This window comes from Carassius gibelio, chromosome B13 (assembly GCF_023724105.1).
Source record: "Carassius gibelio isolate Cgi1373 ecotype wild population from Czech Republic chromosome B13, carGib1.2-hapl.c, whole genome shotgun sequence".
Classification (NCBI taxonomy): domain Eukaryota; kingdom Metazoa; phylum Chordata; class Actinopteri; order Cypriniformes; family Cyprinidae; genus Carassius; species Carassius gibelio.
In genome coordinates this window covers 2500260-2561207 of record NC_068408.1, presented here as the reverse complement: position 1 = coordinate 2561207, position 60948 = coordinate 2500260, and the positions used below count along the sequence as shown (strand labels likewise).

Sequence of the window (60948 nt, the reverse complement as noted above, 5' to 3'; positions counted from 1 at the left end):
TATCTAATCAACGCAATCTCATGACATACATTTTGAATGCAATATATATATATTAACTATCATAATAATTGTCTTAAATTTTTAAGACTTGGAAATAATAGTTTTAGCTTAAGTCATTGGGAACCCTATATTGACTTAAATGCCCATAAATTGAATAGCAAAGTTAAAATAGATTACATAAAGTAAAAATAACAAATAATATCTACATTGTTAGAATGCGTGTGTGTTTCTTCTTTTCTCACATTCTCATTAAAGCAAACGAGTGTGTAATAAACTGCTCAGCATGTATGTGCCTCTATATGGCTGTTATAAACAGTGCTGAATGATGTGTGTTGAAAGAGGAAGAACATGTGTCTTCACTGGCTCTACTTTTCTGTGCACATCAAGTCTGTGACATGAATGAGCTTCTTTCATAAAGAGAAAGCATACAACTAGGCATCAATAGATCGAAGAATGCATGCAATATAGACAATGCAGTTGGACATAAGTATGATGTGGCATGCAGGTAATCCATTCTAGTCATGGGCTTGAGCTGCTTTTGTCCCCGGATTGAACTGTCATGGCTGCCGCGCGCTGTTGACTGATTCTGGTTGGACAGGAGGCGGAAAAGCGCTGTAAGTCTGTTCACCTTCGACACTTTTACATGCAATTATACGCGTTTTCACTTATGCACTGCTTAAACTTTGACTTTGACGCAGAATGAGAGTTTTGTTAGTGGAAATGCAATGTCGCACGCGCATAATGGCATGCACGAGATAGCAGTTTGAAACATGTTTGTTCGTCAACTTTAAAAAGGCAAGTCTGAATAGTTGCTAAAGTGAACTCCATCGCAGACTATTAACATTGCATTTTACCTCGCACTGCATTAAGTCTGATCTAAAACGATTTTAAAACTTTATAACACGTTCATTGCATTGTGACATATGCAGCTGAACCACAGGTGCAAACTGATTGTACTTTATTTAACTCTTTAAACACACGGTGCATGCTTAGAACATGCTAGTTTATTATATGTGATTATATAATTTATGTCTTTTGAGATGTGTGGATCAGTATGCATGTGTATATTAAGACAAAGATGTGAGTAAGACTAAAACTATGCTTACTAAACAATACAGTACCATGGTACAGTGATGGTAATCCCATGGTGCTTTGATGTGTATCATGGGAATAAAACACTCTCATATTACAACGGAATTTAGAAGAAGGTTCCAGTGTATTTGTAAGAAGTCCATGGTATTACCATGGTACATGTGTAGAAAACATTAGTACTGAACTCGTAGTAATTTATTTGGGACTCACATGTTGCATATAGCAGTTAAGGAATAATAATTAAAAAGTAATCATAAACATACAAAGCATTGGATGCACAATTATATTTAGTTTCATTTAAATATATTGACTTGTAATAAAGATGTTGTAGTCTGGTTTTGGGTAACTAAGGCAACGTTATAAATGACTTTTCAAAGAAGACACGTTATGTTTTTGAACAAAAAATATTAATGTTCATACTTTATATGTGACAGTTTTTTAAATATTTTTTGTCATATGGTAAGATTTTGATCATTAACACTAGTTATTAATTCAATTGAATGCACATTAAATAGTTTACGCAGCATGCATTACAATAATTAAAATTACAAGAAAAAAATGTAATAAAAAAAGCACAGTTCTCAGAAAATGCATGTTTAATGTATGCACTGCAAAAATGATTGTTTTCAGTATAAATATCTAAATATTCTTAAATCAAGATATATATACTTGAGAGGCAAAATGACTTTTATAATGATATTATAAAACCTTGTTTTCTAAAAATAGTATCATAATTTAGTGATTTTATGCCTAAACAAAGAAATAAATCTATCAATGGGGTCAGAAAAATAAACTTACTCAGTATTTTTGTCTTGTTTTTAGTATAAATGCATTAATATTTTATGATATATTAAATATTATAATAATTCAAGTTACATTTACTTGAGAGGGAAAATGACATTAAGGATATTAAGTATTTTATTCTGAAAAACGTATTAAAATTAAGAAAGTTTATGCATAACACGGAAAAAAAATCTGTTAATGGGTTAATAATAAACTTAATTCAATCGCAAAACAAAACACTGACTGATATTTATTCTTGTTTTAAGCATAAATCAACTTAATTTAGATTTTTTTCTAGAAAACAAGCTTTTGTCTTGTTTTCAGTATAAACTACTAAATATTCTTAAAGTTACTTGAGATGTCAAGTCTTGTTTTCTGAAAAATTTATTAAAATTAAGTGAGTTTATGCTTAAAACAAGAAAACATTTCTGTCAATGGGCTAAGAAAAAAATATAATTTTTCCTTGTTTTAATCCTTAATTCATGTATATTTGATCAGTTTTTCAGAAAACACTATTTTAAGTAGCTTTTTTTCTTAAATGCATCTTAATAAATTTGTTTTTAGATATTTGTAATGGAAAACAAGAAAAATACAAAGTTAGAAAATCATTTTTGACAGCGCATCGCCTATGACTCATATAATGCAACCAGAAACATTGGTGAAAATATAATGACACTAGTTATGCGTTCAATTAATACACTGGCAGGGCTCCAGACTGCGACCAATTGGTCGCATTTTGCGACCAAATTTTGAGAGTGTGCGACTGAATTTTACATCCAGTTGCACATGTGCGACCAGTAGATTTGCACACGCACGCACGCAAACACACACACACACACTTGCACACATACTAATGAGACGCGAGCACATTGAACACATTGAGTGATGCCTGTCTGTGAAGCGGCAAATGCGTGCGAGAAGAATAGGGAATGGCCACTGTAAGTGGCTAAAATGTGTGGAGGGGGAGGGGCCTAGAGATAATTCAGCGCGCGTAAACATCTGTGGGAAGGAAACAGAGACAAATATCTTCACAACCTGATATGTGCGTGCGTCTGAGCTATGAGCAAGCGAACTATTGATTCGTTCTTCCGACCTGCGGCTAGTGTGCCAGAGTCTAGTGTCACCGTCAGATGATGATTCAGAGTCAGAGGTTGGTGTGACGAAAAAAGTCTGCAAAATGTCAGGACACCGGCCCGCAAATGCTAAGGGCGCCACTCATCTATAGGGGTGCCAGAATGAGTGAACTAGTGAATTTTTTTTATTTACTTTTTTTTTTTTTATAATAGGCTACTATTTAAAAAACATTAATTCGAAATACTTCCAAATAAAGCAAAAAAAAAAAAAAAAAAAATCTGGCTCTTCAATCTTCCCCCGCCCATCGAGTGCTTGAAGTGCGTCAGAAACAGAGCGCGCGCACGATCAGTTGTTGGTAATTTGTTGTGTAGCGTGCCCGACGCCGCATCCAATGTAGACAGCACTGCTTTTGTTAACACACAGCTCGTAGAAACGGGCCTGGCAGCTCACGCCAGTTCTAGACACGGTGAAAGTTTCCTGATTGTGACGGAAGGCCGAATTTACATGACACATTATAAATGAGCATAGTCTGCGATAGATACAGTGCCAAAAAGAAGAGAAGAGGATAAAGACAGAGGTAAAGAGATGTAGTGAAAGAACAATTTATTGCATAGGAGTAAGATACTATAATTTCATGGCAGTTATTTTTACCTTAAACTTAATGTTAGCAGTTGATCTGAGTCCCCAGACTGTGATTTTGTACAATCATGTCATTTTTAAGACATATTTTTTATTATCACTTTTTTATTAATGTTTTACTCTACATTTGTGCAGTTTTGGGGGGATACAGTACAGGCCAAAAGTTTGGAAACATTACTATTTTTAATGTTTTTGAAAGAAGTTTCTTCTGCTCATCAAGCCTGCATTTATTTGATCAAAAATGCAGAAAAAATTTAATATTGTGATATATTATTACAATTTAAAATAATTTGTTTTCAATTTATTATACTTTAAATTATAATTTATATCTGTGATGCAAAGCTGAATTTTCAGCATCATTACTCCATTCTTCAGTGTCACATGTGACATCCAATCTTTCACATGATCCTTTAGAAATCATTCTAATATGATGATTTATTATGAGTGTTGGAAACAGTTCTGCTGTAATGTGTGTGTGTGTGTATATATATATGTATATGTATATATATATATATATATATAAGCATGAACACAATGACAGGGTGAAATGGGCTGTGATGCATGGGGCGCCAGGTAAAATCTTGCCTAGGGCAGCAAATTGGTTAGGGCCGGCCCTGGTCCACACTCACCATTTTCGAGAAGACGGGCTGTAAGAATTCAGATGGCTGAGGTACTACAAGCATTAGAACTACCTTTCACCAATTACAAAAGCCAGCTCGACCTTCAAAGGAAGAATGGCTTAAAACTTAACGAAACATACAACAACGATACAGCATGCACACAAACTTTTTTACTAAGCACATTTTTTATTCTGAGTGTATGGAATTTTGTTTACTATTTGTACTGTCATGACAGCGATGGTGCTGTCAGTTTATATTGTTGTTGCATCTTCAAAAGTGCAGAATAAAATGTGACACTGAATTTGAAACAGCACATTGTAATTTCTGCATCTATTATTAAAGTATTTATTAGTAATACAGTGGAAATTAGTAGATTTGGTTAGCATGTTGATTTACGGTGTGCGCCCCTAAATTTTCTGGTTGTGCCCCTAAAATTTTCAGTTGGGGGCCACTGTGCTCCTAGTGAAAAAAGTTAGTCTGGAGCCCTGACTGGTTGATATAATGACATTTTTGCAATGGTTGTATTGATTTATTGAGTTTAGAGCATGATCTATCTAAAAGCTCAAATTTCCATTGTCTTGTATAGGGCTCTGTGCATCCGAAATGAATGGGGTCAAAGCCAACCCTGGCGCTCAGGTTGGGAAGAAAGAGAGGGGCATTTGGCATAAACGCCTGCGTCTCAGGAAGACCTCCTTTTCATTCCCTGCTGAACGAAACACTGTGAAACAGGAGAGGAATGTCATTGCACGTGGATGGAACGTAAAAGAGAAGTCGGAGAAGCGACCTCAAAGTCTTCATGCGTTAAACACATTCACCTGCTCCTCATGCAAAGATGGCGTCTCTTTCAGACCTGGCCAATTAACAATGCATTATAAGATCGCCCATGGAGGCGAAGGAAGCCCGCCGGTGTTTCCATGCAACATGTGTAATTTCTCCTCGCCAGTGTTCACTACGCTTCAGCAGCACCGAATGCAACACGAGGATTGTTTGTTCATTTGTGAGATTTGTGATGACGACGTCCAGCGAACGCTTCCCCAACTGACCAAACATTGTCAAACTCACCATGCTCTAAACGGTCAATACTACTGTCCGAAGTGCAAACTCTCCACCCAGGAGATCAAGCAGTTTGTGTGTCACTCGTGTTGCATTACCAATGGCAATGCACAGAAAAACACTCTCTTGAAGCACATGGCTGCTGCATGCCGTCAAAGGTGGAGCCGCAGGAATTGGTGGAGAAAGCGGGCACACGTCCAGCAAGACAACAACATGTCCCAAGAGTTCAAGTTCTTACTTCCAAAACCAGAAGCCCAGTTGGCATCCCCATTGCTCCCGTTCTCCACACCCGGTCTACTGCACGACCACGGCGTCTTGCTGGATCCAGAGAAGACCTTGGAAGAAACGCAGCAGTTTCTCGAAAGGACTGTGTGTAGTGGTAAAAACTGGCCTGCATCTTTCAAAAGCGAGCGAGAGTTTGTTTCTCGCGCGCCAACAACACCCCATCCGTCACAAACGAATGCGAAGCGGTGTACCGCGCCACACACTGGGAAAGATAAGCTAAGCGGACTCATGGAGAAGAACAATATATCCGTTCCCCCAGACTGCACTACAAAGCTGGTCGGGTTCAAGATGGTGGACGGCAAGAAGCATGTAGTCCTCAAAGTCATTCCTTCAAACAATCGAGACGTTTCGAACGGTGCTGTGAAACCTGTCAATCAGCGAAACGAATCCAATGATGTTCCAGCCGTTAATCCCTCAGGAAACTGTTCTCAGGTGACATCTAGAAGGTCTTCGACCCAAAGAAGGAAGCAGGGACGATGTGTAGCTCAGAAGGAGAGTTTGTCTTCAGTGGTTGAGAAGATACAAAGCCAACAAACTGATGCATGCAACAGTCAGGAGCATGCAACTATTCCAAATGCATGCAACGCCTGCGATATACAGAGTCCCCATGCAAAAAGAGCGAATGACTGCCAAGCCTTCAGTGAATCCGAGGAAAACTTTACCGCATGCCAAGGAGATTCCGGTTGTAATAGCGATCTGACTTCGGATACAGGTTCTTTGGAGGAAACGTGTAGTTCACGACTCCTTACAACTGTGTTTGATGAAGAACCCAATCTCGCACTGGATTCAAACTTCGTTCACCATCAGCCAAACACATGCTCCATCTCTGGGCTTGATTGCATGGGTCCGTCCTCTGGATCACTCCTGAAGGATCTGAATGAGTCTTTGTGTCAAAGTGAAGCCGGGGACCTGTTATTCCATGAGTGCACAAACAACATGGACCCCAGAGATTCTCTGGTCCCGGTGGGTCAGCACGACTGTGAGAGCGAAAGCCTGAGCGCTCCAGAACTGCTTCACATGGTGCATGAGCTGCCTTTAACAACAGCCATCCATTTGCTGGATGAGACGAGAGAGGATCGGACGTTATCGGCACACGTCAGCTCTGATGAACCTCTGAAAGATTCAACACGCGCTGGAGGTAAGCATGAAGCAGAGCACTCTGGGATTAAGTGTGTTTTGTTGTTTTTGACATGGTTCCCATAGTCAAGAAAGATTTTATGAAACTGTAAAAATGTGCACCTTGATTGAACAAAACATTGAAACGCTTTCCAGCGGACAGAAGACTCATGAATGTTCAGTATGTCTAAGCTTGCATGCATCGAGATTTAAAGTTGATATAGTTAAATATGTAAATCACACTAAATATTGGTCTGTGAACACTTGAGATCAAGCAGACTGTGCGAACCTAGTTATTAATCTGTATGTGTGTGATATCTGTTTGTGAAACCGTCTTTAGCTGCTGATTTTCATAGGTTTTAGTTTATCGTTAATGTTAGATAGTTTTGCATATAGTAAATCTATCATAATAATAAATAGTAATTATTAATAAGTAGTAATAATTTATATATTTGAAGTGTGTATGAGAGTGTATTTTAAATAAATAATAAATAATTCTTAATAAATGATTATTCTCAAAACGTTATTAAAGCATTTTTATTTACTCCAAAATGGCTCGGTAACCTTAGCTTTATGTGTTTACTCTGGAATGACTTACAATATAAAAAAAATAACTAAATAAAAAAAAATTGAATTAAAATTAAAAAAAAAATGAATTAAAATAGTTTAAAGGATTGTTTAAACATGTATCAAAATATTGTATTTCCTCTGAAATGGTACAGTAAACATATTTCCAAGCAATTGATTGTTGCCACAAAATGTTAATAATTTAATGCATAATATATTCATTAAAATAAAAAATAAAAAACAGTATACATGATTTGAATATATATATATACATATATACATATATATATATATATATATATATATATATATATATATACATATATATATATATATATATATATATATATATATATATACATATATATATATATATATATATATATATATATATATATATATATATATATATATATACATATATATATACATATACATATATATATATGTATATATATATATATATATATATATATATATATATATATATATATATATATATATATATACATATATATACATATATATATATAAAACAACACTTTTTTATGTTTTACTCAAAATTGCTAATAGTAATTATTTGTTACCACAAACATTCAAAGCATTCAATGCAAGAGGTTTTCCATGTTTTTCCACTATATGTGTCGCTGGAGCACAAAAGCAGTCGTGAGTCTCTGGGGTTTATTTGTAGCAATAGCCAAAAATACATTGTATGGAGCAAAATTATTGATTTCCCTTTAATACCAAAAATCATTAGGATATTCAGTAAAAATCATGTTCCTTGAAGATATTTTGTAGATTTCCTACTGTAAATATATCAAAACTGAATTTTTGATTAGTAATATTCATTTAAACAACTTTAAAGATGATTTTCTCAATATTTAGTTTTTTTTGCACCATCAGATTCCAGATTTTCAAATAGTTGTATTTCGTCCAAATGTTATCCGATCCCAACAAACTTTATTTATTCAGCTTTTAGATAATGTATATCTCTCAATTTTGAAAAACCGACACTTAAGACTGGTTTTGTGGTCCCCATATTATCAAAACATTTTAGTTTTGTTACCAGTTTTATAATACAAATGCAATATTTGCCTTCATAAGCATGTACGTTACTCTTCTGCTCCACATGTTTTCCCTCAGATGCAAACCAGCGATCTGAGCCGGTCAGTGCTTACATCTTCTCTCATGATGCAAACTCTTCCTCATCCGGATCCAGCGAGTCGAGCGGCGCTCTCGCTTCACTGAACAGAAAGCGCATGGGAGAAACGTCCTCGGTGGACTCTCCCATCACCAAATCCCAGAAGCGATCGACTCGGGCCTCGGAAGAAGTCAGCGGCTCCGTCCTCTTCTGGGAGCCGGTGGCTCGAGACTCTCCGGTGACCCTTCGACTGATTCCCTTCAGCTCCTCGCAGTCTGTTAAAACCCCACGCGACGACCAGCCCGTCATAGTCCTCAACCATCCCCACACGGATATCCCCGAGGTCACCAACATCATGAAAGTAGTCCACAAGCACAAAGACGGCGTGCAGCGCGTCGTACTTTCTCGTAAAACTCTCCGAGCTCTTTCCGAGTGTAACTGCGATGCCTTTCGCGATAATCTCGTCGCCACTTGCCACCACCGCAGGAGAGAATGGCCGAACGGGACGGTTAAAGAACGGGTCAGCTTGAAACTGAGGCTCAAAAGAGTGTGTGGACGAAAGTACACCGTAGTACCGACAGTGTCGGAGAGCTTGGTGCCGCAGCCGACGTTTAGATGCTGGTTCTGCGGCCGGCTTTTCACAAACCAGGAAGCTTGGGTGGGACACGGACAGAGACATCTAATGGAAGCAACCAGAGGCTGGAACCAGCTCTTCCACAGATAGAAATGCGTTCGGTTTCCTGCATTAGTGCTGTGAAGACTCAGGGTTATCATGCAGATTTATAGTAATAAACCCGTTCTCAGGCGATTTGAATATTTATGATGACACGAGCATTATTTATTTTGTTCCACACTGTGAAAAAAAGTGCAGTGCATTATCTAATAGACTAAAAATCAGTGTGTTTTGATACGGTCGGACCAAAGCCTTCTCACACGATACTGTGATAGATCAGGTTTCGTGAGATTATTGCAGAGACCTCAGGTAATATTGTCATATTCCACTCTGTTTGCTACTAATAGAAGAAGTGTGTTGACCTTCACTTCACTGATACTTTATGTAGCTTTGCATTATTTTATAGTTTTACTGCTCTCTTTGTTGATTTCCCAATCATCTTTCAGAAGACGTAGAGACTGAATGTTTACAGGACTTGTTGATTCTCTTTGTAGGAGGCTGTGGATCTGGTTTAGCTTCCGGTTTATTTAGCATTAGCTTCAAACTACAGCTGTATGCGAGAGCATATGTTCACGGAGGATTCACTGAAATTATGTTTTGTATTTATGTGACTTGTCTGTATTTATTTTTCAGCACGCAGTCGGCTGATAAGTTACAATGGTGAGTTTAATCAAGAGTTTAAATGAATTACCTTACATTTATTAAATTGGTAATGTATTATTCATGGATGAAGAATGTTGCAACTGATCTAGTTTTCCCCAAAAATATATTTAATCTCATTTATGAAGCCAAAGGTTTTTTTAGGATCAGTGTAATCTGGTCAGGATAATAATTTCTTGAGTTAATTTTTCAGCAGGTCAAACTCTGATTGCACTGTGAACCAGGCACTTAATAGTGAGGTGCATTTCTGTAAAGGTTTGAAGATGGTCTGTGATCCACTTCACTTGAAAACCAAAGTAAACGTGTCTCTTATGTTTGTGTAGAAGTTTAAACACTGTTATTATAGAAGTGCCTCTAAAAACAAAAAACACTCTAGAGCTATCAGGAAATAAAGAAATATAATCATTTGTTTGTTTTTATGTTTTTTTCTGAGGTTGAGGTACATATAGCATTGAGGTTTGCATATCAACAGCATCTTTGTTTTGCACATACATCAGTGTTTTCTTTTTTACTACACTTGTGTACTGGGAAAAAATAATGACATTTTCAAATGAAGTCACAAAACGGATGATCTGGAAGATTGAAACAAACATTTATGTAATTGAATGTTCACTTATGATAAATATAATTTTTTGGGTTGCCCACATAATGTATTGCAACCTAAAAACTGATGATATTACAAGCACATCATTAAACAAATGGAGAATCAGAATCAACAGTAGCCTATATTTGGGGAAAAAAAGGGTCATTCAATCTTATACACAGGATTGACCAATCGAAACATATTTTTGATTAAAGACACATTGTTTTTTCCCGATCCTTTATTCTCTTACAGAGAATAACTGTAAAGACTAAAAAAAGTCAAATAATAAAAAAGTGCATATAATAAATCTTTGAATGATTTCAAAAGGCAATTAAAACGGGGAAATTGTTTAGAAACCTTCCTGCAAAGCTACAATACTGTTAAAATTTTAGGCACTTATGATGTAAAATGAGGATGCTGTCTATTTTTCTCAAGTCTATAAACTAAATGAAATCAAGGTTTGTTGTGAGCATCCTTTGCATTTAAAGCTGCTTTTGCCCTTGGTGCACGTGAGCGTAGTTTGTTGCATGAGGTCTCTTGAAGTATTTTTTATTTTTGTAGGCCTATGCACAATAACCACATGATAATATTCTGCTTAGGATTGTTCAATGCTGATTGTTATAATTTTACATAACATGCACATTACACAAAACAACCACTTCAAAATAAATAAAGAAGACTTTTTTTTATTTATTTTACTCAACACAATGCAATGCAAAGCAATGTTTAAATACAAAGATTCATACACCCAAAGACATATTATAAACTGTACAGCCGTACCATATTTGCGTATCTTGTACAACATTGCTGTTCTCTCAGTTTTCCTGAGACCGTTTACTACTGCTTCTTCCAAAAGCAACCTGTCAGCCAGCAAGATAAGTTATAAAAGTAGCAGCACGTCCCAGCTGTGCACGCGTAGATCTGTTTCCATCATCTCTCAAGGTAAGATGTGAAACTCTTCTCTCTCAATGCAGTGATGTGTGTCCTGAATGTCTCATGGCTTGACTGCGTGTCTGAGTTTGGTGGAGTCTTTGGTGTTGCATTGAGAGTCGACCAGCACTAGAGGATTCTTCTGGTGGTTCTCAATGATGTCTGAGACACTGCTGAAGCGCTTGAGAGACAGAGAAAGAGACACACAGAGCATAGTTTAGACCTTTTTTCACCTCATGCATGTGACGCTTATGGAAGCTTGTTTTTTTCCTATGGGATGTCTTTCTCTTTTTTTTTTAGATAATGATAATTAAAGGAACAGTTCACCCAAAAATACCCTTTAAACAATATTTTGCTAAGTACCTTGTCTGGTTTCGACCTGTCATGGAAAAATAAATGTGATACTAAAACCACCAGCAGGTGGCGGCAAGTGCCTGTGTTAATGACTGATTCATTGATTCATTGATTCATTCGTTCATGTGATTCATTCAAAACTGTTTATTTAATTTAGAAACAAAGCAAGCTAATGTTTTTTATGAATGGATCATTGATTCGTTTTGACTCAAATGATTTGTTCAAAAACAGATTCATCCAGAAAGGAAACACTGCAGTATTGGTCTGAGTCACAAATATTTGTTCTGAACTATCTTCGTTGACAAAAATAAAATAAAAAAATACTACAAAAAACAAACAGACAATATTGTTTCTAAAAATGTATTTCACTTTATATTAAGCTGTTGTTTGTTTAACTGTTTTATACCATTAATATTTTAATTGTTGCATACATTTTTTTATATATAAATATGAAAAATAAAAACATCTACAGATAATTTTTTCTTTTCTTTCATAAGATAGTATTATTGGGGAATTTTAACTGAATTCTAGGCTTTATAATGCAGTGAATGGACTCAAATATTATTATTATTTTTTAATAATGAAAGCTTGCATATTGTAAAAACTAAAATGAAGATATTATCGCATATTAATATTGCACACCCCTAGTTCATGTCTCACAGTTCAGACTTTTTCTTCTCAGTTCTGAGAAAAATCAAAACTGCAAGATATGATCTAAGTTACAAGAAAAAAAGTAGCTTAATTAAGATATCGACTTACAATTGTGTGGAAAATGTTTGATTTGTAAGATATAAAGTTGCGATAACTTTTTTTATTCTATGGTGAAAACAAAAACAAAATTGAACAGAATGTAACTCAGAATTCTAAGAAAAACATCAGAATTACAATATTAAAATATTTATTCTGTGGCGTAAATAAGCTTTAATAGGCATCAAAATGTATTTTGATACTATAGTCACGTCACCTGAGTGGTATGAGTGCATTATTAAACTATTAATGAGTTTAGATTGACATTAGGATGAGCAAGTAATGACAACATTTTCATTTTTAAATGCGAATACATGTGGTTTTACCTCCTCTCCTTGTTTTTCTTTCCCCAAAGCATACTGTTTAGTGGATACGATGTAGCGGACAGGGATGTTGTATACTCGGCTGTTATAAAACACCACCAGTGTGTACGGCTGCTGTGTGTCCACACCAGAGCTCTTCCTGAGCAGAAAAGAGCCGTCCTGAAATCAAATCAGACAAAGAGGCACATAAGCATACATCCCAAATAGAGATGGACTGATATTATTACATTTATGCATTTAGCAGGTGCTTTTATTATAAGCAGCTTGCATTAGTTTTTTAAAAATGGTTACTATAGTAAAACTGTGGTTTTGCTACACTAACCACGGTTTAACCATGGTATTTGTAGAAAAACTGTGGTTATTACTGTAGCTTATTAAAATCATGGTTCATTTTCAAGGGATTTGTATTTATGTATAATTATGAATTCTTTCTTTATATCTTTCTTTTGTTTTATAACTGTGCCGCAGCTGCTTTAATGGTTTGTAAATTGAAATTTAATTTAAATTGAATTCTCGATCCGAATCATTTGACTCATAAATGATTCGAATGATTCGAGACACGTGAAGTCAACTGATCCACAAACCCGCTCCGAAGTCCCGATCTGAATTAATTGATTCATAAACCCGCTCCGAAGTCCCGATCTGAATCAAATGATTCGAGACTCGTGAACTCCCGATCCGAATCAATTGATTCATAACCCCGCTACGAAGTCCCGAACTGAATCAACCTGCTCCGAACTCCCGATCCGATCATCTGACTCATAACCCCGCTCCGAAGTCCCGTTTCGAATCAATTGATTCTTAAACCCACTCCGAAGTCCCGATCTGAATCAAATGACTCATAAACCCGCTTCGAACTCCCGATCCTATCATCTGACTCATAAACCTACTCCAAATCTCGACACAAGACCGCTCCTAAGTCCCGATCTGGATGAATGATTCGAGACACGTGAATTCCCGATGTGAATCAAATGATTCGCGACACGTGAAGTCCCGATCTGAATCAAATGATTCATAAACCCGCTCCGAAGTCTCGATCCGAATCATCTGACTCATAAACCCGCTCCGAAGTCCCAATCCAAATAAATTGACTCATAAACCCGCTCCGAACTCCCGATCAAAAATCAATTGACTCATAAACCCGCTCCGAAGTCTGGGATCCGAATCAATTGACTCATAAACCCGCTCCGAAGTCTGGGATCCGAATCAATTGATTCATAAATCCGCTCCGAAGTCCCGATCCAAATCATTAATTCATAAATGATTCACAATACGCAATGGGATTGGAGCGTTTCAAAACAGTGAGTAATTTTGTGATGCAATGGTTTAACAGATTAAGAGTTTTAAAAAGCTCAGTTTCACCCATCACTACAAGCAAGCAACGTCGAAATTAGAAAATGAATGGATATTTTGATCTGGCTTTTGCTAGTGAATCGCTTGAATGATGAAAGTCATGGGTTTGAATATAGCCTAATGAATGCAAGTAAATGCAGAATCTTTTAAAAAGGCATTCAACTGCATTCAAAAAAAGATTTCCTTTTTTCCACTTACATGTACAGTTATATTTTTACACACAAATAGGCTATATACAGTATGTCAGTAGCTATAGTTTTGTTGTTGTTGTTTGTTTGTTATTTTAATAGGCAACATCATGTTGAAAACAAGAAATGTTGCCTTGGTAGCTAGCTGAAATAAACCAAGGTATGCCCCTTGCTCTTGCTGGTATTTATACTGCAGTGTCAACTCAGTCTAGTTTTGTGTTATTTGTGCAGGTCAGACGTGCCTCAGCTGAGCGTATGAGAGCGTCCTCTGCTGTCCTGCGGTCACATTTGCTGGCATACCAAACCTTTTTATACACACCAGCTTCCTGTGTGAGAGAACAGGACAGTTAGACTGACAAACGATGTAAGTGCATGCTGGGATAACCTTGATTATAGTATTTATGCTTCGAACTGAGATGCACAAACACGAGCATTTTTCATTTTTTGTCAGAGCCAAACCCTACAAAAAGGGAAAAAATAGAAACATAAAGAAGTGAATAGATTGAAAGGGAAGTCAGTAGTGCACTCACCTCTTCAGCATCTCTGGCTGATCTGCCGTCTGAAGGCAACGTCCCTCTGCCTGTCGACATAAAACAATATTAATCAAAGTTAGAAAAAGAAACTTCATGGAGGCTGATTAAGAGAGTTTATATATTTATATCAGCTGTATGGTCATATAAATGTCTATTGCAATTTTATTGAATTTTACTTTGGGCGGGAAGCTTTTGAGGCTGAGGCATGTATCTATAGCAGAAAAGGAGACTGTAGTTAGTCAATTTGTCCATGAAATTATAATAGTTTATGCTTACAGGAGAAAATGTAACTTTTTTTTTTTTTTACTTTGCTCGGTGAAACCCTGTTGAGCTTGGCATGGTGTCCGGTGGGCTTCGTGATATAGTTGCTGGTGTTGTTTTAATAGATGTGGCTGTAACAGAGATCATGCAATTGTTAATAAGCGACTTTAATCTCTACTCTATAACTATACACAATCAAAGTAAAAATTGCTCTTTGAAAACTCACATCTACAATCACTGGCTATATTCAGATTAGCCTACTACCGTACTAATACTACATTTCTGTATGCATGGATGGATTTTCAACAGCTTATTTGCTTGTCAAAACTGAACTTAATTTATGCAATACTGCATCAGTTTAACCAAATGCAGTGTAGATTTTATTTGTGCAATATGCTGCTTTTCTGTATGCATGCTTGAATCTGCCAAATTGTGAATTATAAAACAACTTAATTTGTGGAAAACTGCATCAGAAATGTGCAGTATTTACATTTTCTGTATTGGGTCATGCATGGATCTGCCAGCTTGTGCTAGAATACTGCATCAGAATCGTGCAGCATGCTAATTATCTCTGTGCATGCATGTACCTGACAAATTCTGCATTTTTGTGCACTTTTAATCAGAACTTACTTTGCTGCAAACTGCATAGGAAATGTACAGTATGCTTATTTTCTGTATGCATGTATGGATCTGCCAAATTGTGGATTATGAAATGGAACTTGCTTTGTGCAGTACAATAGTTTTCTTCATGTATACATAGATCTGCCAAATTGCATATCAGCTTTGTGTAGTTCTGCATCAGAAACATGCAGTATGCTATTTTTCTGAATGCATCCATAATGCAAATTGTGCATGATTAAACAGAGCTTAAATTGTGTAATACAACATCAGTTTGACCAGTAGTGTATTATGCTGATTTTCCTAATGTACTGCCAAATTGCACATTGCATATTTTGTGGAAATCTACATCAGTTTAACTATAAAATTTAAAGACATTGTTTAATTTAGATTTTTTTTTAGGAGATCATTAATGGGCATCTCATATTAAACTAAAATGCAATGTAATGAGGTCACATGACCACAGTGTTGAATACTGCTTGAAACATTTATTGCAGCATAATGCTTTCTGTTTTGCATCTAACTATTTAAAATAGTGCAATATGCACCATATACAATGCTGTAAACCATAGACTCTGTTCTGAACAAAGCCAGCATTTTTCTTTTTTTTTGTAGTGATTTTGATAGTTACCTTCACTGCCTCTGTGAGCAATGTTTGGTTTCTGCAAAAATGGACAAGTATTTGTCACCACATGTTTAGATTTACCATTAAATAGTAGAGATTAGATAAGATAAACGAGTCCATACCGGTGTCAAAGCAGGATTAGGTTTCTTCCTGAAAGATCAGCAGTGATGAACCGTTACATAGTGAATCTGATATAATGGCAGATTGATTTATTCTCGTTCAGTGTTTAAGGGAGTCACTTACAGGTCTCTAGGTTGTGGTGTGGGCATTGATTGTCTCCAGGCCTCTGTGCTCTCCTCATTGACATCTAATGATAATCAGACACATGTTACACACATGGTTTTTCATGCATTCATTTGTTGGGGTCTGGTTTGTGACTGATACTCACTGTCGTCTGCGTCACACACCTCATACTCGTCCTCTGACTGTGGTTCCTGCTCAAAACACACATTCACCATCATCAGGTTCTCCATTTAAAACATGCATTTACACTGTTATATAATCTACATATAGGTTGCTGATTTACATGCTGATCATTACATTTTTACATTTAGCAGATGCTTTTATCCAAAGCAACTTACAGTGCATTCAGGCTATACATTTTTTTTTTTTAATCAGTATGTTAGTTCCCTGGGAATTAAACCCACAACCTTTTGCGGAACTAACACAATGTTCTACCACTGAGCCACAGGAACACATGCACATGTTACACGTTATCTTATAATGTCATGCATATGTATAAAGTATTAAGATATGATCCATACTCACTGGAGTTGATGGCCTTCTGATGTTCATTCTGTATGAACACATTTATTTATTTATTTATGCAATCTTTTTTCCTAATTTCTCGTGGATATTTTGTAGTGATTTGATAATGTCATTGTCATATAAACGTTTAGCATTATCAGAGCACCAAAATAATGAGACTGAAGAATGATGTATATATGCATCTAATGTATTTTGATTGAAACTACAGGTAATATCTTGATATGGCTATAATGATAAATGGTTTGTAATTGGGAATAATGGTTGTGTAATACCGTGGACTGGCTTTAGGTGGCGCCATATGTGTGTGAGTCCTGTTACTCCTGCTGATCAGAATAAAACATGTTAACACAGAAGCATGTGATGTGTGTCTCAGTAACAAAAGACATGAAGAAGTGCAGGCCTGAATCATTAATACTGTTGTGAATCAATGCACTGCTTAATTGCGGCCTTAAATCTGAAGTCAAAGTGCCATGCTTTTATCCATATTGAATATTATTAGTGCTGTAGTCACCGCTAAAAATACTGAGTTAAACATAGTTATGTAAGAGTTTAATGTGTGTAATAAAAAAAAAAAGGAGGGTTAATTTTGAAGATGTTTTACCTCGTCTTAGAGTGAGAATTCTCCTATATTTAATTAGAAAAGCAGTTTGTCAGAGCATTTGTCAAATAAAAGTTCATAAATTAATATTATACGTAATGCATGATTTTATTTGTTGTACTAACTGTCCAGGTCACACACACACACACACACATATATAATTTTTTAAATATAAAAAATATATATGATATTATGCATGATGTTGTATGTACTACCTCTAATTTGTGCTGATTTTAACTTCAATAATAATAATAATAATAATTGTGTTACATCACGGTTTCCATTACTGTATTAGTCGAATCTAATAAGATGCATGCATTTTATTATTTTTATTTTTGATCTGAATATCAGTGACCTGGACGAAACTCTTCTGATTTCAGCTCACCTTCATCTCAGGAAACTCACAGAAATCTAAAAATAATAAAAAGGAGAATTCTATGAGCTTTCAGCATGAAACAGTGCATTTGTTGAAGTAATCTGCTAAACTCTCACCCGGAGCGTGCACACGAGCAGGAGTCCACGGTTTGACTGCTCTGTTGATCTGCGGCTCTATAAACAGACATTACGCACCGTTAGGGCTTGATTTATGCTTTACACTCATATTAATAAGTCTTCTTACTGGTTAGTGCTTTCTTATTGGGGTCAATGTAATTATCATCAGCTGTTGGTTCTTCTGGCTGGATGTAATCGCCCTGAACAGAGGAGAGAGCTTTAGTGTCAGGAGTTATTGTGTGCTAAATGAAACTGAGTCAAGCCGTTCTTACAACATCTTCCTCTGGCAGGCTGCGGTGGGTCGCTCGTGGGGGTTTGGGCTTCTGTTGCACATGGAAAGGATGGTTTGGTTTTGCCGGTCGACCACGACAGCTGTCTGCAAGGCACAGGAAGTCTGGTTTACATTCTGCTTAACAGAACTTTCCTTTGGTAGAACTCAATCTTTTAGGCTGACGTCACTTATTCCACTTCATTTCGTTCACATTTTTAATTCTGTCTTGAAGAAGTGACATAGTCCATATCGTGACCATTTATGCTCCAGAAACATCATTTTTCATTCAAAGCCTCTCAAAAACCTTTTTTTAGAGGTTTGGAAAGACATGGATGATGAAATGATGAGTCAGTGATCGCAAGACGTATTTCTTTGTATGACGAGTTTGAGAGAGAAAAATGTTGGACAAAACTTATTGTTCAACCAGGATTACGAAAATCTGGTGAAAAGGGAAGTCAAGTTTTTACATTTAGACATTTTGTTTTGTTCAGAATAAAGTGCTCCTAGTTCACAATAAGGTGATTTTCTCACATTGTTCGGATAAAGATTCACAGCCAGATTCGGTCAAACACCAAGTTCATGTTCAGTCGCATATGAATCCACATCTCTGAGTCATTTGGTAAATCTTTTTAATTCACATTTTTAGAATTTATTTACTTTTTTTGAAAAAATAAATAAATAAATAGTCTTTTTTTTAAGTTCTTTTCTGTTTTCTTTTTTATTTTTACATTAATTTCTTTTTGAGAGGTAATTTTTATTTGTTTAATATTTCTTTACAGAATTCAAAATCTCTGAGTTCACAAGAAGTCCTTTGGTAAATCTTTTTATTCACATTTTTCTATAATTAAAATTTTTCCATTTTCGTCTTTATTTTTCCATTTTTATTTGTAGAAATATTTTGTATTTTTTTTTCTTTTTAATATTTTTATACAGAATTCAAAATCTCCGAGTTTATCAGTCTTTTTTCTCTTTACATTTCCATTTGCATTTTACATTTTTTTGTTGTCCTTTTTAGTTATTTGCTTTTTTTAATTTTAATTTTTGATAAAATTTGTTAGTTTTTCACATCCCTGACTTTTTAACCACTACTACTAATATGGACACTTTTTTACTGAAATACTGGAAAATATTTGCATATATAATATTACATCAACGTTCCACCACAGTAAGTGCGAGCTTTAAAAATAACACATATCTGGGTCAGATGTTTACCTTTTCGCCTTATTTCTGCTCATTTCTAAAAAATTTAAAAGACATCTTTTGTAGAGATAACATGCAAGACAGAAAAACCATAGCCTGTCAATTTCCCCCCTTTTTTAAATGAATAAAAATGATTAAATAAGTGTGGACATTTTTTTATTTACTTTCCAACTGCTCCCACTCGAGTGGAATGGTGAGGTGATATTATTCTTGTAAACATTTTCCAGCAGTAATATTTAAATATTTACTGTCTATATTTAAAATAAGTGCGCATTATACTGTGAAGCACAACAATCAGCGTACGGTGCTTGGCAGTGGTCAAAAAGGATTTAATAATGACTTTTACATCCAGATGGGGTGGGGTGTAAAAAAACACTGACTTTCTAGAATCAGACCTCGGTGAGATCACTGACTAGCTCCTGTAAATGTTGAAATGATCTTATGTCCCCCTGAGAAACAATATGCATGAGTAAATGCGTGAGTTTTAACAATAACATGCGACTTCTGAGCATAATAAATCTGAAAACCCTTACCCACATACTCAGCTCTGGGGCTGCTGATGGACGAGCTGACCTTAAAGGCCCTCATGTGTCCTTCAAGCCTCGGCGGAGGCTCGTAGCTGTCATCATGATCGTCCTGAGGGTCCTCGTACGTATCGCTGTCCTGTTACAGTTAAAGAAGTATATGTGAGACCAGTAGATCTCCTTTCATGCTTTTACATCAGTTAAATCTGTATAAGATTAACATTATTTTTCTCATTCATTTAAAAAATGCTTCACTTAAAGCTTGGTTATCTCTAATATCTCTGACGTGTCGGCAGACATTACTCGTTTCAAATAAATGTATAACTTAAGATTTGATTCAGTTGGATGTATATGACAGTGCTGTTTTACAAAAGTATTCATTAATACTTTGATTTTAAATTTTTACTTTTTATATTTACATTTTAATTCAGATTCGCCAGTTTTTTATTAGCTTTTTTAAATTATTTTAAATTATTATTTTTTTATTGATTTTTTTACAAATTAACTTTTATTTTGCACTTTTAGTTATTGTAGTACATTAAATGAATCTAATTAAAAATTAGATGCTTCCTTTGCAACTAGTTCGTTTTTATTACTATTTTAATTAGCGCTGTCAAATGATTAATCGCGATTACAAAATAAAAGTTTTTGTTTACATATTATATATACGTGTACTGTGTATATTTATCATTATGTATATATAGGTACACACACATGCATTTATATATTTCAGAATTTTTTTATGTTTATATATTAAATGTATTTATATATAACATAAATACTATGAATATAAATATAGAGATGCAAATATTTTCAAAATATATACTTATGTATCTGTGTTTGTGTATAGGTGATTAATTTGAATTAGTTTTTATGTTTTACTTTTTCATTTTTACATATTTGCGTAAATGTTTACATAGTTGAGTGGAAATGGTTTCTACTCCAAATGTTGTTTTTAATATAAAATATTGTGAAACATAAATTAGTGAAACGCGTTCGATGTGATAGTTTGAGGCAGAATATTAATTTGCATGTATACAGTTATGGGATGCATTACACTATTACTTATATTTTATTTACGGAGTGTAACATTTGCATAAGTTCTCCTGTAGAAGTAGACTAATGCACTTACAAAATCTGAATCAGAGTATTTCTCAGAATCCGGAGCTTCGCCTAAAAAAGTGACACAACATGATCATGAGGCCAGAAGCTGAAAATACTCACAATGACATTTATCACAACACTTAGAATGAGATAATTGTGATTCGATGGTTTATAAATGAACGGAAAATCCCCCAAGTTACATCAGCTAAAGCCATTTTTGTATGGATCAGATCAAGTCAGAATAAGTGCAGACTTTCTAGTTCAGAGACGTGAACTTGCCTTGATAGTCTCGCACTGGGACTTTCGGAGGTCTTTTCTTCTTGATTCTGAAACCAAATCAAAAGCAACCCTAAATACAGGAGGTTCTCCACTGCTGTTGATTTCAGCACATTGTGGGTTAGTGATAGCGTGCTGAGTTTCATTTGTCAGCAGTGTTTAAGCACATAATTGCATGTCATCTACAACACAGAACAAGAGACGGTTGTTAAAGCTAAAGTCTTTCCAAAGACATTCACAAAGCTCTCGTAGACGCTAGTTCAAAGCAGAACCACATGCTCCTGATAAGAGCTTTCATAAAGATTTTAAACAAGTAGATAATTTGCTAATTTAAATAAATATATAAATAAATAAACCAAATTTAATTAAAATGAATAATTCAATAAATATATTCAATTATTTTAAACAATCATAAATTAAATACATATTTTTCAATTTAATAAAATTTTTAATTGAATCAATAAGGTAAATAATTAAAATAAATAAATAAATAAATAATTTTTTTTTTTTTTTACGTTTTTTTTTTTTTGTCCAGAAAATTGGAAAAAGATGCACATGCTTAGTTTAAAGGATCTGAAGCATCAATCAACACAGAAACACAGAGACACTCTGATCATACCGGTCCAGCGTATTTCTCCCAGTTTTGAGAATATTAGCTGTTTGTTCGTTCTGAAACCTTGAATAAATGGAAAGACAACATAAATAAATAACATCAACATTAACATTTTTTTTTTTTTTTACACATTTTGTCTGTTTTGCACATTGAGCACATCACACTTTCTATAAAACACTAAACATGTGCATTTTGTTGCATTTCTGCTTTTGACAAACATTTGTTCAAATTTCAGACATTTTTCACATGCATGACATTATTTGATGCTTAATCCTGATATTTGCTTTTTCAAATTTTGTAAATAGTAAATAAAATGATGCATTTTGAACGTTTGATATTCGACCGCTTATTTTGATGAATGCATTAAACACACACACACACACACGCACACGTATACAGAACACACACACACACACACACACACACACACACACACACACACACACACACACACACATATATATATATATAATTTGCTAAATCTTCATTGCTATTTTTGTGTGAGGAGGGGGGGAACGAAACTACATATGAAGGTTACCATTGATATTTCTATACTCCGCATTATTAAATTAGGCCATGTTAAGCCTTTTATGCAAATTGATATGCAGGGCAGAGCTCAGGTTTCTTGTCTGGAGCACAAATGGCATGCAACAAAAATGCACTGAGGTTTCATTTTGAGGGTTTTAGAAAAAAACCCTAAACTGTAAGCATGAACAATAGTATCAGTGATTCTTAAATAATTACACGTGCAAACGCGAATGAGCTAAAGCTGTTATTATAATGAACACATGCATTAATGAATGTTTTGATACAGCAGGTGTGCTTGCTTTTGTAGTAAATGTCACACTGTTTGTGTCATGCATGCTACACCTAATGGTGTTTTTGGGACTGTTCCTCTGTGTGAATAGAGGAAGTGAGAGGAAGAGTGCTCGAGGACACTCAGCAGATGTTTCCTCGCGTCTGTTTTCAGACTCATGCCTTGTGCTCTAAAGATAACTTTTTCTTCTTCTCTTTTGTTTTAATTAGTGAAGATGTATGCAGAATGTAACACACCTTTTTAGTCTGTTGAAAAGGCTGTCGTCGTTCTTTTTTATGTCTTGAACGATTTTTTGGATCTGCCTGCAAATCAAAACAGGAGTTAATAAAAGCACATGCTATATCTTTTGTGATCATAAATACAGTACAAATTCTGAAATATTATTCTAATGTAAAACAGCAGTTCTCTGTGTGAATCTCTATTAAAGTGTAATTTATTTCTGTGATGCTCCGCTGTATTTTCTGTGCAAACCATGGTCTATTTGATGTTTCAGGATTCACAGATGAACAGAAAGCGCAAAAGAACTGCATTTGTTTAAAACAGAAATCTCTCATAACATCGTAAATGTCTTGACTGTCACTTTCGATTAATTAATGCATCCTTCCTGAATAAAATTAAGAATTTCTTTAAAAACAGCAACACACTCTTAGTAAATGCTAAGATAGATGGATATGTATTAGTATCACACGCTTCGTGAAGCTCTCAGACGTTCTGTAAGGTTGATCAGATAGAAAGTGAACTCCTCCTGAGCTGCTAACGTCTGTGTTTGTGTAGAAGAGACACATAATGAATATAATTACATAGAAACTCAACACAATTCCAGCTTAAACCACTCTCTAACTTCCAGACACGAGTCACATGACGTGTCCTCTCTGACCTCGATTGACGTATCGTATTATTGTGTATCTTTATTTTATTGAACTTTTATTGATATCCTCTGTCAGGAGTGTCCTGGCCACAATGAGCAGCGGTCAGTCTCACCACAAATCTACAAAACATTAACAAGCTAAAACACTTATCTGATAATTAATGATTTCAGTGGCATTTCAAAAGCTTATTGTTAGTTTTGAGAAATGCATATAATTTTTTTTTGTTTTGTTTTGATAAATCATATGCTGTTTTTCAGTTGCACACTCATTTCGATTTAGTGAAAATGAAGTATTTTAAGTTAATCGCTGTAGTGGTCGTCCGTCTGAGACCGAGCGCAGATGACTTCCTGATGGATTGATCATTTAAAAGCTTGCCTTACCTGAGTTTATCAGTAGCAGAATCCGTCAGTCTGTTGAAATGCTCCATTGTGTGTTTCTACACTGACTGCGCTGTAGTCGTCTGGCTCACACTGAGCGTGTCGGACATCTCTGGTTAAGCAGCACATGTTGTGTCGAGGAGGCTGATTATTTTTTTCCACAGAAGTGGTTGGTATTGAGGATTACGAAACTGCTGTTGAATGTCATCTTACCTCTATATTTAGTCTCTTTGAACCAGAGGCGGACAGCAGGGAAGTATTTTTACTCTGTGGTAAAGTTTTTAGTCATTTATCAGTGTTTTTCTTTAGAAAACTTGGATTCAAAGCATTGTACTTTTTGCTGCAGCACGTTTCATATTAAATATCATTTCATACTTGATTACATTAGAAATCTAATTACTCAAGTAAAAGTAATTCAAAGATTTACTTCAATACAAGAAAGTACTACTTTTTTAACGTTCTTAAGATAAACAACAACAACATATTTAATTTATGAAATTCAGTGCAGTAAAAAGTATGACATTATGATTTTCAATGTAGTAAAGTTTTCCAAAGAAAAACACTACGGACACTTTTTAAATTTATTTGAGTAAAGTAAAACTACTTCACTACTGTCCAGCTCTGCTTTAAACTGATTCACTTCAATGAAATTATGCTATTTCTTGCATTTCTGTATTTTTCAGTTCTGTGCATTTTGCAAACTTTTATGCTTCTAATAATAATTATGAATGGTTTCCTTTAATGAAACTTGACCATTGCACTCTTCTGTTTTTTTTTTCCCCTATAGTCAAGAGGCTGCACTATGAATGGTGTTTAATGCATTTGTATTCAGAATTATACAGATGTGCATGTGCTTTACTTCATGGATATGAAACAAACTTTTTTTAGAGTTTCCAAAAAAAAAATTTTTTTTAAAGGTTATTGAATTCATGCATTTTATTTTTGGCTGCAGTTGTAACTGATGAGGAATTGGTCTTGTATGCACTTTATAAAATATATATTTATTTCTTTACAAAAATAAAATAAAATAATAATAAAATAAAGAAATAGAAATTAAAACATTATGTTTTTTAATGCATTATTTGGTAAAATATAGAAATATAAAAATTATTTTAATTTTTTTAATCACAGTAGTTGATGCAAAAGTAATCAAAAAGTAGTCAGACTACATTACGTCTAATCCAGATGACGTAATTCAAATATAATTTTTGTCATGTAATTTGTAATCAGTAATCAACTCCGATTCTGAAGTAATTGACCCAGCACTGGTAGTGAAACTATTAATAGAAGTAAAACTAGTCCAGCTTCCTCATTCCTGCAGACAGACACTGACCACCATCAATGAGAACACATGAGAAAACCTGAGGGGGCTCCAGAGATTAGAGTAGAAATAGAAACAGAAAGGGGTTCCTTACGGCCGATGAATGATGCTGAATCTGTTGAGGTCACCGACAGAGAGCGTCTGCGAGAGAAACAACAGGTTTAGAAAATCACTTCATTTTCCAAGGTGGATTTCTGCTAAGAGAATCAGTAATGTTCAGTGACTGTCGGGTTCTGTTTGAATGATTCTGTGAGAAACACACACACACACACACTTACTCACACACACACACTTACTCACAAACACACTTACACACACACACACACACACACACACGCACACACACACTTACTCACACACACACGCATGCACACAAACACACATACACACTCGCACACGCGCACACACACACACACACACACACACACACACACACACACACACACACACACACACACACGCACTCACACACACACAACAACAAACACACACACACATACACACTCGCACACGCACGCACACACACACACACACACACACACACACATACACACACACGCACTCACACACACACAACAACACAAACACACACTCACACGCATGCACACAAACACACATACACACACTCGCACAAGCACACACACACACACACACTCACACACACATGCACACACACGTACTCACACACACACAACAAAACAAACACACACTCACACACATGCACACACGCGCGCACACACACACACACACACACACACACACACACACACACACACTTACTCACACACGCACACACACACACGCACTCACACACATACACACTCGCACACGCACACACACACACACACACACACACACTCACACGCATGCACACACGCACACACACACACACACACACACTTACTCACACACGCACACACACGCACTCACACACATACACACTCGCACACGCACGCACACACACACACACACATACACTCACACACACACACTCACACGCATGCACACAAACACACACTCGCACACACACTCACACACGCACACACACACACACACACACACACATGCACACACACACGCACTCACACACACATGCACACACACACACACGCACTCACACACGCACACACACACACACACGCACACACACACACACACACACACACACTTACTCTCACACACACACACACACACACACACACTTGCTCACGCACACACACACACACACACACACACACACACACACTCATCAAACTTTAGAAGGTATTCATTTAACAACTAATGCATGAATATCGGTGTTGCTAATGAGCATCTACACTCATAAATATAATAATTTTCCAGCAAATCCTGTACATGATATACTACATTATAATAGTAGATCCTAGAGAAAACAAAATCATATTACTTCAGACAATGTGATTTCAAAGTAACAGAAATTGCCCAAGCCAAAATGGTGAAATCATCTTTGTAGTTTATGATTGTAAGACGCTTTTTTTCTGGCTTTATCAGGAATATAAAATTGATGTTTTAACCACTACTATATTTAAACCTTCAGTAAACACTCTCTGTTTTGGGACACACTGGTTATGTTTAGAATGAAAACCTTACTTGCATATATATTTATAGCCGAGTTGCTGATGGTGTTTTTCCACTTCATAGTAGTGGACTCACTAAACATCTGTGCTGGCTCAGACCTTGATCAGATGCATACGTTCCCGAGGAACACAAACTGATTCAGATGCACAGCATGAGAGACTTTTTACAATTATTGATGTGAAGCAGCTGTCAATCAGAAATCTGTTCAGGTCTTTTCCTCATGTCTAACACTAGGTGGCGCCCTCAGTCAGCTGGAAAACAGACTGTGTTCCAGTTCACCTGCTTGAGTCGTATCCTCTCGAGTGTGTCGGGGAAAGTGCATACTTTTGAGTGTTTTGATAAAACACATGCTGGGATGACGTCAGATCTTCAAAAGGAAGAAAAGCATTTGTGCTGCGTTTGGCCTGTTGATGTCTGATGTTGGAACTCGTAGGCCTCCTGTCACCCGGCCTTCTTTAGCACTCACTGAAGATTTCTGCAGATGCTACTGTACTTTAAATCATATTTTGCCATTGTCTGAAGGAAACGAGAGTTGTGTTTGCTCGTGCAGAAGACGCTGTCATGGTCTGAAGGTGTTTGTTAGGGCTGCTGTCACTGCTATGTGGTTACTAGGGCATTATGGGGTGTTTTTAGAATGTTGCTATGCAGTTGCTAGGGTGTTTTTAGAACCAAAAACACTTTTTTGCTTGCATGTGAACTTTGGTTAACACTGTCACATGATGTTGGCTTTAGTTAGCCTCAGATATTGAGCCATAAATGAAAATGATTATCACACATCCTTCTGCTTTCAGAGGAATACTCGCTTTGTTTTAGAATGTTGCTATGTGGTTGCTATGGTGATTTTAGTCAATTGCTATGTGGTTGCTAGGGTGTTTTTAGAATGTTGCATTGTGGTTGCTAGGGTGTTTTTTGAATGTTGCTATGCTGTTGCTGGGGTGTTTTCAGAATGTTGCTATGTGGTTGCTATGGTGACTTTAGTAAATTGCTATGTGGTTGCTAGGGTGTTCTGGGGTGCTTTTTAAAATGTTGCTATGCAGTTGCAAAGCGGTTTTTAGAGTATTTCTATGTGGTTGCTAGGGTGTTCTGGGGTGTTTTTAGAATGTTAACATTGTGGTTGCTAGGATGTTTTTTGAATGTTGCTGTGCAGTTGCTGGGGTGTTTTTAGAATGTTGCTATGTGGTTGCTAGGGTGTTCTGGGGGTGATTTTATAATGTTGCTATGCAGTTGTTGGGGTGTTTTTATAATGTTGCTATGGAGTTTCTGGGGTGTTCTGTGTTTTTTTTTAGAATGTTGCTATGTGGTTGCTGGGGTGTTTTTATAATGTTGCTATGCAGTTGTTGGGGTGTTTTAATAATGTTGCTATGGAGTTGCTGGGGTGTTCTGTGTTTTTTTTTAGAATGTTGCTATGTGGTTGCTGGGGTGTTCTGGGGGTGATTTTATAATGTTGCTATGCAGTTGTTGGGGTGTTTTTATAATGTTGCTATGTGGTTGCTGGGGTGTTTTTAGAATGTTGCTTTGTGGTTGCTATGGTGATTTTAGTAAATTGCTATGTGGTTGCTACACAGTTGCTGGGGTGTATTTAGAATGTCACTATGCTGTTGCTAGGGTGTTTTTTAGAATGTTGCCATGCAGTTGCTTGGGTGTTCTTAGAATGTAGTTGCTAGGGTGTTCTGGGGTACTTTAGAATGTTGCTACGTAGTTGCTGGAGTGATAAGCTGAATGATTATTTTACTTTGAATCTATATGATTATATTTCTGTATTTTTATTTCTGTATTTATACATATATGTATTTTTTTGATTGCATGTGAACTTTGGATGATGTAGGCTTGATATAGGATTTAGTTAGCCTCAGATATTGAACCATAAATGAACATTTCTGTCACACATCCTTCTGCTTTCAGAGGAACACTCGCTGCATGATGCATCTGAATTGACCCGAGCTCCAAAACCCCTGCGATCCGAATTTAGCGAGACACCCTCCTTAAGAATCTGAAGAGAAACGGCTCTAATAGAGACAAATGCAAGAGGCTGAGCTCTCTGAATCCCTGCAACCCTCTGAAGAGACAAAGACGAGAAAAACACCTAGCCCTGCCTAAAAATCAAGCTTAGCCTTTTGACACAGAATAAAATATGGAATATTTCTCCCTGGCGCCTCCTTGGAAGCTGCTTGCTGGAGTGAATTATTTATGTAGAGTTTCTCCAGGAGTTGGAGAGCGACTGGAATCGCAGCTGAATATTAAAAAGCTCAGCCGAGTCTCAGCTCGAGTCCCACATCCACTCACCCCTCGCTTTTACAAACCGCTCCAAAACTGTCTGAAAGTCGTCAAAGACATCTGAAGAATGCAGTATCAAGAACAGAGATGGTAGTTTGACCCAGTGCTCGGTCCGAATGAAACACTGAGAAAAAGAGGAAAAGACAAGCAAACGGACTCCAGGACTCTTGTGTTGACACGGTTCATCTTTCACACTGATCTCAGAACGGCCGGAGAAGCACAAAATTGCTTTCGAAGCTGCAAGCTACTCATGATTGAAGACTCCTGACGTGCCTCGTTTTCTTTCCTCTGCTGTTCCTGTTGAAATCACAGGCTTGTGATTTATAAAAACAGCCATCTAATGTTTCGAGCTCTGCTTCTGGCTGGAAAATAGCTTTTAAAAGAAAAATGTAGTTAAGTTGCACTGCTACTAAAAATACACTATTATCAATAGGATTTTAATCATCATTATCATCATTTTAATCTAGCTTTTTTAGTCATTTTAATTAAAACTTTTTTTGTAATTATTTTAAAAATATTACTATTTAGGTTTAACTTTTTAACTTTTACTTTCTGATTTTGTTGATTTGTAGTTATTTTAATGCTTTAACTTAAACTATGGAAATAAGAAACGTTTCTTTGGTTTCTTTGTAAGGGTTTTCATCTTACAGTACAATATTTATTTAATGTATTCTTTATTTATATTTACCGTATATAATTAGCTTTTATATTTTCAGTTTTCATTGTAAACTTATTTCCATTATAAACTTATTTCCATTAGTTGTCAAGGAAACAGTTTATATTTTACAGTAAATCTTATTTTTACTTTTATTTTAATAAACAAAACTTAGAATTACTATTATAGTTTTTATTAATGTAATATATATATATGTTCTTTTCAATTTTTTATATTTATTTATATTTTTAAATTGTTATAATATCTGTTTAAAATCTTTTAATACTATTTTTATATTTTTTATTTGCCATATTTTTATATTAATATTTAGTTTTAATTTATTTTTCATTCAGTTTTAGTTTTACTTCTTTTATTATTATTATTATTTTATTTTTTTATTTAGTTAGTAATTGTAGTGCTCCAGCTTAATGTTATTTCAGTTTGTTTTTCATCTTATATTTATTTCAGCTGTTTATATATATATATGTCAGTTGCTGCCTTAAATATTTTCATATAATAAATCTAGTTGTACAAGTAATTTAATCCAATTTTTTTAAATGTTGTTGAATCTTGTATAACTTAAAAAAAGGTAATATTTGGAATTATAATGTAATGGAAAAAAAAAACATATTTACTTTCTGATAATAGCATTTTTAACACTGTAGTGAAAGTGATGATGTTGTGTTTACTAATGGCTCATCAGGCTCTCAGCGCACACTCACTGTGTGTCAGAGGAAACGCTCCTGTGATCTACAGACTCTTTCACCAGATGGTTACCGCATAAGCGCCACATGAATATGCAAAGATGTCTAATATATGCCCTTAACACCCATTCAGGAGGACAGTGGGAGTGAAGAAGAAAACACGTCCAAAACATACGACACGATGCTGCAACTTCACTGAGCTTTGAGCACAACACTGAGGAAGCTCGTACAAATAGAGTATATTTGCACTCGTCAAGGCTACACATGGAAAAAAAATAATGCTTTTTTTGTGAGTAAAGGAAACTACTGTCAGGTTAATCACTATTTAGAAAGAAGTGTTTTATTATTATTTTTTTTAAACAAAACAAAAACGAGAAATTATGTATTAAACTTTCAACAGCCTACTTTTAATGAGATAATTAAAAAGAAAAACAGGTAAGAAGTTTTCATTTTATATATATATATATATATATTCTTTTAATTTCTCTGTCGATATTTTAATTTTTGCATTTTATTTTTAAGTTTATCTAATTTTCAACAGGTTTTTATTTTGAATTTATTCAAATTAAAGAATTTTTTTGAGTCAAAAAAGCAAAAACAAATTTTATTTAATTATCTAAATGTTTATTTTATTTTATTTTATTTTATTTTATTTTATTTTATTTTATTTTATTTTTTATTTATTTATTTATTTATTTATTTATTTATTTATTTATTTATTATTTATTTATTATTTATTTATTATTTTTTTATTTTATTATTTTATTTTATTTTATTATTTTTTTTGCTGGGGCCTATCCCAGGGTCATTTATTCATTCATTTAATTTGCCAGCCATTATCCACACATATTGTAATTTATCTGAATAGACTCTTGTTAGAGTTCATATGGTGCTCAGTCAGTAATTTTAGGCTTGGTCTGTTCACCTCATTTTGGCCTGTACTTCAAGTCCCACTCTTCATGTTTTCCTAATTAAATATCCTATTTCATTTGGAAATGCCAAATGATTAATTACCCATGCTGTGAAGGGTATAAACTCCCTGTCACCAAATGAAACCGCGATCATAATGGCTGTTTCCAAACAGGTTTCCCACACACTCCTACCTGCTTCTCTGATTCAGAGGCATGCTGAAATGTCACGCCGCCAGCTAAACTATCCCAGATAGATCATGAAAAGTCTTTGTCAGACACATTTGGGACACTCATCTAATATCTGCATCCGTGCAAATCCATTACAGAGACCGCAGCAGTCATCATTACACATTTAAGGAAGTCAAGCTTGTTCGCCCGCTTGTAAAAGAGTGAAAGAGCTGCAGAATGCTTTTTGAGTTAGTGTAAACACCTGATATAAATGATGCAAGAAAACAGATCTGATTTAGCTAAATGTGTCATTTGCAAAGAGAAAATGAAGAAAGGTTCCTACCAGAAAGCGACTGCCGTTAATCATGTGTCTCTGTACAGCTTCCTCACACTCTTTCAAATTGTGCTGTCGACAAACAACATTAGGTTTTAGCTGTTTTACATGCAGCAGTTTTAGCTGTTTAGCTGTTTTTCGAGCAGCACGACAATGAAACAACAAAAAATGTTGAAAAAGGTGAGTAGTATTGCTAATATCTCTTGCAATTAAGATAAGTGATTCCAGATGACTTGAGTCTGAAGGCTGACCTGACTCAGAAGAGCGGCGACCTGCGCTGGACTCCATCCCTCACATTGCTCTCTGGTCGGTAAACTCATCCTGGTCTGTTGACTCCTCTCGACCAGCTCTGATAATAACTAGTGTTTGGCAGAGGCTTTACTGCTCTTTATCGCCTGTATGAGGCAAGTTCACGCAACATGGGAAGTTCCTCTTGAGGTCAGCTGATCCTCCGCAGCTATTTCTCACACTTCTGTCAGAAACTGTGGTGAGGAGTTCATTTGTGTTAGACATGCAACGCCAAAGCAACCTGTTTCAACCCAAGTGTGATTTTGAGGCCACTTAAAATGCAAATTAACTGCTTTTAAAGTAAAGTCCTTCTTTGTTGGAAAAGGTTGCAGAGATAGAAAGGGAAATTAAAGATAAACCGAGAGCTGTTACATGAGCTTTATGTCAGGAACTGTGAGGGTTTTGGTCAATTATTTGGTTTTAGTTGGTGATTTGATAAAAGTTGGGTTATTTTCTGTTTTCAAGCAAAACATTATGTCCGTTTGGGGCAAGATGTCACATTTTCACTGTTTTTATTTTCTTACAACATTTTCTGTAAAATAACAACAACAACAATAATAGGTTTTTTTTATACAATTTTTTTTTGTATACATTTTTCTCCTGAATATAATTATAATATAATAATACATATATATATAAAATAAACAAATACATCAATTATAATATACAACATTTACTATTATATAATATGACAACTTTCAATTTTCTTTAATGCCCATTTGATATATTTTATTATTTTTATTTATTAATATATTTTATGTATTTATATACACAAATATCAATATATATATTTATATATACCCAGCCAGCAATGACATGTCGGGCCCAGATGAGGGCTTCATGGGCGGCAAATGTAGGCCCCATTATGGGCTTGCACCCGGGATTCATATTGGGACAAGCCGTGGAAGCCCAGACGTACTAAAAGTGGAACCTGTAAGGGTACTGCATGGGTCTTAATTGGGCAATTCATGTCAGACTCATTTGGGCCCAAAATGGGTCTAAAGTGGGTTTGCGCCCAGGATCCAGCTGTGGATGCCCATATGGGCTTTAAAAGGGATCGGATCGATAAGGGTGTTATTTGGGATCTTAACTGGGCAATTCATGAAAGACTTATGTCAGAGGTCAAACACCTCAGGAGTGTCTTGCTCAGGGACACATTGTGGCTCTCGGTGGATTCGAACCTGGGTCTCCCACACCAGAGACATGTGTCTTATCCACTGCACCAACACCACCCTATGGCCTAGGATCTTTAAACCGATACCAATATTTACAGACATTGAATTTGAAAGCCATTATCGGCCGATAATATCGAGCATCCCTAGTTGTCTAAATATGTGTTTCTGCCCCAAGGGACAGGCGTCTGGGACTGGACTATTATTAGAAATGTTACGGTAGGCCTGCAACCTTTCTGAGAGTCCACTAATCAGCATAATTCAACACAGCGTAAACTTTGACCTATTTTGATGTTTTTTTTTTTTTTTACATTTTTGGGAAGTTACATTTTTCATTTTCTGCACGACTAACAAAAATGACTGATGGATTTTTTTGGCAAAAGATCTACATGTATGTGATGTTTGTTCTTTGGTGACTAGCGTGACTTGATATGTATTGAGTTACAATTACTCAATCTCAACATGCTTGATTAGCTTACATGTAGAGTTACTACAAGTTACTAAAACTTGTACAGTAAGTAATTGTATAACTCAATAGGCCTACATAGATACTTTGTGCCTCTGCCATGCAGGACCCATGTGTTCCCAGTTCAAACCCAACTTAGCACATAAATATGCCATTCAAGACCAATATATGTGTTCCCAGTTCAAACCCATGCCCAATTATATATATATATATATTAATAAATAAAAGTAATTAAATAAATTAAATGGGCATTATAGAAAGTTGATATATATATATATATATATATATACCTGGTTTTTGTCATATTACCTGTATTTTATTTTCAAATATAATATAACATAATATAATAATCATTTGTATAATTTATTATTAAATCATTAATATTAAATTATTATTACATTTAATTAGACAAAAAACATTAAAGAAGCAAGAAGTGAATTGAAAACCCTACAGAATTTCAGATACTGTTTTCTTTTTTTCTTTTTTTTATAAAGTTGCTTTACACTAGTGTCCATTGTGAAAATAAATAGACTATAAATAGAACTGAACTGAACTCTTTCAAATGCACAAAAGCTTTCGTTCAATAACGCTCAATAGTCAAGGCTTGTAATAATGTGTGTATTTATACAGCACTGAGTTTCAAAATGAACTTACACTGAGAAATATTCACTGAGTAAAACGTGTGACAACTAGCCCCGGTCTCTCCAACGGCTTGTACACATGCAACCTAGAACATAATGGAAAACAATGATCGCTAATTACAAATATATCCACGTACTTACTTTAGATGACCTTATCTTAGGAGTTTTATCTCTCAACAGGAAGCAGTGAAATGTGTGAAGTGACCTCACTGATGCTTTTAATAACGTTCGGCGTTTCCTTTGAAAACAGTTAATCACCAAACAAACAAACAATGATCATCAGAGGATATCTGGCATTTAATGATCTACTTTATACAATAACAATAACGTAAAAATAGTGATATGACTGTGAAACTGAAATGTTTTTGCTGAAGTTTGTTTCTCTCTGTCCAAACCAGAGGAAGTGTCACCTCCAGCTGTTTATCTCACTTGTGTCTCGTCTGTGTCTGACACAGGAGACGCACCACAGCTCCAGTGGTTTCAAACAGGTCCTTTTCAAAAGCTGCTTGGGAATAAAAAAGGGTTTTCATCAAGACGAGATGAAATAAGCTTTATGCATCTAAAAATGCCTCACGTAAGGTTATGATTTTTTAATATATGTTACATGCAACCATCTGTCAATATGTATGCAACTTCATGAAAACAATATATAACTACATTTATATATGTTTTGTAGTATTTATTTAAATAAATGTCTATCTTAAATATGTTGTATATATGTTTGCTTACAGAATGCATTGATGGAATTTCCAACAGTCTTCATATTCGACGATATATTTCATACACTACATTTTTGTATATATCAAATTTGCTTATGGGGCTTATCGGTTTTAGTCAGATACAATCATCTACAATTCAGTTATGTGGAAATACTGTAAAACTGAAAACCCTCCTGTGCAGGTAATAATGTTTTTGTGATGCATTGTGTATTATATTTACAAAGATGCATTGCATTATTAATCATAATGATTTACTTTATAACAGCTCCACTCTTAGATAGATAGATTTACATATTATGGATACAAAAACATGACCTTGCTATCTTTTGATACAAACCTTGGCCAGATGGACCCTCCATCTGCAAAAAAATAAATAAATAAGTAAAATAAACACACAAGATAATAGAAATGCAAGTATTGAAGTGTCTCTTTGTTTTACGTTTTTTTACTTTACTGAACCTGCAACAAATTTCATTTATTTCTCCAACATTAATCAAGGACGATCTTTCTTGTTGTTATTTTAATGCACATCCTCTGCCAGTCTTTCCTCTCGAAGACACACACATCATCCTCTAAAATTATAAACTTACTACATTGTGGAAATTACCATGTATTGTGCACATCTAATCAAACAGAGCTTGGGTTGTTTTTGATCTGGTTTGCTTTGTCCTGTCAAAGAAAAAATCTCCGGACTCAAGTCTTTGTTTTTTTGCTACAAACAAGCAACATGTTCTCTTGAGATTGATCCAGGTGAAATATCAATAGGAAGCCCTTTACAAAAAGGTTTGCAGAAAGATGCATGTTGGTAAAAACAGCTTAGAAGAGAAACAATAATGCATTTTATGAACCTTAAACCACGTAAACACATTGCATTACACCAAATAATGTTCTTTTTAGCAACATCATATGTCTCCTTTAAACCCAGAAACCTTACAACCCAGATTAAATGCTTTGTTTGTTTTTATTCCCAAAATTGAAACAATATTATAATAATAATAAACAATTACAAAGAAAGAAAGAAAGAAAAATAATGTTTCTGATGAAACCTTACACAACGCTTCAGATATGCTTCAGGAGGGTTACAGAATGACATAACGGTGTTTCTCAATAATATAAACCAGATTCATCTAAAATAATACACTTTTGTCACTTGTCATGTTCTGAGCTCTCTGAGATTTAAAGGTTGCATGTGGGGGAAATTTAAAGAATATACGGATGTAAAATATGAAGATAGTCTATTGAACAAAGTCTAAGATTTTCACGTCTCAATTTAACACAGAATAGCTTCTTGTTCATTTATGTACATAAAACTGAATATATATTTTTGTGATTTTTAATTTGCTAAACAACATGGTGCACTAAAGATTATTGTGCAGTTTAGACGAAACATTGTATCAACTCGATGTCTAACCATGGAGGCTTCGGCTGCATCTGACATCATAATTAACTGAATTAAGTAAAGTAAATTCATTAATACTGAGTTTAATTTAAAGATTAAATAGTAATTCACTAATGTAACAAGCAAATGTACTCAGTCCAGTCTTGACAGTACATCTTAGAAAAGAACCTTCTGAAAGAATCATGAAAGAACTTTAAATAGGTTCTAATTTACCACAACAAAGGTTCTAAAAATAACGGCCAAATAACCAGTGGATCATCATAGAACCTTTAAGTTCAAGACCTTTGTGATCACTAGAAGTTCTGTTTTGAACTCTGAAGATTTAATCTCTTCTAAGAGTGACTTCACAATAATAAGATGTATTGCATACTGATGCAGTGTTTTTATACTAAATTAATCGCGGTGATTGTTATACGGTAATACGGTTGTTCCAGGAATCGTCGTTCTGCAGGTGCTCCGACACGGACCATTTTTCACCGGCCTGCGTTTTTATTCCTGGACCGGATCCAAACCCACGCTGACATGAAGAATTGAGAGGAAGTGGCTTTACGATTTCACAAAAGCTACCGTGTGACTCCAGTTAACCTCCGGCATCAAGTTAATGAGAGTCGTAGCATCATTGTCAAAGATGCACGCACACACACACACACACACACACACACACACACACACACACACACACACACACACACACACAGAGAGACTGAGGTTATGAGAAAATTACCCATGCTGAGAGAGAGAGAGAGAAAGAGATGGGTCTGTGTTTGCAGTGTATTTGGATGGGAGTGTTTATCGAGGCCTAAAGGAGCAGCAGTGTGTGTGATCTATTAGATACAGGGCCATAACCACACATACACTGAGGAGGATGAGGACACCTCCCCTCAAATAATCTGAAATGGCTAAATTGTAGCCCCCAATGTTTTAAAACCTTGCATTGCACGCTACCCTCCATTACACAACACCGTGTTTGTTATAAACAGTACATAAAGGTCTGAACTAAAAAGTTCTCTCTTTAAATACGAAGAGGTCATGCAACAGAGGAATGAGTTAATCCAGATTTAAGAAAAGGCGTATGGACGTAATTATAAGATGTGATCCTGGACCACAAAACCAGTTATTAGGGTCAATGTAAGCGGAATAAATCATCTCTCTATTGATGTATGGTTTGTTAGGATAAGACAATATTTGTCTGAGATACAACTATTTGAAAATCTGGAATCTGAGCGTGCCAAAAAATCTAAATATTGAGAAAATCATCTTTAAAGTTGTCTAAATGAAGTTCTTAGCAATGCATATTACTAATCAAACATTAACCTTTGATATATTTGCGGTAGGGAATTCACAATATATCTTCATGGAACATGATCTTTACTTAATATCCTAATTATTTTTGGCATTAAAGAAAGCAATAATTTTGACCCATACAATGTATTTTTGGCTATTGCTACAAATATACCCCAGAGACTTAAAACTGCTTCTGTGCTCCAGGGACAGATATAAGTCAGACACTGAAGTGAGTAGCTGTTTTAGCCTCTTCTGACACATTTTGCTTAGATTTATTAAAATGTTTGTTCAATCTCATGTTGTGAGTGACTTTTCTTTGTGTTTTAAAGTTGTTTTCTTCAGATTGTTTGACTAGCCGAAAGAGAACACAGGAAAATATAACTTCCTTATCATTTGTTTCCTGCTTGTTAAATTTCACATTAACAAAAATCTGGCTCTAAAACTAAAATGTTTTTTTTTATTCAAAGTTGATCTAGACAAGCAGTCTTTATAGAAACCTTTATTTATTTCCTTCATTTTGTTAACCTGGCAACACATCGTTTTTTTTTTATTAAAAAACAAAAATAAACAACAACAAAAACAACAAAAAACATTGTAAACCGCACGGTGACCACAAATTAACCATGCTTTTTCTACACTTACCGTATTTATGTTAAAACTGTAATTATACAAAAACATTGTTAGCCTACTTAACTTTTACTATGATTCATTTTTAAGATTTATATGTATATACTTTCTTTTTTTCTTTTTTATAATTTTATTTCCTTTGCGATGTTGTACTTGAAAATAAAAAATAAAAAAAAAAATTTCAGAATAAGTTTTGCGAAACACGATCCGAGGTTATGATCTGAATCAAATGATTTGCGCTCTGACATAGAACAATGATTCAGAAACCATAATTTTAGATTGGGACTTCTCGGATCACTAATCTTTCAGTTCGCTAAATGATTCGCGAAGTCTGAATCAAATGAACCACGGAGTAGTTTAACTGATTCAGAGTTTCAGAAAGCTTTGTTTCATCCATCACTATGTGCTTTTACAAACCATAACGAAATTTGAAAATGAATGGTTCCTAACATTAAGTTTTTGTTTTTTGTTAAGTGAATCACTTGAACTGAATCACGAGTTTGAATCAATCGGAGCGGTTCCAGTGTAAATGACTCACTCAATTCGGTTCCTCCGCGTTTCGCGTCTGCGATCTTGTTGTTTACACGACACGTGACGGGACCCAGCTTGGAGAATGTGGGCAAATAGTGAAATATTGAATATTTGCTAACTGTTTAATGATATGTTGATGGAAACAGCTCGACATTTTCCTCAAATGTGGCCTTTTTGAATTGGCCTCATTTGAAATCGTTTACGCGATTCATTAATTCCCAACCGATCAGTGATGATAACAAAACTTTTGGCATTTTCGACATTAGGCATACAAAGAAAAAATGCAAGTTATTACTTCCCTACTGAAATTTGAATTTATTTCATCTTTTTATTTATTCATCAACATAACTGTAATGATTTAAAACATTAAAACCCAATGGTGAAACTTTGATTTGAAGCAAAAAAGTAAAATCAGATTAAAAGACAATCTGCTGAATTGTTGACAATGTCAGTTTTTTTACCAGAAATCCGCTGTTGAATATGTTTATTTAAAAAATGAGTTAGAATAATGCAGTTTGATGGCTTCAACAAATGCAAATTGATTAACAACCTCACAGCTCAAAGTGATCAGTATTTAAAGGTTTGTAAGTTATCATTAAAAACCAATTATTATGGAGAAAATGAAATGATTTTTACTTCCGCAACTCGACTGTTGTGCTCTATTGCTGTGCAGTTACTAGGCTGTTTGCTAGAGTGTTTTTTATTTGTATTTTATTTTTTATTGGATGGAGTTGAGATAGTGATAATTCTCAATGATAAAGCAGGTGAACATTTTCCTCTCTTTATATGAGACCGGAGTCATATCTAGAAACCAGGGTTGTGCACCTGTTTTATCAGCAGCTAGTGAAAACTGTAAGATGATTGCTTAGAGCATGCGTTAGAATAACAGAGATGAAGACAATGATAAGCAAAAAGATGAACTGGGAGAAAAAACTCAACAAAGCATCAAAAGAATAAATAAACAAAGCAGTAGGACGTGAATGATGCACCGAGGGAAACAGTGTGAGTTCTTCTGTAAAGAAGAGGCATAATAAAGATCTAAAAAGCCCTGAATGACCAGTTCATCTCCACATATGGTACTTCGTCCATTCAGCAGCTAATGAAGGGTTTCTTCTTAGTGGGAAGAGGCTCATTAGCTCACTCAGGCAGATGGTGGTGCGGTAGGAACAGGTTGGTGTGCTGTACTACATATGTGCCACGTCTGTGAAGAAACTGCTGGACATTACTGGACAGCTGTAGGGGTTTATCACTGTGACCAGCCCTCTCAAATCCCACGACAACACTGTGGAGCACTTCAGTCCAGCACTTTTGAGATGCAGCAAGAAAAACAAGGTAGAGTTCACTCAGATGCACCTGCAGAACATGAATATATTCTCACTGTGTGACTGGAAAACAGCTTGAAACAGAGCCGTGTAAGCACTGTTTTCAGAGATGCTGTGGCTTGCAAACATATGGATTGAATCCCGATCTCATGCCAAAGTGAGACAGATGTATCCCAAGTGGTGTTGAAAATGCACTAAATGGCCAAAAGCATGTGGACGACTTCTAATTAACAGCTTCCAATTATTTCCACATGCACAGACCTTAATGCCACGCGTGAAATGATGAAATCAAGGCAACTGTGTGCTTTAGATTGTGATGCAACACTTCATGAAGGGTGTTTTTCTACCCCAGCTTGACGACACTCCTGTGCACAAAACAACGTTCAAATTATTTGTTGACTTTGGTGTTGAGATGTTTTCACTGGAATTACTGCAACAGCCAAAGCCATTTATTAGAAAGAGGGGGACATGTGCTATTGCTGTATAGTGCAATAGGGTTGATTTAGAATAATTGGGCTATTTTTCTCCAGTCATCTCAATGGCAAAAGTGTCCCAATTTACTTGCATTCCATGTCAAAGATGCTTGGTTTAAAGTCTTATTTTTAGTGGATTTGCAATGTTTGCATCCGTTTATGCTTTTTGTTATCTTAGGCTTTTACTACCCACAAACCCTTGTTTTATAGAAGAGAAGGAGTTCACAGTAAAGGTGATAGATCTTGCATAGATTAATTGCATTTACATTTTTTAACACCATTATCATGACATTTTTTTTCTGAACTTTCAGAAGTGACAGTCACACATTTAAATGTCATGAACATGTTGTCATCATTTACTCAACCACATGTCATTCCAAACTTGATTTTGTCTTCTTTTCTGCGCCTTTTGTCTACACAATGAGCTTTAACGTAGTTTAGTTTCCAGCGTTCTTTAAAATATCTTAGACACACAGCTTTGGACTGACATGAGGAAGAGTAAAAGAGTGAAATTATCAGTATTTGAGTTGAGAGTAGCCTTGTGTTATTTCCAAACCAAGTTAACTTTAGGATTTTTATCCAGAAACGATCATGTCCTTTAACATTTTATATGTTCAGAGTGGTCCTAATTAAAGAATCGGACATTAATGTGTGTGGTATAAAGGCCTGTTGTGTCACAATGCCATACCAGTGAGTTTGTGAAAACATACTCTGTGCTATTTATTCAACTTTTCCCTCAGTGCAGATATTATTTTCCTTTCTTCTTCCCCGTGACCCGGTGCTCTGCATCCATCTGTTAGTGGTAGTTTTGGCAGTGCCCTATCAGAACGAGTGCCAAATCAAAAGCACCTGTTGTAAGACTCTTCTACTCTTTGCCAAAACCATAAACAAACGCGCCACACCAACTGCCAGTTTTGTCTGTCAAAGGAAAATAAAACACCAACGGCATCACCCCATGCAACTTTGGAGAATATGCGACAGAAGCCACAGGCCCTGGTTCAGAGATGTTTCCAAAAGCTCTTCCTACTCGAAAGCGTCGGAGGACTGAAGTTGCCTCTGTTGGGGGTCGCGATGAGGTGAAGTTCAGGGATGTGACTCTGTTCCTGGTGGAGAAGAGGATGGGAAAAAGCAGGAGGAATTTTCTGTCTAATCTCGCCAGATCTAAGGGCTTCTGCGTAGATGACGCTCTCAGGTACGTGACTCAGAAAACACTCCAGTGGATGAGGTGAGACGCCGTGACCTAATTCATATTCCAGAGTCGCCCTCAGGCCAAGACTTTTTTTCTTCAGGAGAACGGTAAAGAAGTTGAAACCGTGGTCCTTGGTGATTCGTAAAATGCAAGTCACTGTCGTTTTGAAATGTGTCACAATTCTCATACTATCCGCCCTAAATAGTATTCAAAAATAGAATAGGTATGTCCTGAATCGTAGTATGTTTAAATGAGTATGTCAAAGACGGTTTACCACTTCTGGTTTTAATTTGAAGCGCAGATCGATGCACACTCGAATGCCTAAATATTGCCCTCAACACATTGCATGGTAAACAAGGATTCAATTAGAACTACAAACATGCATAAAAAGTCTTTAAAAAAACTACAAACATGGAGGATTTGTGAGACATGCAAAGGGGTTTGAGGGCTAAATATTTTTTTCAGCAGGTAAGACATTGATTATTTATTTAACGGTATTCATGTCATCTGCAGCAACAATGTGCACTTTTATAATGATATGTTAAGTCATTAACTTTTAAAATGCATCACTACGTGCATTTAAATGCATCATAGTGATAAAGTATAAGTAGGCGAATTGGGATGCACGTTACTTCAGTTAGAAAACATATGCAACAATTCTAACCTGAAAACATCTACTCTGCTTCATACAGCCAGGGTTACATGACAAATTTAAAACAGCCCAGAGTAAAGCAATGGCCATATACCAAAAATCAAAACTTCTTCAGATAAAAGTAATAAATATTTTGAGTCTGTAAAGACTTTTTACGTTTATTTGTGTGCACTCACAATAACATCAGAACATTGCGCTTTTGTAAAATATTGAAAGAGACAAGGATGCGCTTTCTGCGTTCTCGGTCTCTGTGAACTTGAGCCCAAATCTCCATGTTTATCCTTGCCTTACAAACATTCAAAATATATTTATAGACAGTGAAATGTCTTCATTTTTAAATAAACCAATTCAAATGGTAAACAAATATTCTAAGATTATGTAATAATCCGTATGAAACGTGCAAGTGCATCCACATCCACTGTGGAGATGACGAGTCAGTGTCGAAAACAGCAAGTGAATTATTAAAATGTTAATGAAGCCTCCTTATTGTTTTTCCCTGACACATTCATAATCATTACATCTGCTGGTGCACCGTGGCAAGCGTTATGCATATGCTTGAGCGCTTATTAGGCAATTAAAGACTCATTATAATTATTTAGTGTGATTAGTCAACTTATGCTTCAAATGAACGACTACTAGTCGACCAGAAAAATCCTTAGTGGAGGGCAGCCCTAGTAATCTGTGCTGCTTAAGTCATGAACTGTTTCAGACAGTCTGGTTTAAAAGAGTTATTAAATTTCCCCTAAAGGTGACTGTGTTAGTTTCGAGGACCAATTGAACTGGTTTTGTTACGCAGACCTGGCAATGCTCTTCAATATGTGCCTGGAAGCAGACCACTCGTCTGAGGCAATGGATTATAGGTAGTGTACAAATGTTCAGCTTCTTGCACAGACCAATCGATTTGCTTCATAAGACCTTGATATATTGTCAGGATCTAGAGGCATTGTTTTGGATTTTATTTCTCAAAAACATAGCTGCTGACTTGCATTTGATGCATCTCACAGTTTCAGCAAAAACATCTTATTTACAGTTTACCCGAGGGTGAGTAAATTAACAGCAAATTTAAGCATTGGACCTTTGGATCAGTCATGCTTAAGGCATTTGAGAAGGTGGATACGTTTTTCATTGAAAGTGCAGATTTCATAAAAAGACTTTTAGGTTTTAATAGTTGGTTTAGCTTAAAAAAGCTAGTGACTACACTTGTAATGCAACTTGTAAATGTATGTAAAACTGATGAACCAAGTGTGAAAACAGTCAGTGTTTGTTTGCTTTAAACCTCATTCAGAACCCAGTAGAGATATTTTCTCTTTTTAGAGTCTGTGAGTGATGTACATCTTCGCCAAACAATTAAAAGCTCTAAAATATTTTAATTTGCATGCAATTTTATGCAAATCGCAGTGATAATGACTAGGGCGTCTGGAGAAGGTTGCATTGTAATAATAGCACAGAAACTATCTATTAAAGCCTCTCGGCGCAGCTATTGATTAACAGAATTAATCACCCGCTTCAAGAAGAACCAAACTCTACGAGCACAGAGAAACCTGTTTTTTGAAGTCGAAAGCATAGTGTCGGAGTGTGTAATGTAACGTGTGAAGTGTGGTCTGTTATTCTTCTCTTCATGGCTGCTTGGTCAGAAGCGATCCTGGGCTGTTGGTGCCAGTTTGTGCAGGTGGAGAAGCACCAGTGGGAGTTGTTTTGGGTAGATGGGCATAACAGCAGCCAGCAGTTTGCCGTAGCGTAGCGTGCCAAACCCAGCTGAGCGATGGCACCATTCCCAGAAATGCAGCTTGAGTTCGAGCGGCCTACGGCTGTGTGCTGCTGTCTGCATCCAACCACAGGAAACCCGTCGTGATGAGCTGAAAACTGACATCGCATAAGCCAGTCAGGATTTGATATCTGTACGAGTCTGATAATACAATGCACTATAATAAATCCCCTGGTATTACCCTGCACACGGATGGGAAGCGCTGTAACATTCATAATGCACAGCTTATGTTATATTGAAGCTGTTTGAATCAATCAAAGCGTGATTGGCTTCCTGTGGAGTTTGATGTAAGAGGAAAACGCCGTTGCACACAGGTTGCTCGTTCATCGCTCAGCATCAGCTTGGATGCTTCTGCTAAAATTCATTTCGGGGGAATAAAAATAGACAAATGAGTCATGCAGTGAAAGTATAGAGCTATAAAATTCTTGTGGGGGTTTGCGTCGGTCTCTCTGACTTCTAAATGCAAACATTGTCATCTAGGAAATAAATGACAAATTTGCATGAAATTTAAATAGTCTGGTGCATTGATTTCAGATTCAGAGGCTCATTTGAATCTGGCAACAAATAAAATGCATAACGATGCCCTGGCAATCATTTTATCATTTTGGCATTGAGTTTTGCACAGACAAATGCCAGCTATATTTTCTCCAAAAACTATACAAATTATTAAATATGTTGGATTCTAATGGAGTACCGTTGCTCTGCTTTCAAGTCAAATCAGTGTGTTATTGTTAAATAGATATATTAGAAATGTTTTCATTAGTTGGCAACTTACTGAAATAAGTTTAACTACTTTTTTATTAATTGAAATGAAAATGGAATAAATTGGTTTGCTAAAAATTGGATTAAAACTATAAAATGGTTAGTTTTATTAATTGAAATAAAGCTAAAAAAAAAAGCTTGAGAATTAGAAATGCTCCCTTGACAATTAACCGAAATAAGTGTAAGTAATAAAATTACTAAAACTAATAATGAAATGAATAGAAAACCTAAGATTTAAAATGATCTGTGTTGCTTTGGCAGCTAAATAAAATATGTACAACAATTACTAAAACTTAAGTAAAAATAAAATTACTTAAATAGCAGTATGACTATTTTAATAAATAAATGGATGAATGAAAACTTTACTTTTTAGTTACTTTTTTTTTTGCCTTGGCAATAAATAGAAATAAGTTGAAGTTGAAGTACTGAAATGACTAAAAATGGAGGGAAAAATGATTAAAACTAAACAGAAATATAAATGATAAAATATAAAAAAAATTAAGTTTGCTTTTGTTATTTAAAAGCAACCTGATAAATATTAGATACAATACTAAATTTACAAAAAAAAATTAATAAAAATAAATAAAATAAAACAAAGCTAAATAGAAATTTTACAAATGAAGCACATAACAAAACTACTAAAACTTAAACTCAAATTAAAACAAAAATTGAAAACATAAAAATAAAAGCTAATTCTAAATATTAATCAATATTCTTATAGTAGCCTGATAGTAATAGTAGACTAGATTTACATGAAGAAAGAATAAAGATGAGAGAATTGTCCCACTGAAGGCAAACAGAAGTGAGTAAATTAGTCTCGGGCTAATCTCAGACATCCACAGCGGCACCTGTCCGTTCTGCTATTGTACCTCCGCATGTCTGATTGCATATTTTAGTTACGCCTCTGATAGATTCGGTCATTTAGCAAAGTGCTGAAAGCTCAGGACTCACCGTGTGTGTGTGTGTGTGTGTGTTAAACCTGTGTGTCTGATCATCACACACATCACATTCACATCCTAATGTGGGAAAGTTCACCGGATTAGATTTCATATGGTACAATCGGATCAGTGAGAACTGCTGGACGAGAGCGTGTGTGTGTGTGTGTGTGTGTGTGTGTGAGAGAGAGAGAGAATCAATCAGTCGTAGAGTAGATGGATGTAGAAACTGGATTAAGGGCTTGAAGGCAGCTACTTATGCACCACACGATCTGGGATCTGTTATGTGCATCTAATGGTGTGTGTGTGTGTGTTTTGCAGCGCTGACGTGACACACGTCGTGTCGGAGGGGAACGCAGCGCAGGAGCTCTGGAGCTGGCTGGAGGAGCAGGGTTTCAGAGAGATGCAGGACAAACACGTGCTGCACATCAGCTGGTTTACTGAGAGCATGAGCGCCGGCCGGCCCGTGCCTCCCCAAATCAGACATTACATTCAAGTAAGTGCACTTGAGAACTCTTTCTTTTTTTTTTTTGCACAATCTACTAGCATTGTTGTGTGTTTCACCTGGGAAACCACTCAGTTCTACTCAGGGTTCCCTTATCTAAAAGTGTATTGTATTTAAGTGTATTTTTAAACTGTGCAGTTGTTTAAATGACAGTTTTTACAGTCGTTGATGTGGTAATAGACAATGGTTTGCTACCCAGACAATGTAACTCTATTTGATTCTAAAGTACTCATTTATCAACTCCAGGTTAATCCTGGGCTTTTTTAAACACGTGTAAAAAGTGTAAAAAGTCATTTGCTGAATATTTTTCTTCCTCAGGTCATGCAAGATGAGTTTGTTTCTTCATCAGGTTTGGAGAAATGTAACATTGCATCAGTGTCTCATCAATGGATGCTCTGCAGTGAATGGGTGCCGTCAGAATGAGAGTCTGATAAAAACATCATAATAATCCACAGCACTCCAGTCCATCAGTGAACATCTGGAGAAGACAAAAGATGAAACACATCCAGCATTAAGATGATTTTAACTCAAACACATAGAGTCTATAATCCATAATAACTCTTCCTCCAGTGAAAAAGTTGTCTGGACTGAATCAGGAGAGAAATCTGCACAGATCAACATCACTAACCCAGCGTTTAAACAGCTCTAAACAAATCTGTGGCTGGATTTTGATGCGAGAGACAACAGGAGATGGACGTTTTCACTGGAGGAAGCGTTATTATGGATTATAGACTCATATTTTAGCAGAAAGCAACAATTTGAAGTTAAAAACATCTTAATGCTGGATTTATTTAATCTTTTGTCTTCTCCAGATGTTAACTGATGGACTGGAGAGCTGTGGATTATTGTGATGTTTTTATCAGACTCTCATTCTGACGGCACCCATTCACTGCAGAGCATCCATTGATGAGACACAGATGCAATGCTTTTTCTCTTAATCTGTTGGGGAAAAAATGATTTCCATCTGTATTTGGCGATTTGGTGATGTTGTATCCACTACCAGAGCACTAGGTGTCGCTGTTTCTGACATGACACTGAACTTATAAAATAATGACCGTATACGCACATCTTAGAAACACAAAGGATTATATCAAATAAACCGTGTTATATGTTCTCGTTCGAATGCATGACCAGCAGACGCTCACGAATGCAGATTCAGAGCCAAAAAGCATTTCCCCATCCTTTTGACGCTTACATCGAGCTCTCGGACCTTGAATGCACTTCAATTCCATCTCTATAGAAAGCAGCTCCACAGCCGCTTTGGGAAATAATGGGAAAGGACATTGCATTTCACGTGTTGGTTGCAGAAGCACATTTCATAAAGCCGTAAGACCAGCTTCAGAGTGATGCTCAACAGCTTCAAACAGAGGCATCCGTGTGAAGCCAGGCCTCGTATGCATCGCTGACTGACGCCGGAGACTGGTTCTTCACCCCTGGACACAGCATATGTGTCCCAAATAAAGACATATGCTTCCTGTTTCACAAACTCCACTAATCTTTCTCCTCCTTCTCAGTGGGAGAGAGACGATGCAGGTCTTGCAGGACATGACTGTGAACTCCAGTTTGTCTCTTAGTGCCGCAGACCAGAAAATGGCTTGTTTACTTTCGTCCCGGCATTGATTGAGGCGTTTAGCATCGAGCGGCTTAAATGAAGATGCTTTGATTGATCAAAATATCAGAGTCAGGTAATGATGCAGAAGACAATAATGGATCTGCGACATTAAAGGAATAATTCAGCTGAAAATGAGACTTCTGTCATCAGTTGCTACAGACCCGTATGCTGTTATTCCTATCAGGAAAATCCCATCAAAAAACTTCTGTGTGACAGCATGATCTCCAAAATATGACACACACACACACACACACACTTTCTTTCGATGCATGGCAGCAGATTTGGTGTCTTTGACTCTGAACGTCATGGATCTGTGTGTGACAAATGAAGTATGTGACTATAAATGAGGTTTAAGAAGAAAAGATTTATCAGTGAGTAACTTAACTTTGGGTGTGTTGCTCATGCGAAGCTGTCAGATGATTTTTAAGAGTCATAGACTGCAAGGCTATGTATTTGATGATTTTATGGTATGTTTTGTCCTTGGCGAAATAAATCAGAACCAAAAAACAGAGGTTGTTCAATAAAAGGTTGAGGAAGCTGAGGATTGTTTTTGGAGTGAACAAGGAATATTATTTATTTTTATGCATTTTGCAGATTCTTTTATCCAAATCATCTTACATTTCTAACACCATGACCTACAGAAATGTTATATAATTTAATATTTTAAATAAGCTTCTTATTTTTATTTATCAGTTTTCATTTTAAGTTTAAATTTTTTTTTTTATTTTGTCTTGTGATTTCTTTTTTGATTTTTATTAATTTTAGTCAGATTAATAATTTTACAGACTAATTTGTATATTAGATATTTTTCAGCTTTATCTCAATGAACAAAAACATTTCTCTTTTTGAATGTAGCTTTATTTCATTTTATTCAGCTTTAATTTGATTAATTTCAATACTTCTTATACTACTACAAATATACATATATATATATTCAGCTTTATGTCAATTACCAATGACTTCATTTTTATTTCATAGTAATTTTAGTACTTGAACTTTTCATTTTAGTTAAAGTTTTAGTAATTTATTATGTTTTTATAATTTTTATTATTTAAATTTTATTAATTTAAATATATATATATATATATATATATATATATATATATATATATATATATATATATATTTTTTTTTTTTTTTTTTACTATACCCTTTTCTACCATACAATATTTATTTTTGTTTTATTTGAGCTTTAAATAATTTGATGAAAAGGATTTTTTAATAGCTGTGGTTTTAAGATTTGTGAACTGTTCCTTTTATAAGGATGCATGATGAGGTGTAGAAATGCAAAAATGCACCGCTACGAAAGAACTTGCCTTTATTATTGCTCTAAAAATGCAATGATTGTGAGAAACGCAGATAAATACGCCTCTCGCTGTCGTCTAGACGGATGGGATGGTCTTCAGAGACATCTGTTTGGCGATCAGTCATGCACTTGGAGAGGAAGCGGAGGGCCGATCAGGAGGGATGTGAACCCGAGCCGAGCCGGTGTTCAGGGTGTGATCTCATTAACCCGAGCCATGCTCTCGACTCACCTGCTCAAGTGATGGTCATTAACCCCGGCAGACGCTTCTCTCACCTGCAGTCATTCAGCTCATTGTTTCTGCCTGTTGAGCTGAAGTCAATCCACAGACAAACACCCTCTTTTCAGTGTCTGTGACCTCCAGAGGTGCCAGATGTAACGCACTTTTAATTTGTTAAAATGTGATTGCTCTGTTAAACTGCTCTGCATCGTATCTGCTGAATCAAATCTAATATTACTAATTTTGTGCTGCTGATACCAAAAATAGCCTGTTTTGCTGGAGCACGCCACACTTTGTTATTAAATGTGATGCATCTTTTGCTTTCAAGAGCCAATAAGGTGAAGAAGTCTTGTTTTTTCCCTTAATCAGAAAGAAAAAACATGGCAGAAATACATGATTCTGAATCTGAATCAGAGCCAGATTAAAGCATTGTTTTTCAATTCCTAGCCCATTTTCACATTATTTCATTTATAATCCTGAATTTACGGTTATTGACAGAAGAAAATGCAAGAATGAGGTGTTTTTATTGCATTTGAACAGCCACAGAAAATGACAGATTTTGTAAAAAAAGACTATTTATAAATGTGTGTGTATGTAAAGTTCTTGACATTAAATGGAGTATTTGAGCATATATTTTTCCACCGCTTTGCATATTGTAAGTTAAATTATGTATTTTAAATCTTTGACATTTAAACATTTTGACATTTTATACATACAAAAACTTAATTCATGTTTTGTTTAATCTAATATTTATTTTTATTTTTCAATTTCCTTATTTTATTTTAATAAATATTTATTTTAATATTATTCTTATGTGCCTTTTTCATATATATATATATATTTTTTTATATCTATATTTATCATTAATTAGTTTGTATTTCCGTTTAAGTAAATTTTATACTTTTAAATTTAGTTTAGATTTTAGTAATCTCATGCAATTTGTGCAATTTTTATTTTTTAATATTTTTTAATTAATATTTATCGACCATTCATTTTTATTTCAGTCTTAGTAATTTTAGTTCTTAAATTTTAAAAGAGTATCTTTTATATATAATTTGAAAAATATTCATACTTATTGTGTGATAAAACTACATGATGGAATTTTTTTCTGAATACACTTAACATAATTAATTTAGGCAATATTATGCCCTTTTTATTGCAAATCAGCAGATTTTTAATTGTAACATTTATTTTATTATTTATTTTATTTATTTCAAAATGCAAGGATGTGTAATAGATCAGGAGACATCAACTTTGTCTCAGAAGTTTCTCTTAATCGAATTGTAAATTAGTTTGAATTAAATTAGTTGAATTTGATTGGCCAATAAAATCTGGCAAATCTGAGCAGTTTGAGATCTTGTCGAGTCTCCATTTGCTCTCCATGCAGTGTAGTTTTTTTTAGACATTATGAATGTTTTTGTCTGAGTGGCAGTGAGAAGGCATGTGAAGTCAGAAACCCACAGTGATGTCTGGTGTCACAGACAGGGAAATTGAATCTGAAAGTGCCTTTAACTATCATAATTTAACATGGGGACCAGATTAGTTTCTGAAATAGTCATCATACAGGCATTATATGCAGCCTCTTTATGCTTGAGAAGGAGGTGACGCCCCGACGGCAAATAATGGCTCTGATTTTTCAAACTTCTGAGAGCTTTTGCTGGAGGGAAGTGAAGATATCAGCCCTTATTTCCTTCAGATCTAAAATAGCGTGCGGTCAGAACAGCGTGTTAGCGTTCACTTTCCCCGCTGAATCTCTGAATCTGCCATTATCGCAATGTGCCGAGATGATTGCGCAGGTCATTTTCACAGGTACAGTCTCCCATCGCATCCAGCAATTATTCCCAGAGCGCTGACATTACCGCTGCAATCCTTTAGTGAGTCGGGAGGGGGTGAATAATCAAACGCCAATTCAGGAGCTGCTGGCTGTAATTGTAAATCATAAAGCTGTAATTGATTCTGATGCGTTGTGTCGTTTTGGTGCTGTTCCCGTGTGACGAGATACGTTTCGTTAGCAGAGTCTTACGTGTTTTGTTCAGTATGTTGTGCAGCACTTTGGTCAGCATTTATGTTGTTTTAAAGGGCTATGTAAATAAACTTGACCTTGACCTTGACCTTGACCTAAGAAGTCAGACCTTCCTTCATTGTAAGTCTTTGGTTTTTGTTAAATAGGTTTTAGTCTAAAGCGATTCTATATGCATTAAATATCCAGAGGCTTTTGTGAACTGGTTCATGCCACTTGAACTGGACATCTGATTGATTTATGAGTCTCTCTCTCTCTCTTTGTGTGTGTGTGTGTGTGTGTGTGTGTGTGTGTGTGTTTATGAGAAGAATCCCGCCGTGGATCAGAGGTCACGTACGAATCCGTCAGCCAAAACTGAGTCTGCTTTATCTCCATATGCTTGCCAGAGAAGAACAACGATGGATAACCACAATAAGATCTTTACAGTGAGTACAAACACACGTATGCGCTGATAATCAAACTCCAACATAATAAAGGACAATGAGATATTATTTAAAGACTGACTTTGCAGTGTTCCTGAGTTATTTAGATCTTAAGCCCACTTGCAGCATAGTAGATCAGAAGTGGGCTGAACCACATATGCACACACACACACACACACACACTCTCTCTCTCACACACACACACACACACACACTCTCTCTCTCACACACACACACACACACACACACACACACACAAACACACACACGCATAGTAGATCATAAGTGGGCTGAACCACATATGCACACACACACACACACACTCTCTCTCTCACACACACACACACACACACACACTCTCTCTCTCTCTCTCACACACACACACACACACACACACACACACACACGCACACACACACACACACACACACTCTCACACACACACACACACACACACTTGTCTTGCGATTTGCATCTGGAAGGTTACAGGCACGTTATCAGCAGTTGAGCAAAGCTTCAGTCATGTTCTGCTTTAAACATTTATTTGATATTTGAACAGATTCACTTTAGGCTTCTGTGAGGAAAATTACGAGCAACCTCTGAGACGCTGTCAGAACGGCTAAACTTTTCCGCACGAGCTACGTGTTTGGTGCCAGAATTAGCCTGACGAACGCTGGAGGTTTAAGAGCTTTTGGATGCATCAGGCATCTCTCGCTGATTTTTACAGCTAATGTGTTATGGTACTCTGAACATTAATCAAGAGAAAAACAGTGTGAGAATATGCTTTGTTTCAGATTTGACATTTGCGTAGACTCGCATTTTGCGATGAGCAACGTTAATAAATCAATTATGATGAAAGAGGAAAACACCAAAGACTGACAGGGTGAGGTGAACCGTAACCGAGAGCACAGATTAAAATCTCTTCTGTATTTCACTGGCAAATATGATATTTGAATGGAAAACAGAGACTGATCGTCTATTGCCAGGAGAGAAAAACACCTGCAATGCAAACACATTATTGAGAATAATGACTGAGCTGAAGAACAGCAGAAGGAGATGAGATGAGCTCAGGGTGTTTGTGAGAGATGTAATCTGTTTGGTCTTAGCTACAAATGACATGTGCATGCATTTTAGTCCTTATATATTTATATATTCAAATGCTGCATTAAATTTGTCTACTTAAATTGTGTTTTTTTGATGTGGTCTGAATGCATTGTTAAATCAAAGGTGTTTAACTGGTTAACTGCCAACGTCTATCTATCGGGACGCTTGGCACTCTTTTTGTGTTACATGCTTTTTTACCTATCATAAATGTAAGTAATCATCATTAAATAAGATTAAACACTTCACAAAATGTATCTGGTGGAGAAGAAGTAATATTGAAGAAGAGGGTTCAGTGTGGGAATGGCTTTTTAACAGTATAACAGGAACTTCAGTTTTTTTCATGATATCAACTTCAAATTCGAAATGCAACTTAGATATGTTGCAATGATTTTACAGCTATTTTAGGTTGCAGATTTTTTTGAAAAATATTTATTTCAGAAAAAACTTATTATGGTGCCTTTCTTTATAGTAAATTAAACTTCAATAACTTTTTACTTACATTTATTTTGAAATGCTTACACTTCAGCAATCAGTCATTGTCTTCTTTAAAAAGAAACCGCAGGCTTAGGTCTGTACTCCAAAGTGTGAATTATAGGGAATTATAACCATTTAGGTTCAGATAGTGTATTTTAACATCTTTCTTGAAGAAGAAGGTATATTGTGACAGAAATGTATAATTTAGGTGTAACCATATGTCTATTTTTGGTATAGCACCTAAACAAAATCTCACAGGAACTTCAGTTTCTGTAATATTAACTTAGAAATGTAGCTTTGATTTATAGCAACTGCAGAATCCAAAATATTTTGTAAAATATTTAGTTTGAATAAATAAAAATATTTAATTATTAATATAAATTAATATAAAATAATTTAATTAATTATCTATTTATTTTTGCATGTTTATACATATTAAATGATTAAATAATCACTTATATAGGTATTATTATTAGTATTATATTGAATTGTTTTTATGGTTGCATATGGTTGAATTTTGCATGTTAATATATTCAATTGTATATTATTATTCAATAATAATAATTATTATTATTATTAAATGCTTTTCCCACATTATGTGATTGTTAGGGTGTTCTAGATCAATTTTATGCAATATATTTTGTGGAAAACATTTCAAATCAACTGATTTGAAGTAATATTAAATAGTAATATACAATAATGTAGAATAATTATATAGAATATTATCTTAATAGTATAATTAATAATAATAATTATATATATATATATATATATATATATATATATATATATATATATATATATATATATATATACTGTCATCACTGATTATGTTGCTATGTAAAATATTTTTTTTTTATTATCATTTAATTTTTGCATGGTTGTATATTGAATAATATTTATTATATTAGATATTATTAATTGTTATTTAATGATTTTTACCATGTCACCATGTTCTACCACGCGATGTGGATGCTGGATCAATTTTATGCAATAAACCTTGAGAAAAACGCTGTTTAAATAAAGTGTTTAAATAAGTATGAAATAGAATAATTATGATTTTTTTTCTCTTTCTCTCACTGTGTTTTTGCTATTCTGTCATCATGCATTTTTCTCCATCTCTCCATCTTTACCAGGCCTCCACAATCAATCAATACATGCGTATGTATGGGTACTGACCGTCACGCTGTGAAAGCGCTCAGAAAGCGTGTGTGTGAATGAATGCTGGCTGATTTAATGTGGAGGGTGTAAATAGACATTAATGAGCAGGCGTCGTGTGTTGTTTGCTTTCATCTCTTGGCCTCTGGTGCCACAGCTGTGCTGGGAAGGTCTTTCCCAGGCCGAATCAACCTCTCTAACGACCCCTCGCTTCATCACACAGCTGACCGGGAATCACAGTCACGTCTGCTAATGAAAGCCAGCACACATGGACATTAAAGCGCGGTGTTATCCGATGCAGGAGGCGTCTGATGGCTGGTATTTACCTACATCTTGCAGCAGCAGATACGCCGTTCATTATGTGTGCTGCTGCATGGATGAAAGCCTTTTTGCGGCTTGTCCATTATTTCCAGAGCCACTGTACAGTTCTGTGCTCATAAATAAAAGTTCCCCCGTGAAAAACGTTCACGTTGTGTTTGCGGTATAGTAGGTCAGGCGCGTGTATGTTCTTTATTGATTCAGGAGGGCATTATGAAGTCGTTCAGCTTTGGGATTTGAAATGTATTCGGACATAAATAAAGGATTGGTAGTGAAGTCAATGCTTCAGTCCACTTGTCAGGACTAGAAATAGATTTCCCCTGGAGTCAGGAGAGGTTTACCTGCACATAGCCAGCGTTTCAAGCTAAAAATCTGGTGCATTCTGCTCTTGTTTTTGGCTAAAATCAGCACACTTTGGCAGGAGAGACAGTCTGTCTGATTGAAACAACCAGTCACAGTTTTATTTTGATGTGCTGTTTATCTGAAATAGATCATGCTATAATAATACACAAACTAGAGCTAAATGTCAATTTTTCACATTTTAGTTTTATGCATCATCTGAAAGTTGAATAAATGATTTCTCCATTGATGTTTGGTTTGTTAGGAGGACAATATTTGCATGAGATGCAACTATTTGAAAATCTGGAATCTGAGGATGCAAAAAAATCTAAATATTGTAAAAATCTCCTTTAAAGATGTTCAAATGAAGTTCTTAGCAATGCATATTACTAGTCAAAAATCAATTTTAGATATAATAAGGTTAGGAATTGCGCATTTGGACATGATCTTTACTTAATATCCTAATGATTTTTGGCATAAAAGAAAAATCATAGTCAACAGCTTTTTGCCAAATGCAAGACAGAAATGTTTGCATTGAACTGTCTTTGTTAAGGTTTTCAGTTAAACTGTTTACATTTAAGCCTAAGAAAACTCCTAAATGGTACAAAGAGTCTAAATTATGAGAGGTCTTTTCGGATGGAAAGACATAATTGCAATATATAATTTAATATGCCGATTAAACTTCAGAAGGCTTCTGCCGCTCTGAGAGTGACACCTGCTGGCAGACAGTGAATTTGCTTTTTCAAGAAGCCCATCTGCTATTTTTGCTACATATTTTTAAATGTGAACCAAAAGGAGAACAATGCTGGCCCTCGTCATTATCAGAGTTGCCTGTTCTAACTATTAAATCTTTCTATACTTCTTCTCATTTCACAATGCTCAGTGTTTGGTCTGAGGCTTACGATAACCTTCAGATAAATATGAGTTTGATTTAAAGTGAAAAAAATCAATGAGTAAAAAAAAATCAACATAATTTATTATGTGGGCTTCCACAAGCAAATACAGAATATCTTACGTCTTATTGCTAACTCATTCAACACACACTCTATGCTAATATAATATCATCCCCTTACAGCAGCAGACAGAGCAGATGTGTGTTCAGAGGTCTTCATTAAAGCTGCAGATCTCGTCTTGAGTTCTGCAGACACACACACACACACACACACACACACACACACACACACACACACACACACACACACACACGCACACTCCTGCTGTTCTCACACTCCAGGACTCTCATCCTCATCCTCACCACACACACTCACGGCTCAGCAGGACTCGACCCCGTGACCCCTGGCATTACCGGCCTGCTGCTCTCATTAACCAGTACTGTGTGTGTGTGTGTGTGTGTGTGTCAGGGGTGTCGTGTATGTCATGGTCGGGAGGGTTTTTAAATCTGTCTGGGCACATTCATGTCATGAAAACAAAGCTGCATGTGTTGATTCACACCGGGCCGTTGTACATATAAACCTGCGCTGCTGTTGTTCTACTGACAAGCCTCGGCACTCGGGGGGGCGAGAGAAATGCAGCACATCCACATACCACAACTTTTGGGGTAATGTTCCTATGAAGTTATAGAAAGATTATTTCTGAATGTTCTTTAAAAATAAAAATAAAAGTAAAAAAAATAAAAAAGTTTAAAAAGCATTTTTTTCTTGGTTATGCACACACAGTTTTATTTATTTATTTATTTTTTTATTTTTAAATTTACTTCAAACTTCAGCCTTGCCATCACTGGAATAATAATAATAATACAAAATAAATGCATTGAAATGGAAAACATTTTTTAAATATTGCATTATTTGTAATAATATTTCACAATATTACAGTTTTACTTTTTTCATTAATTAAAACAATGCATATTTATATATTGAATAAAAATAAATAGAAATTAGTAAGTGTATGTAGAAACTCTAAAAATCTTTGTTCAATATATTACAACCTAAGATGCATTATTGTTTTAATGATTTCAATTGATGGTTCAAATTTTTTTGAAAATGTTACTCATTCTTAAAAATTATGTAAAGTATCAAAACAATTATTATTATTAAGATTGATTGATTTTAAGGTCTTACCGCTGATCTTTTATAGATCGGTGGATTTTACAGATATCTTTCAATGGATAAATTACATTTTAAATTAAAATATATACAGATAGAAAACAGCTATTTTAAATTGTAAAATGTCAAAATATTAAAATTTTGATTAAATAATGACTAAATAAATGCATCCTTGGTGATCAAAAGAGAACAATTTTAATAATTCCAAACTTTTTTTTGACTATCATGCAACAGTGTAGAAATTATATGATCAATAATGTAATTTACATTATCAAAATAAGTTGCACAATTTCAAGTGCCATGATGGTTTTAAAGTCAGTTTAATGTGGTGAAAGCAGGTTCTCCAGGTTATAAAGAGGTAAGAAAGAGATGGTTCTGCTTTGACTGAATGGTTCTTTGTGGAACCAGAAATGGTTCTTCTATGGCTTGGCTGTGAAGAACCTTTTAATCAGCTTTATTTTTAAGAGTGTAAATGATGTAGTAGTGTGTGTGTCTCAGGGAAACGCTCGTGAACAAGAGGAAAATGACAGGTTCCTCTCCACTGATCACAGAGTCGCTGTGAGGTCATCTGAAAACCGTGCACAGGAGCATTGCATGATGGGAAGAATACAGAGCACTCTCTGATTGCTGTCGGCCGCCGGCACGGGTCACTGCGCAGCCCGTGTAAACCCACACCTGACTTACTTTCTCTTTTCCTCTGTTTTCCTCACTCCTGCTGCCTTTTATTTGACCTTTTTACATTTTTTCCTCAGTCATGTTTTCAGTGTTTTTCACACTTCATCTCCTCCTGTCATTCTGTGCTGTAGGATGAGCTGGAGGTCCTGCCAGAGAAATATATTATTTAACAATTTATATATATATATATATATATATATATATATATATATATATATAAACAAAATCATATATAATTTAAATATAATATTATATATGTCATATACATGTTTTACTGCCATTCAGTTTTTTTTTATAACATTTTGATATCTGTTTTTAGTTTTTAGTTTTAGATTTTAGTTTATTTTTTATCTGTCTATATAGTTTTCTTAAATGTTATTTTTAGTTTAGTAAATTTTGCTTGAGCAACGACAAAAACAAACAAAGTAAATGAAATAAAATAAAAAATACAAATACAATAAAGAACTTGAAATGTTATTATTATTATTTTTTTTTTTTACATGATTTAATAAAAGAGTTTCCCCCTAAAATTCTCATTAAAGTATGTGGAAAAATAATATATAATTAAAATGGTAATTTATGAAAATATTTGATATGTTTTATTTATGCTCATTTAAATGTAAAGAAATTGTTTTTCTAATGTTTACATTTTTATTCATTTATTTAATTATTATTATTTTGTAATATATGTTTGTATAATTTTCATTCATTTAATTATAATTGTAGTCAAAGTTTTTTTTTTCAAGTAACAAAAGTATTTTTATAGTCTTATATTGTTAGTTATGTGTGTGAAATATTTCTCTCTTTATATTATGCTTTAGAATTGAATTGGTTTATTTATTCAAGATCTGTAAACATTTTCATTTAATGATGTGCTTTTTGGCTTTCTGTATATATATATATATATATATATATATATATATATATATATATATATATATATATATATATATATATATATATATATATATATATATTTTATATTTTTAGTTTATTTTAGGACCATTATGACTTTTTCTTCCTTTGATTTTGTGGTTAAATGTATTTAGAGCATGTTTTCGTGAGATCCACCTGCATTAATCTGAAGATCCTGCAGTTTTTCAGCTCAGAAATGTGTTTGTGTTGAAAAAAACAAGGAAGAACTCGTAATATTATGCTGTTTTAATAAAGAAACACAATCGTGTGACCTGTGTCAAACGTGTCGTCCGTTCTGCTGCTGTAGGATGCGTTGGAGGTGCTGGCGGAGAACCTGGAGTTCGGTGGGAATCAGGGCCCGAGCCTGGCGTTCAGAAGAGCTGCGTCTGTGCTGAAGAGCCTCCCCGCTGCCCTGAAACACCTGCAGGAGACACAGCATCTGCCCTGCCTCGGAGAACACAGCAGGGCCGTCATAGAGGTGCGGATGAGCCTCGTCCATCTCTCTCTGTCTCTCCACACACATCAGCAGTCGTCTGAGCTGCTCTGCTCCTGCTGAGGCTCTGATAAATACACTTTCACACCGCCGCTGTTTGCTTCCCTGAGGGGGAGGCAGCAAGACATGCTTCGGAAAGAAAGAGAGAGCCAAACATTTCACCAAAAGAACAATGAGTAGGTTTTAAATGAGGTAAAATGGTGAAGCTCAAACCTGTGAGGTCATGTATACACGGGTCATATTTCACACTGATGTTATGACACTTCCCCTAAAATTCTTACTTTTAATATCTTATTTAAAATGTAATTTGTGTCCCTGGAGCACTAAAGCGGTCTTAAGTCTCTGGGGTATATTTGTAGCAATAGCCAGAAATACATTGTAAGGGTCAAAATTATAAAAATTTTCCTTTATGCCAAAAATCATTAGGATATTAAGTAAAAATCATGTTCCATGAAGATATTTAGTAAATGTCCTACCATAAATATATCAAAACTTAATTTTTGATTAGTAATATGCATTGCTAAGATCTGAATTTAGACATCTTTAAAGATGATTCCCTGTCAAGGGAACTTCGAACTGCGTCCTCTGAAGGGACACTATGGGGAACACCTCGTCGTGACCCGTGTCTGAAGCATACTTTGAAAAACGCCAACATGTTGGCCAGCGACAGCCTCTGACGTCGCTACCGGCGCGACTATAAATACGCGCCCGTAGGACCCATCACTTATCTTCTTCGTCTTCATTGACTGTTTTGTTTGAAGCGTGCATCTGAGTAACGACCAAAACGGTAAGAGCGATCTATTATTGTTGTACAATGGCATCCACTAGCAAGGCGTTTAGACAGTGTGTGCATCCGTGTCAGCGTTATTTGACACCTGATGACACACACACTCTTTGCGTCTCTTGTTTGGGCGAAGAGCACGCGCGCGATGTCCTTGAGGGGGCAATCTGCGCGCACTGCGAGCGTTTTTCTATGAAAAAGCTCCGTTCTCGTTTGTCTCTCTTTTCGAGG

The 60948-nt window shown here is 35.4% G+C and overlaps 3 protein-coding genes across 8 annotated transcripts in view; 2 read left to right on the top strand and 1 right to left on the bottom strand.

The window, feature by feature from the left end:
* Positions 1–350: 350 nt before the first annotated feature.
* Positions 351–10110, top strand: LOC127970219 (zinc finger protein 518A). The gene is made up of 3 exons (XM_052572579.1): positions 351–614; positions 4795–6684; positions 8373–10110. The coding sequence occupies exons 2-3, from the start codon at positions 4812–4814 to the stop codon at positions 9092–9094; spliced, it is 2595 nt and encodes an 864-aa protein (XP_052428539.1). The 5' UTR covers positions 351–614; positions 4795–4811; the 3' UTR covers positions 9095–10110.
* Positions 10111–10956: 846 nt separating this feature from the next.
* Positions 10957–32504, bottom strand: LOC127970220 (B-cell linker protein). 6 transcript variants are annotated; one of them, XM_052572580.1, is made up of 25 exons: positions 32342–32504; positions 32100–32162; positions 25543–25589; positions 23118–23183; positions 22071–22127; positions 21455–21501; positions 21204–21244; positions 20081–20210; positions 18349–18452; positions 18204–18276; positions 18077–18133; positions 17970–17995; positions 17588–17610; positions 17259–17309; positions 16987–17014; positions 16607–16652; positions 16462–16525; positions 16341–16368; positions 16225–16255; positions 15022–15106; positions 14891–14925; positions 14712–14761; positions 14424–14507; positions 12644–12799; positions 10957–11397 (listed from the first exon to the last, which is right to left on the bottom strand). In XM_052572580.1, the coding sequence occupies exons 1-25, from the start codon at positions 32408–32410 to the stop codon at positions 11281–11283; spliced, it is 1578 nt and encodes a 525-aa protein (XP_052428540.1). In that variant the 5' UTR covers positions 32411–32504; the 3' UTR covers positions 10957–11280. The 6 variants fall into 6 exon arrangements, with proteins under 6 accessions (XP_052428540.1, XP_052428541.1, XP_052428542.1 ...); XM_052572581.1 differs by having other exon boundaries at positions 17259–17306; XM_052572582.1 differs by lacking the exon at positions 17259–17309.
* Positions 32505–41950: 9446 nt separating this feature from the next.
* dntt (deoxynucleotidyltransferase, terminal) overlaps positions 41951–60948 on the top strand; it is a 102714-nt gene continuing 83716 nt past the window's right edge. Inside the window, exons 1-4 of the mRNA XM_052572121.1 lie at positions 41951–42204; positions 46637–46811; positions 52284–52400; positions 59751–59921. Coding sequence (XP_052428081.1) covers positions 42017–42204; positions 46637–46811; positions 52284–52400; positions 59751–59921 — 651 coding nt within the window. The 5' untranslated portion in view covers positions 41951–42016. The remainder of the gene's footprint in view (positions 42205–46636; positions 46812–52283; positions 52401–59750; positions 59922–60948) is intronic.

Excerpts from the sequence above, each read along its gene's own strand:
- LOC127970220 (XM_052572580.1), bottom strand. The coding sequence starts at position 32,410 with ATGAGTTTACCGACCAGAGAGCAATGTGAGGGATGGAGTCCAGCGCAG. Across the intron at positions 22,128-23,117 it reads CTTTTCAACAGACTAAAAAG|GTTTCAGAACGAACAAACAG; the intron begins GTGTGTTACATT and ends CATTTATTCAAG. Across the intron at positions 17,611-17,969 it reads GTGAGTTTCCTGAGATGAAG|GAGAATTCTCACTCTAAGAC; the intron begins GTGAGCTGAAAT and ends AATTAAATATAG.
- LOC127970219 (XM_052572579.1), top strand. The coding sequence starts at position 4,812 with ATGAATGGGGTCAAAGCCAACCCTGGCGCTCAGGTTGGGAAGAAAGAG. Across the intron at positions 6,685-8,372 it reads AGATTCAACACGCGCTGGAG|ATGCAAACCAGCGATCTGAG; the intron begins GTAAGCATGAAG and ends GTTTTCCCTCAG.